This window comes from Anolis sagrei, chromosome 4 (assembly GCF_037176765.1).
Source record: "Anolis sagrei isolate rAnoSag1 chromosome 4, rAnoSag1.mat, whole genome shotgun sequence".
In the NCBI taxonomy this organism is placed as follows: domain Eukaryota; kingdom Metazoa; phylum Chordata; class Lepidosauria; order Squamata; family Dactyloidae; genus Anolis; species Anolis sagrei.
This window is the reverse complement of record NC_090024.1, coordinates 84,711,439-84,783,527: the sequence shown is the minus strand read 5'-3', so window position 1 is coordinate 84,783,527 and position 72,089 is coordinate 84,711,439. Positions and strand designations below refer to the sequence as shown.

Below are 72,089 nucleotides of genomic sequence, written 5' to 3'. Positions count from 1 at the left end.
CTTCCCGCAATCCTCTGAAACTTGGAAACGCTTAATACAACACTGGGCTATTTATATATAGTAATAAAATTATGACACGAGTAAAGGAGTCCCTTGGCAAGTGCATCGACATAAAAGGGGTTCCTTGAAGCAAAAAATTCAAAAACCACAGGTCTTTCGTAAGGCTGGTAGTGTTTCCAATGTTTACTAATGGATTTTGCCTGAGGTTGGAATGGTGTAGACTGCTTAAATATTTGAATGAATAGCAACAAAGATATTTCATTAGTTTATGAGGACTGGAAAGCATTGTAAAAAAGGGGGAAACAGGCTAATTGTGGTCAGATTGTGCAGTAATGATTTTTAATATATGTAATCAACTTTAAATATCAGGGTACTGTAGTTACTTGTGGTAGGAAAATAAAAGATATTTAGTTATTTTGATTAAATCAATAAATTCCCCCTCCTCAAACTATTCAGGATGTTAGGATTACGAAAATGGTAGAAAACAATATATCTGGACATTGCTGCTCTTACATGCTTCTTATGTGCCTTTCTGACATATGGTGTCTCAAGACAACACTAACAGGTGGTTTCAGAGGTTTAAAGTGTGTGACTTGTGCTATGTCATGTAATGAGTTTTCAGGGTTGATCGAGGACTGTTCTCTGGAACAATACTGCTCAATAAAAAATCCTTTATAATTATGAAGAAATTGTTAGAATTTAACAATGTTCTACACAAGAAAGCAACATTCCTGATGGGAAGTAGATAGGGTTTAGAAAGTTGGTAGGGAAGCACATCCCGGACTCACTCTCTATCTCCGCCTGTCCTTCCCCTACCTTTGATGTGTGGACTGATATTACCAGGGCAACTTGCCTTACTCAGGTTTCCAGTCCCTTCCTGAAACTTTCCATTCCTTTGTCCTCAGTAGTTTGAGCTTAGACTAGTTAGAGGTAGGACGTTGGTTGTTTCCTTTCCTGTCACTTATATAATTCATTTGAATAAAGCTTTTGTAACTTTAACTGCTGGCCTAGCTCCTCAAGTGTAATATCTCATGGTTCTTCCTAATGCATGTTGTCCTCTCTGCTAACAGAAATGTATTGAATGAAATTATCACTGTCCATGACATGCCAAAACCCATGCCAAAAATTGGCCACCTATAACCCAGAATGGATAGCTTTCAGGGTAGGAAAGGTCTGTTTGAAGTAATGCTAAATGAGTCAAATGTGACCTTAAGAAGCCATCCCGACCAAATAAGGTGTGCAGTCTTTCAGGCCTCATTTGTCTAACTCTGCCAAAATACTACCAGCAAAAAGTGCTAATGCTGACTATAGTGGCAAGTTTTAGTGATGCAGATAGTTTGTTAACACACTGTGAAGCTAAACTCGTGAATGAAATCCCCAAAGTCAAATAACCACTTTGGGCGCTTCCAGACAGAACTTAAACCCACTCCAAGGTGAGTTTAAAAAACCTGCTTCAGTGCGGGTTTGAGTCCCAAAAAGCCCAAACCTCAGACTTTCCCAGGGAAGATGGCCACATGCCATCGCAATAACAATGGCATGCAGCCCTCCCAAGCTCCCCCAAATAACCCCGAAAAAGTAAAAAAAAAGTAGCTGGCTGCCTTTATATTCCTCCTTGCACCGTTCCGGCATGAGGAAATGATGGCTAGGAAAAACTGAGGAAATCCTCTCAGTTTTTCAGGCCCCTAGAGCCCAAAAAATCAAGATGGCTGTGTGAATTGGGCCTGGGGAATTGCATGATGATGGTCCCTGGGCCGAATACACACAGGATCCACATATAGGATCTGGATCTTATCAAAGATCCAGATCTTACCAGGTGTTTAATTAATTCAGAACGAAGTAGGAAAACCCTACTTTGTTCTAAATTAATTCAGTTTTACAAGAGGCATTGTTTGGACACCACGGGTAAAACCAAGGTAGGTTCCAGTTTTTGGGCCTGATTGGATGGGCCCTAAGTCAGTGGTGCACAAGCTGTAGCCTTCCAGGTGTTTTGGACTTCAGCCCACAATTCCTGAGAGTTGGTCAAGTTAGCTGGGACTTGTGGGAGTTGAACACCCAAACATTTGGAAGGCCACAAGTTGTGCACCACTACACTAAGGGAAATTGAACCTTCTCCCAGTTCTGTATATCAATCCAATAATGGCCTATGGCATAGATGAGAAAAAAGCAAAATGGCTAAAAAAGAGAAAAGCTGAGTTGCTCACTTCAAGCAAGCTTTTTTGCTCACCACCCTTATTAACAGAGAGCTAAATGCTTTTTGTAAAATCACAGTCATCATATTCAAGTCTACCCAGGAATCGATTGCAATATTAGTTTTTCCACATTTGCAGATTTGATTATTTGCAGATTAAATGAATATGAACCCTCTAGGATTCTCTAAGGACTTCACCAGATGGGCTAAATTGCCTGTCGTATGATGATCCTACTCTACTTGTGCCATGGAGCCTGCTAGTTCCCATCCCACTATGTCAAACAAGGAGGAACATTGTACGCCACTGCAATGGCAACAGGGAGGCTTCCCGTGTTGCATAGCCAACAATGGGGGGAAGCTGGGCAGTGAATACTTACCCTTGTGGGATGGGGTAAAGGGGAAACTGGGTGATGGGTTCCCCCTGTCATATTCGCATGGTGAATACCATAGGTAATTTGATGAGGTTATAGGTCTTCCAGCACAACGCTATGGTCAACTTCCAATAGACATTAAACACAGAATCACATTGGAGGACCAAAAGATTCCTAGAGTGATGTTCTCCCCAGGAAAAAGTAATGTTGTTTTATTGTGTTTTTTCCCCAGTTTCATGAGGGTCTTGCATCTCTAACTCGAGCAAATGTGGAAGGCTCATAATGTACTTTAACAGTCTCTCAAAATCAATAACATACGCCACAGTGTTTTGAAAAAGCAGTATTTGTGTATAATATTATCCATTTATTGTATAATAGGAAACAAAAACAAAGTAATTTGACTGTTGCTGTTTTCTTCATTTATTTTCCACAAGGGGTTTTTATAACAACTTTTCTTATTCAGAATAGTTTCATTATCAAATCAACAAAATGGATAGTGCAGCAAATAATATTAAGCAATAAATGCATCCTAGAGTCTCAGTCAGTACATCATATAGTCTCCATTCACACTTTAATTCTGTTAATTAAATGTATAAAGATGAAATGGAAGATAGGCTATATTCTCATGAAGTATTTATTCACTCTGTGGTTGTTGTGTCTCCTATTGGCAGTTGAAATGATTGCAGGCCTCCAAGAAAAAAGCCGTATCTGTCATGGTCAAAGGGAAATGTATACAAACAGTTTGTTTTTTATGTAATGAAGAAAAAATAATGGGCGATTAGCAATTTTCCACCTCCAACTCACCCCAGCATTGCTTCACTTCTCAGTGCCAAATATGTGATAATTTATTGGCCCGAGATGTCAAATTCCAAGAGAAGGAAACTGAAATGTCATACCTTCACTCATAGCACCGTCTCATAGAACTATTTTTTCCGGATTCTTGGGAAGTTGAAATATTTCAGAAGAATATCAGGAACTGTTGTTTTAGCTTGTTTGGTGAGTCGATAATTGCCTTCCAACTCTACAATTTTTCAGGAAATGATGTTAGCATTGCATTGTTCCTGGACAGGGGCAGCAGTGTTTTTAACAGGGCACATGTATGCATTTTTTCAAAAAGAAACAAACACAACAAGAACACGCAGTCTTAAATCCCTGACGCTGAATCAGACTTTCTGTAGATAAGACTTTGGCACTGAAACTGTTCTTTAGATGGGATATAAGCAAACTTTTGTTTTCAGGGAAAGAACAGATGAGGGGAGCATTTCAAAAGAAAAACTGTTATAGCTTGAGACTAAAAAAAGTGATTTATATAATATACTACAGTATCAACTACAATTGGAATGTGCGTCTGGGACTAATTAGACTTTGAGGTTCTAAAAAACATTCTGGATTATAAAAATGGCAGTCACATACAGTTAATTATAACATTATCCCACTGGAACATTGCAACACACCAAAATACCTGGGATTTACTCTGGATGGTGCTCTGACTTATAAGAAGCACTGCTTGAATATCAAGCAAAAAGCGGGCGCTAGAAATAATATCATACAAAAGCGGACTGGCACAACCTGGGGATCACAACTAGACACAGTGAAGATATCTGCCCTTGTGCTTTGCTAATCTGCTGCTGAATATGCATGTCCAGTGTGGAATACATCTCATCACATTAAAACAGTGGATGTGGCTCTTAATGAGACATGCACATGATCACAGGATGTCTATGCCGTACACCACCGGACAAATTACATTGTTTAGCCAGTATCGCACCATCTGACATCTGTTGGGAAGTAGCGGCCAGCAATTAAAGGACCAAGGAATTGACATCTCCGGCCCATCTCCTGTTCGATATCAGCCAGCATGCCAATGCCTTAAATCAAGAAATAGCTTACTAAAATCTACAGAAATGCTCGCAGGAACATCTGAGCTAGTGGGAGTCCAAAAACGGCAGGCTAAAACCCGGAACCTCAATCAGTGGCTGAGACCAGATGAAAAGCTCCCTCCTGGGCACACAAAAGGCTGGGCAACTTGGAAGGTGCTGAACGGACTGCGCTCTGCCAATCTTAAGAAATGGGGCTACAAAGTGGAGTCTATGGCATGCAAATGCAGAAGAGCAAACCACAGACCACCTACTACAATGCTGCCTGAGTCCCCCCACATACACAGTGGAGGACCTTCTAACAGCGACACCTGAGGCACTTCAAGTGGCCAGCTTCTGGTCAAAGGAAAATTAATATAATGCCAAGTTTGTAAATTTGTTTGTGGTTTTTTATACATTACAACTATATTCTGAATTCGCTTCCGACACAATAAATACAAATAAATATTAAAATTGGAAATTCAAAGGAAATTCTGTTTAGGGATCATTTTAGGGAAACCTTCCAATGGCATAACGTACAAACCATTCCTACTAAACTAACAGGATAACTATATCATACTGTATTACATTGCTTTGTTTTATTGTATTAATGTTAAAATATGGAAGCCATGACATCGGAGCAGTCTCCCATGTCAGTCAGGCAACACAAAAAACCATAAGCCACATAAAAGGAGCCCACAATGTAGGTCTTTTCCACACTATCAGAATACAGTATGATATAGTATGCAATGAGAACAAGCATGAATCTATTTGATTTGTGAAATTCTTCCATATTTTATATCAATAAAATAAATATAATATATAATATAATATATACATATATACATATATAATATGATAATAATTGTAATTGGCACTAATAAATATATAACAGTGAGTTTTTACATGATAGTCATGTATAAATATGTGAGAGGAAGTCATAGGGAGGAGGAAGAAGCTTGGGCGTGGAACGATGGCTTCAAACTATAGGAAAGGAGATTCCACCTGAATATTAGGAAGAACTTCCTCACTGTGAGTGTTGTTCAGCAGTGGAACTCTCTGCCCTTGAGTGTGCTGGAGGCTCCTTTTTTGGAGGCTTTTAAACAGAGGCTGGATGACCATCTCTCGAGAGTGCTTTGAATGTGATTTTCCTGCTTCTTGGCAGGAGTTTGGACTGGGATGGCCCATGAGGTCTCTTCCAAATCTATTATTCTATGATTCTATGAAAAATTAGCTATATGAAGTTAAGCTAACACCAGTCCCTCAATGTTCATGTCAATTAGCCTCAGCCACATTGCCATACTGTTTCCCACTCCCATACATTTTTTTCCAAAAATAAATTCCATTTATTCCAGTGGGATCTACTCTCAAAGAAATGTACAAAGAATCACAGCCCACTAAGCACAAAACAAAGCGAAAAACCAGCAAAACAAGTTACCATTGTAACTAATTGACAAATCAAAATTCAAACCATTATTTTTGCGGACTACCTTGTTGGGAAACACTAGTTTTAAGGTAGTAAGGAGAGAGACATATTTTACAATGTGAAGATGGGGTAAGAGAACAGAGTGTTTATTCAGCACATTCAATAATGAACACATTTCCTTCTTGAGGTCACAGAATGACAGCTCATTTATTAAGCAGAAACTGGATACCCATTTCTTGGAAATTTCACTCTTTTTATGAAACCCCCTCTAGATGTTGTGGTAAGTGCACACAATATTAATAGTATTACTACTACCCTATTTAGAAGCCAGGTTGAAAGCAAGTCTTCTCTTGCTAGTAATACAGGGTTAAATGAATAAGGAGCAATGTCTTCCAACTCCACAGATGCAAACCATTCAGCTGGTTTCTTGTTTTCAAATAACTCTAAAAGCAGCCTCTGAGCAGGACTTCCTTTTTTAATTAAACTATTTCACGAGACATATGGTAAAGTCACATTATAGAGTAATTGATCAGTTTCTGGTTTTCATGGCCTTGCCATATGAAATAATGTAATAAGAGGAAAAGATTGGTAATTCTGCTCCTCTACGGTTAAGGCAAGTATCTCTAGGATGGCAAATTTTGAGCTGAAGGTCATGACAGCTACACACCAAACAAGAATCCAAAATGCAAGCATGTTGATCCTTATTAAGAAAGCATTTCTCACAGTTATTATGTCCACTATGAGCTAGCTAGTCTTTTGTAAAGCGAATGAGTTTGAGTTGCTCAGTAAACACTAAAAGGTTGTAAAGGTTGTCCCCTGACATTAAGTCCAGTCGTGTCTGACTCTGGGGTGTAGTGCTCATCTCCATTTCTAAGCTGAAGAGCCGGCGTTGTCCGTAGACACCTCCAAGGTCATGTTGCCGGCATGACTGCATGGAGCGCCGTTACCTTCCTGTCGGAGCGGTACCTATTGATCTACTCACATTTGCATGTTTTCGAACTGCTAGGTTGGCAGAAGCTAGGGCTGACAGCGGAAGCTCACACCGCTCCCCGGAATCGAACCTGTGACCTTTCGATCAACAAGCTTAGCAGCTCAGTGCTTTAACCCACTGCGCCACCGGGGGCACACTAAGCCACCTGAAACCAACTTGTATCACAAAGAGGTGGCTTACCACAATATATGGTTGCTGGGAAAATCCATTTTCTTTCCAGCTACAATGAGGAATTCAGCTAAAATCAAAGGAAATCCAAGAAATGCGGGAGATCATGTCATTTCTTCAGCTAATGGAAAAGTCCCAGTGTTTTGACCTGCAAGAACTGACTCTATGTATAGAGCGACAATTTGAAGAGATACTGCTCACAGGTCTTAACACCTCCTTGTACCACATCATTCTGTAGCAGTAACTCTTGTCACTTGTCACAAACTTTCCATCCATTTATAGAGACAACCTTTCTAGTTTAGCGTTCAGAATCATCAGACTGAAGTTTTCATATTTTCCTTCCCTAGTGGCTATTCTTCAGTGCCTAGAAATCTTGCCTGTACCTGTTCTCATTTAATTTAACTACCAGGCAAATTTGGCCCTCCCTAAATTGTTTTGAGCCCAAACAGATGATGCAAAGATAACTTTAAAAAATGAAATCAGTAGTACTTGTGGTACTTACTTCTAATTAAAACGTGAAGGGTGCAATATTAAGAATGGGAGGGCATGCCCATAAGAACACATTACATCGACACACGGCCTTAAATGTGCACACTGACACCTGCTGGTTTGTAAGACATGGCACAACTTGTATTGCTGATGCTTAACTATTTTTTACTAGCTAGCAGACTGGTCATGATTTGCTGTTTATCTCATTATTTCCCTGCCTTTGGAGGATAAAATGTCAAGCAAACAATAACTGGACAAGTAGTCAAAGACTCAGGCATATTAGTCTGTTTTTAGAATTAAAAGATATAAAGAAATCCTGTAGCATCGCTGAGACTGAGTGGGGGGAAAAATAGCACAAAATGCCATTAATTGCAACATCTGATTAAGTAGACTGTAGTCTATGAAACTTCATACTAGAAATGTCTTTTCCCCCCCGTTAGTCTTTAGGAATGTTATCCCACAGGTGGGAGGGAAGCGGGGGAAAGCGTTTGGAGGAGTGGGGACTCGCCATATTTTGGTAAGGTCTGTGTTCGAGAATGGCCTTTCCCCATCTTCTTCCCTCTTTCCCCCTCTTTCTTCAGTCAGGAGTCAGGTAACATCCAACTCCTGAAAACTGATTTTTTCCCTCTGTTTTTGCATGCTGGCCGTGTATGGGACTCCGTTTTGCCAGCATGTTAAAACAGATTGAAAACAGGGAGAAACTTACATAGGATAAGGTCTTAAGTTGCTAACCAATTCCTTTATATGTGTATATTTGAACACAGGAGTTAATGTATTGTCGACTCTCTGTTGTTTTGCTGTTGTAATTTTTGAGTTTTTTAATACTGGTAGCCAGATTTTGTTCATTTTCATGGTTTCTTCCTTTCTGCTGAAAGTATTAAAAAACTCAAAAATTACAACAGCAAAACAACAGAGAGTAAACAATCAGGTACATCAAATCACTCTCAACAAAAGATTCCCCCCAGGCACTTCCAAGCCATTAAATGCTAATCAAGGTGGTCAGTTGCAACATTCACATCTAGCTCCAGCAGACAAAAGTCCTTTGTCCCACCCTGGTCATTCCACAGATATATAAACCAATTTTCCTACTTCCAACAGACCTCACTACCTCTGAGGATGCTTGCCATAGATGCAGGTGAAACGTCAGGAGAAAATGCCTCTAGAACATGGACATATAGCCCGGAAAAACCTACAACAACACAGGAGTTAATGTTTCTTTCATGTAACCAGTAAAAGTCTCTATAAAATTAAAATGAGATTATTATTTTCCCCAATTAAAAACATAATTTTTGTCTTGCCTTGTAAACTGCCTCGAAGGCTGAGAGGGGCGGTACTAAATAATAAATAAATAAATCTATTCCTCTGATAGGTCTAGTTGTGAACGGAGATTACAAATGCTAACAGGACTGCTACCAGAATGGAAACAAGACGGAGGTGCCTCTGTGTTGGAAAAAATCCAAAGTGACTAAAGTGCAATACACAATCAATCCTTAAATAATCAAAATCCTGAAGGCACAGAAAGTCCCTAAACAGCTGAATAAAGGGCGAATATGCTCATTTGCTATACAGTACTGAGAGTTTCTTGGGGATTAAATACACGGAATATTAGAGCAGTTGGGAATAGAGAATTATGGAACAAGGCATGGCTGGATGGAAACACTGAAAATAAACACTTTGTTGTCTGCGATCCAGCTTATCAGTTAAAATGTTGAATTATTACTGTCTGAAAATTAATTTTATAAGTTGCCCTATGTTTCTGACTGGTACAAAAGAGCTACTTCTAGAACAACCACCATGTCAGACTACATGTGTACAATTTCAACAGAAAGGAGGAAACTATTAAAATGAACAAAATCTGGCTACCAAGATTTAAAAACTCTAAAATCAGGACAGTATATAAAGAACAACACTCAGAAAACAGGGGAATTCCAGATAGGAATCAATTAGGGCCAGCTAATATCTCCCAACAAAGGATTCCCCTGGCAGGAAGCAGCCAGGCTTTGAAGCTGCATGGTTATTCAATGCTAATCAAGTTGCCCAATTGCAACATTCACACTTGTCTCCAACAGACAAGAGTCCTTTCTCCCACCCTGGACATTCCACAGATATAAAAACCTCACTTGCCTAGTTTCCAATAGACTTCACAACCTGAGGATGTCTGCTGTAGATGAGGGCAAAACGTCAGGAGAGAATGCTTCCGGAACATGGCCATACGGCTGGGAAAACTCACAGCAACCCAGTGATTCCGGCCATGAAAGCCTTCAACAACACAAAAACTCCACTGCTAGAAATACTATAATTACTTGAATCTAATGCTCACCTTTTATGGCTAAATGACCTTGTCAAAATTGGGGAGTGCATTAGGTTTGCGTCATAAAGTAATCCTAGTGCTGAGCCAAAGCTTCAGGAGCTCCACCTGGAGCTCCTCTTTGAAGGACGTTAACCCTTATAGTAGAAAATGGAATAAAAAAAGGAGGAAATAAATGATGGAAGCCTGAAACTGAATAGATAGGGCCAAGAAGGATGCTTAGCTAAGGGGATATTTAGGTCAGTTTCAGAAGGGACTGAGTTGTTGGCAAGCAAGGGTCAGAAATGCTGTGAAGCAGAGGTGCTAGTGGACAGACATTGTATGGGGATGCTTACAATTCTGGTCAAAGTGAAGCTCCTATATTTGACTCTGGATTTCCTCATAACCCTCCCTCAGGGCTACACACCTATGGAAGACCATCATGTCATACATTCATTTCATTAGAATATAAAAATCAAGTTCTACATACAATATCAAATACTATTATAAACAAAACATATATTTACGTAGAAAACTCGCCACTTTGGCCAAGAACAGTTTCCAAACCATGAGTGGGCAACCGTATGGATTGTAGATATTGAATTCCTGTTCTCCATTAGCCTTTTCTAAGGAGCCCCGGTGGTGCAGTGGGTTAAACTTGCTGACTGAAAGGTCAGTGGTTCGAATCTGAGTGAGGTGAGTTCCTGTTGTCAGCCCCAGCTTCTGCCAACCTAGCAGTTCGAAAACATCCAAATGTGAGATCAATAGGTACCACTTCAGCGGGAAGATAACGGCACTCCATGCAGACATTCCAGCCAAATGAGGTGTTGACGGACAATGCCAGCTCTTCAGCTTAGAAATGGAGATGAGCATCACCACCCAGTCGGACACAACTAGACTTAATGTAAAGGGGAAACCTTTACCTTTACTATTAGCCTTATCTAGCTAATGGGCAATGATAAATGACAATGTAAGTTGTAAACCAAGACCTTTCTGAGGGATATTTTCTTCATTCTTCCAAATTGTTTTGATTTTTTTTAATATAAAGCCGCGTATGTTTCTAATTTTCTACCACACAAACTATTCATATATTGGCAGGTTAACATAACCATCTGAAAGACTGCTTTGCATTGAATGGGGATTTCATTAGGTGTTTTTCCCCCTTTTCCTCATGTGTGAGATGTTTTAAAGTCATCTATTCCCCCCCCCCCCCCAAAAAAAAATCCACAAGAGAATTTACAACATTCCAGCATGCCTCGGTGTTGGCAAGTACTCTTTTCAGTCCAGGTACCTGATGATGATTGATGAAGCTGTCAGCTTGTACAGTAGCACACCGAGCAGCTTGGCAGAGGTTCAGTGTTATTGAAAGAAATCACAAATACTTATTCCATCTCCTCTGCTCACTTTAATCACATTATCAACAGGCTGCCAGGATGGAGCCTTGACACTAAGCCATACAATTCATACAGGCAACCATTGTTGGCCTACGGTAGGCGCAACACAGTTGAATCATTTTGTCTTACATGTGCCGATTTTACGTACTGCCTAGCTGTTAAAATAAGACTTGTATTGTCAAAGGCTTTCATGGCCGAAATCACTGGGTTGTTGTAGGTTTTTTAGGGCTATATGGCCATGTTCCAGAGGCATTCTCTCCTGACGTTTCGCCTACATCTATAGCAAGCATCCTCAGAGGTAGTGAGGTCTGTTGGAAATAGGAAATAGACCTCACAACCTCTGAGGATGCTTGTCATAGATGCAGGCGAAACATCAGGAGAGAATGCTTCTAGAACATGGCCATATAGCCCAAAAAAACCTACAACATCCCAAAATAAGACTTGATTTTCCTGCCAGCCTATCAGCTTACATCTTGACATTAATGCATTTTTAAAGAAAGTTAGGTTACAAAAGAGTAATCAAGAAACTTCTTTTTATTATGTTAATATTTAAACTTTTGATATGTGAAGCTCTTCCTTTCGACTGAAAACTATTTAATCTGCCACAGTAACAGAAAGTAGGCAATTTAACATTAAGTACTGTCACTGATACAACAGTGCCCAACAAAATGTATTTAACAGACCAAACAAGACTGTTATTCCATATACAATGAACCACCAGCAGGACAAATATCTAGATGGCAATTAAATAATATTTGAACAATAGGTAGGCAGTCACTCATTGTCATGATACTGTTTTGTCAAAACAATCTGGAATGATCACTTCTTCTAAGGGATACTACAGCTAGCATCAAGAATTTGTTCAAAAACTTCTGAGCATTATTTTTCCACAGCTTTGTGGGAGTACGCGGCTACAGTACTGCTGTAAACCAACAAGTCCATCACCAAAAATGTCTGCTCTTTGGGAAAAAGTAGTATGAAAGTTATTTGAATGACCTGCATGAAGAAGATGAGTGTACAAAGCAGGACATGGGTGCTAGACTAGTTTGCTAAAGAATAACAGTATTTCGGCTCCAAAATACTCTGTTTTTTAAAAAATTACATCCAACATGATTATTCAGTGCAAGAGATAAAGTATAGTAGCCACCCAGGTGTTTTGTTTTTGCTATTTCTGGTATAGTGCATGAACTCCAGCCACCCAGGAATTGGGAAAGATTGGAATATTATGAGAATAAGACAACAATACTGTAAATGAACAACACTCTCATTGTGAATGAGTTCTTTTTAAATAGTACGTTTGGCCAAGTCTTTTTCCATTGCAGAATATTGTTCTTTAAGGCGCTCCATGGCTTTTGTGTGTTCTTCATCCACAACTGCTTTTATGTTCTGCTGTTCCTTCATGAATTCCTCCCACAGTTCTCTACGTTGAGCTTCGTCTGCCATGAGTTTTTCAATCTGAAGCTGAGAAGAAAAAGGAAGTAATAAATGAATTTTCTGGAAAGCAATGGGTAGTTTATAGGGCAGAATGTTTGATCCAGTTGACAGGATGTGGAAGAAAATCAACAGGGGATCTTAGACTTAATTGTCATAGAGCCGGATGGGTGATAAAAACAAATATACAAAAATGGTTCTGTGAATGCTGGAGGTCTGAGTTGTTGTAGGTTTTTTGGGCTGTATGGCTACATTCTAGAAGCATTCTCTCCTGACGTTTCACCTGCATCTATGGCAAGCATCCTCAGAGGTTGTGAGGATGCCAGACTTCACAACCTCTGAGGATGCCTGCCATAGATGTAGGCAAAATGTCAGGAGAGAATGCTTCTAGAACATGGCCATACAGCTCAAAAAACCTACAACAACCCAGTGATTCCGGCCATGAAAGCCTTCGACGATACAGTGTTGGAGGTCTATTTCCATTTTATCCCTATTGCTAACTGGAGCAGGTTTCAGGAGGAGAAAACAAACAAAAATGTGCTGATCTGAGAGGCAATCTCTAAGAAAAAATTTACAGTGAATTTTACATAATAATAATAATAATAATAACAACAATAATAATAATAACAACAACAACTTTGTTTTTATACCCCACCAACCATCTCCCCTAGGAGACTTGGGGTGGCTTACAAGGGACACACCCAAGATTACAATTAAAACACACATGTAAAACAATTTAACCAATTAAACATCAGATAAAACAAATAACAAGACAATTGAAAGCAATATAAAAACAATATGGCTGAAAGAAACATAGCTGAGGTACAGATTCAATGAGTGCAATACATTTTTACGGGAGCACAGGAAAGTGCAACAATACCGTAAACTGGGCAGGAAATACTGTCATAACACATGTTGAGATAGAACGTATGCCAGTGTAAAGCGCGGGCTGGTATAAAGTTCGGAACTTCAAGTAGGGACAAGAAAGTTACTGGTGAGCTGCTTAGTCAAAAGTGCACCAGAACATCCAGGTTTTTAGTTGACTACAAAAGGAGAACAAAGCCTGCCTGATCTCCCTAGGGAGGGAGTTCCAGAGTCAGGGGGCCACCACTGAGAAGGCTCTCTCCCTCATCCCCATCAACCATGCATGTGACAGCGGGGGGAGAGAGAGCAGAGCCTCCCCAGACGATCTCAAAGTACACACTGGTTCATAGGGGAAAATGTGATCGCGAAGATAAGCAAGTCCCGAACCGTTTAGGGCAGTGGTTCTCAACTTGGCGTCCCCAGATGTTTTTGGCCTACAACTCCCAGAAATCTCAGCCAGTTTACCAGCTGTCAGGATTTCTGGGAGTTGAAGGCCAAAAACATCTGGGGACCCCAGGTTGAGAACCACTGGTTTAGGGCTTTAATCTCATCTGTGACAACCTTCTTTCATACTTTGAAAACTACTGCAGACCAAGATTCAACAGCAATCAAGGATTCAATTGTGTAAAAAACCCAGATTTTAGTTTGTTCTTACAAAATGTCTTATTCTTTTTAAGTACCTTTCTATTTGTGTTTAAGCATTGTTGTTATTGAGAGCAATATCTTATTGTCTTGAATATAAATTATTTGTACACTTTCACAGAATAAGACACAGCACATAGGAAATTAAAGTAAATCAATCAACCACATTTTCTGTTTAATTAATCACTTGTAAAAACAAAGAAACAAAACAATAACCTCTAAATACCAACATATAGTAAGTGCTTGGTTTTACTCCAGAATGGCAACACAAAATATTTCATTTAAAAATGGAGCAAGCAACAACTTCTCTGTTTAACAGTCTCTCAATGTTAATTTTAGTAAAATATATACAATGTATTATAACCACTCCTCCTGTTTTTGATCTGTATCTTTTAAAAAAAGGTACTTTAGACTATAAAAATTCTGTATGTCATGGCTGCCATTTTTCATCTCAGATACGCACCATTTAGAATCAAGTGTGCAAATGAAAAGTAGTGTAATGAAAAAATAAGCTGACCAATGATGCACATAAAGGAATGAAAGCCATCAATGAGGGAAAAAATGGCTTTCCCAGGATAGCAGAGAAACTGGAAAGGAAATCTGCTGAGTAAAAAAATATAACTGACTGAAACTAAAAAAATAATCAATAGTTACAATTACTCGTATATACTTGAGTATAAGCCGACACAAGGCACTTAATTTTACCACAAAAAAACTGGGAAAACGTATTGACTCGAGTGTAAGCCAAGGGTGGGAAATGCAGCAGTTACTGGTAAATTTCAAAATAAAAATAGATACCAATACAATTACATTAATTGAGGCATCAGTAGGTTAAATGCTTTTGAATATTTACATAAAATTGTAATTTAAGATAAGACTGTCCAACTCTGATTAAACCATTATTCTAACCTTCTTCAGTGTAAATGTGCTTACATATTCTTCCAATAATAATAGAGTAAAATAATAAATGTAATAATAATAATAATAGAGTAAAATAATACATGTAATAAAAATAATAATAAGAGTAAAATAATGAATAACTTTGACTCAAGTATAAGCTGAGGGGTTTTTTTCAGTCTAAAAAATTATGAAAAGCTCGACTTATACTCGAGTATATATGGTAAGCCATAAAGCAGCATACAATGAGTGACATAGTAAAGAAAAGAAGGATGCAGCTCTATGATTTGTGACACATGTTCAGTGTATATTGATAGCAATCAACACTAAAACCTCCCCATAGACCCATACAGAGAGAGAGAGAGATGAAGAACCTGTAACTTATGTGAATACTACAACATGTTCCACATGGGGATATCTTGTCCTCTTCAAATCATGGCTATAACATACTGAATAATGCATGAATAACCTATTTCTCTGAATAATGATAAGTAAATATTCCAAAACCTTAATCAAGATATACCATGTTAGTTCAGAGGAAAATCTCCCTTGGCCAAGTAGTTAAAAATGTTTGAGGTTACTTTTGTAATTTACTTACTATCAAGAAATGACTATTTTGAGGACTTTAATTGGCAAAATGTGATAACAGAATCATATTACCTCTTCTTAAATGAACATTGTTTGTAGATATCCCAGTTAATTCACCATATTTCTCACAGCTCAGTTGACTGCTATTCCAATCAACTTCTGAAAATCTGGTTTCTAAACTAGGTGAAGTTATTGGTGCATAAGTAGTAACTTTCACTGCGGTTACATTCAAACTAGAAGTTGCCACCAGAGTATAAAGCTGGTTTACAGGTGATTGTGTAGATAAACATGGTTAGCATTAATGTCGGTGCAGATTTCAAACTACAACATGCTTAACTTCAAAAAGAATTTGAAATTAATGTGTTAAAACTGGAACAAAGAAAAATGTAAGCCTTCAGTTCATTCCCAATCTCTTTGCCCAATTTAGAGGGTAAGAAAATGTTACATCCGCAATATGTCTAGTAGTGTTTTGCTATCATTCATCATACTGATGCAGATATAAAATACATTCAGTATAGAACCAACTTATGTACACTCTGTCTCTATTAGAGCCAGACAAGCTGAACAGGTCGCCTATTTGTTATAGTGAGGTTCAGCATTAATATGGAGACTTAACGTCTTGCACAGTTTTTCCTAATCCTGAGGTTTTAGAATATCTGTATTACAAACAAGCCATGTGCAGCCATGTGAGAGATTCCAGTGAGTCACATGTTCTTATAATATGGCCTTTCATTAAATAACATCCACAAGTATGAAACACTTCCATTTCAATAAGGATATTCATAACGTGTTCACTGTTTTCAAGTGACGGGCAAAGATTTACATTTCCATTCTGTTGGGTATTTTTTGTTCCACATAAAATAAGGATTTGTGTTTCTTTAGCCATCCCGTTCCCTTTTCTCCAGCTGTGAAGGAAATTCTAAGGAAAACTTTCCATATAGACAAAAAGCGTAAATGGGTCTAATAACTACATTATTTTTATAGCATTTCGGAATGCACTTGCTAATGGTGGCTTTATCTTTCTACATTAGCTCCAGCCTTTATAAAAGGGGATATGCCAAAAAGATTATTTAGTAATACAAAAGTGCTGTGAAACTCAAGGCTCTTCCACATTAGTACATAATAGTATAGGATCTGAAGGCAACCGAATGCTCATTTCATCTGTGAAGTCTTCATAATACACAATTGTAGAATGGGAGCTATTCCCAAACATATGTGTGTAAAGCCAAAAAAGTGGAAGAAAAGTCAACATATGGTTTGGATTAATAAATTATCTCTGGATAAAAGGTTTTGCATGACTTCCAAGGCAATCAGCCACTGCAGTTTATTGAGCACAGCATAAAGCACCTTGCACTGGTTCATAATCGCAGTAGTACAGTGGTTAAAGCTGCTAGCTGCAGGAAAGGCTGCTGATTGAAGGGTCAACAGTTCAAAGCCACGAGTCAGGGTGAGCTCTAGCCCTAGCTTCCACCTACCTAGCAGTTCAAAACTACGCAATGTGAGTAGATCAATAGGTACCGCCTCGGCAGGAAAGTAAAAGGGTGCCCCATGAAGGCAAAAGGCTCGAAGACATCTATGGATAGAAGGCTCCTTTGGCATGGAAAATGGAACAAAAGCACCTCCACATAGCTGGAAGGTGAGCATCGCCTCCAGATGCTGGAGATGGAAAAAAGGGAAGGCCTTTACCTTATTTGTGTATTATATGTCGTTCATGAAAAATGGCACTGAATGTTTGGCTTATATGAGTACTGTAATCATTCCGAGTACCTCTGGTGAGATAATGTGGAATGTAAATAAAGAGTACTGTTGTTGTTATTATTATATTATTGATTTCTCTATTATATCGTATGTCTAGCACTCTATTCTACTTTGCAAAAAAGTTAAAAGATGACAAAATCTCATTTAGTACAGCATAATACCGTAACATTTTGGAAAGTGGAACAGAACCATATTTATATTATTTATTATTATTTATTTATTAATGCACTTGTATACCGCTAATATCTCAGCCTAAATCGGCGACTCATTGCGGTTTACAACATTTAAAAAACAATATTCAGTTAAAAGCATAAAACACATATACAGTACAAATTATTGGGCCACCAATAACAATCCTATGCATCTCATAACTGGAATCGTAATCCAAAATTCATCGTCCGTGTATAACCAATCCTTAGTCATCACAATTCGTTACAACGGATTAACCGAATGCTTGTTTAAACATCCATGTCTTCAATCTTTTCCATGGTGAAAAACCTGAAGTCAATGATTTGCTATACAACAAAAATGCAAAATATTACAAGAATACTTAAGACTCTAAATTACAGGTATCATATTTGAAAAAGTTATCACGTTAATCTTTACCTGTCTTTCCTCCTGCTCTCTCTGCTGCAGTCGGTTGATCATTTCATTTGCTATCTGTACTGAAACAGAAGTGACGTTCTTTCAATGAACATTCTTGTTCCAGCATATATATTTCTAACAAGATCAAGTTGAACCCTGACAGTATGTGTGTAAGTGCCTTCAAGCTTTCCAGCAATTTATGGGTCTAATAACTACATTATTTTTATAGCATTTCATATAAATATAGCATTTAAAACATCCATAGTGATTTATTCCCTTGAAACAGGTTAAGCCTAACAATGTCCCATATTTGGTTAATATTTTTCCTTCTTGGATATGCATACGGTATTCCCATCTAGTGCCAACCTTGCTCCTTCCCAGCCGCAAATAAATAATCTGAATTCAAGGAGTATTTGACATGACCAACCATTACTAGCTTCAGTCAAAATGCACAGGTAAATATTGAGGCCCACAAAGAGGAGAGATTAAAACTGTATGCTTTTCATGGGGACATCCCAACTCCTCAAAAAGGACTGTATTTTAAATGGACACAGGCTGAACATATCCGTGCATAGACCTTAATCAAATGGGACATTTGACTACCTTTTAAGATGAATTTCAGAAGTTGAATTGGGAGGTGAAACATAACCACAACATTGTGCCTGATGCAGAATCTTGGTCAACTTTTCCAAATCTGTTATCTACTTTCTATGCAAACTTATTATTTATGACTTGTTAACAAAAACAAGGGTGAACAGTTATAAAATAGTTAACCACATCAGCATTTGCTGATATACATTACTGATCACTGTTCCATTCAATGGGGTTAAAGGAGCATTTCCTCTGATATTAGTACATGTGTGCAAGTGGGAAATAAATATGTTAAACACTGCACAACATTCTGATGTAGGGTCTGTTGTCAACGCCAAGAATGGAATAGTGCTAATTTTGCACAATATTTTATAGTATTTGGACTGAATCCATTGGTGAAATGGAATATGTGAAAATTATTTCAAGGTAAAAAGCCTAGAAGAAAATAAGTAACTTCCAGCTTACATCTCCTGAGGGCTTCATTTAGATTTTCATGCATTACTTCTTCACACTTTGGCAGAGTTTGATCGTTTGCTTCAAAAACAGTGCTCTTTAAGTTTTCGAGAACCCGTACTTCCCGGAGACCACGTTTTTCCTATTGGGAAAAAGTCAAAAAGGGAAGGGGACATTCTCAACATTTATGAAGTTTGAATTATTTGCTGACATACATACAAGAGTCAATTCAACCAACCCTTAAATTGTTCATACGAGCTGCATTTTGTCCAGGCTTGCCACACTTGGGAATAAGTCTCGCTAATTCAATGGGACTTACTTTTAATTTAATGCTTCAAAATGTACTCAAGCACATTTTCTATTGTAGCTAATATTCTCTATTGGGAGCACTCTATTTTATTAAAACAATGAATGAGTCCCCTTTTGGGAGAAAGACAGGATACAAATTAAGTAAATAAATACATAAGAAAAAATGACACAAGAGACTGAGTACTATTAATAGAGTTAGGTCCCACATGTCCTTCTTCCTAGCCTTGTTAAGGTTCTGCTGCCCTCTTGTGGCAAATGTATTTAACAGTATGATTAATTATGTATAACACAATTTTTGTTCCTGGGTTATAAATGTCATTTCCTAATTGGTTCTATCATCAAAACATGGAAAAGGTTTATTAAACTGCAAAATCTTTGTTTTTCTGGGACATCCTGCGGCACATTTTGCTACATTTTTTAAATGAATCTCTCATAGAGTCTCAACCAATCAACATAGTTTGTGGCAGCCACAAAATACAAAGTTTCTGGTGTATAACAGCTACTTTCAAAGTAATTACTGCACAATAAAACAGGAAATAACACTTTCAAACCAGGAACAGAATTTTTTTCATTTTGTTACATAATGTAATTATTCTTATTTAACATTTTAAAAATTACAGTTTGGGTTATATTCATGGTCATTCTAATGATGATACATTATTTCGTTATTTTTATTTCCTCATTATTTTTATTTCCTCATGCGGAGACATGAGAGAAGCCTCCCACAAGGATGATAAAAACATCAAATCATCCAGGCGTCCCCTGGCCAACGTCCTTGCAGACGGCCAATTCTCTCACACCAGAAGTGACTTGCAGTTTTTCAAGTTGCTCCTGACACGACAAAAAACAAGCAAACAAACATTATTTCAGGCAGACAATAATATTTTAAGCCACAGATGTATGTAAGTTCTAGTTACCTAAAGGCAAACAGAAGATTCTCAAATTAGGATTCCTGTTTTTTTTCTTTTTGGGTTTTTTTGTGTGTGGAAGATTTGGCATGTTCCAAAGTTAATTTAAAAATACTGTTGATTTTGATATATTCTTGGACTTCCACTATTCTACACAGTGACTCACGAACTTTAAAAAACATAAAATAAATTCATGAAAAACTATTTCATTCAAATCTTTGAAAGTTCAGAATGATCTTCTTCCCTATTTCCAAGGTACATTATTTCAAAACATGCAAATCTCAAACCTACTTCAAATTCTTTAATAAAATAGCGTATTTCTCCTTGAATAACTGGTCTGTGATCCAAAAGTCGTGAATATATTTCTCCAACATCTATAAGAAAGGTAATGAGGCACATTAACAATGAACAAAAATGTGTTTGAAATGTTTATACATGACTGAGGAAATAAATCAGAGTAATCCTTCTCTCTCTAATTTACCCTTCCCTCTTTCCCTTCTATCTCTTAGGCCCTTTCCACACAGCTGAATAAAACTCCACATTTTCTGCTTTGAACTGGGATATATGGCAGTGTGGACTTAGATAACCCAGTTCAAAGCAGATATTGTGAGGTTTTCTGCCTTGATATTCTGGGTTATATGGCTGTGTGGAAGGGCCCCTACTTTACTGATCTACTCTTCTTTCTTTTCTTCAATTGTGCAAGAGAAGCAGGGATGGAACTGCATACAAGGTCCCTTCTACACTGCCATATCAAATCCAAATTATTTGCTTTGAACTGGATTACATGACAGAGTGGACTCATATAATAATACAGTTCAGATCAGATAATGTGGGTTTTCTACTTTGATAATTTGGATTATATGGCAGTGTAGAAGGGATCCCAGATGATGGCAGGGAAGGTTTCTAGATATTTTGTTTTAGGACAGACCTGTGTTTCACACTAAGGTCATTGTAATATAGCTGTTTATTCTAGGAAGTTGGATTGTGGTACTTTAAAATGTTTTCCACATCACAGAGCCAGGCAGACATTAATCAAGAACCAGGGTCTTTCCACACAGCCACATAACCTAGAATATCAAGGCAGAAAATCCCATAAGATCTGCTTTGAACTGGGTTATCTGGGTCCACACTGCCAAAGCAGATAATGTGGGATTTTATTCAGCTGTGTGGAAGGGGCCTCAGTCAACTTGGCTAATGACTCCTGAGTGTATCTTTGCTGGATAGGAGTTGTACTAATAAACTAAACAAGCAAACAAACAAATCCTCAAACAAATTGGTCCTAAAAGCAGAAAAGAAAAGCAGAATCAGATTAGTAGGCAGAACATTCCTCTGTGGAATAGGCTTTTAAAGACAGCTTTCAGTGAATATGGTATCTCAGGGCCCTTCCACACAGCCGTATAACCCAGAATTCCAAGGCAGATAATCCACAATATCTGATTTGAACTGGGTTATATTGAGTCCACACTGCAATATAACCCAGTTCAAAGCACATGTGGGATTTTATACTGCTGTGTGTAAGGGGCCTAAACTGAGATTAATGCCTGGTTAGTGTTTTATATCTGAATTTGTATTTATGATGTTGTGTTGGCCTGGGATTTGGGAGGTCCACATTCAAGTCTCTACTTAGCTTTGTAACTCACTGGTGACTCTGGGTAAGTTAGATTTTCTATACTACTATAATCTGCTTTGTGTGCCTGTGTGCCTTCAAATCACCTGTTAACCAGAAGACATAAAGGATCTATGTTTATTAACCTTACTATGATTTTATTTATATGTGAATGTTTTTAAATGTTCTTATGGTGTTGAGAGCATTGAATTGCTGCCTCTGTAACTGTTCTGAGTCGCCTGCGGGCTGAGAAGTACAGTATACAAATATAGTAAACAAACAAACAAATAAACTTATGGTGATTCTGTACATTTCATAGGGTTTTCTTAGGCAATGTAGAGGGATAAAAACAGAATTAAGTAAGAGCTGTTTGGCCGTGGAATCTGCTGTCTCAAAGTGTGGCGGCATCTCCTTCTATGGAGATTTTAAAGGAGAAATTGGATGGCTATCTGCCAGGAGTGCTTTGATTGTGTGCTTCTGCACAGCAGAAGGGGGCTGGACTGGATGGCCCTTGGGATCCATTCCAACACAATTATTCTAGCCATACTGTACTCAGGTTAGTGTAGAAAAGTGGCACTAACTACATAAACATTAAAATCCCTTCTCTGTATGTGAGAGAAGCAGATTGTTGCCTTGCATAAATTTAGATGTTTTACAAACATATTTGCTATGCAGTATATTGAAGATTAACAGCATTAAGTAGAGGTTTTTGAAATATACATGATAATTTCATCATATCCTGAGAATGCTTGCAATCCAAAACATGCTCATGTGAAATTGAACCCTGCTGAGCTCTGTGCAGCTGCCACTTCACTCTTGTCTTAAGGTTTCACGTTTGCATTCCATCAGAATAGGGAAGAGAAGGTCCCAAGAGCGCATGCGCGCCTGTTGGTCACTCACTACTGCCGCGCATGCGCCAGCTCAGTCAACCACAAGCAAAGCGGAAGGAGCGTTGGTGAATGCCAGCGCCGCTTGCCTTTTAAAATAGGCTGGGATGACGCCGACCCAAGCGAATCCCGCTTCTTGCTGCCGCCACCGGAAAACGGAGACTCGCCGGTTTTGTTTGGGCTCGGAGTCGCGCTCGCAGGACTGCCTCCGCTGCTCATCTCTGAAGCAGCCTTCGGACTCAATGCGCATGCGCAAATTTAGGACTCTTAACGAGTACTACGCATGCGCAAAGACGGTCTTTGCTTTGCGTGAGAAAAATCTGGCGGAGGGAGATCCCGTTGTGACGTCACTTTTGCTGGGCAGTTCCAAACTAACCTTTGGCTTAAAAAGAAGCAAAGTGCCTCCTGATTCCAGAGCTCTGGAATCATGGGAGTTGTAATTTGTTGTGGCCAAAGTACTATTTGACAGAGAAGGGGGGGGGGTCTAATAAAACTACAGCTCCCAGGATTCTGTAGCATTGAGCCATGGCAGATAAAGTGGGATCAAACTGCATTAATTCTACAGTGTAGATGAATCCTGCATTTCCTGCAGCAGATATGAAGAAGCTTTGGTTATCCTGAGAATGTAGGCTATCACTGCCATAATGCCTCACTCAGGCCTGTAGCCAGGATTTTGATTGGGGGGTGGGTGGGGTGAGGATCTACCCTAGCAAACCTTTTGTATTGTTATCCCAATACCCCATGCAGTTTAAATAACGTACCAGTAAGGCCTTCTCATGGACCACCCTGAGAAATTGGGGAAGGGGGCGGAAGCCCCTCAAGTCCCCCCCCCCCCACAGCCACATACCTGGCCTCACTGTTCGTTTATTTATTTATTTACGACATTTATAGCCTGCCTTTCTCAGGCAGGTTACAGATTGGCACCATTCAATATCAGGCATTCATAGAAGTGCCATTAAAAACAATCGACATTACAATATAAAACATAAATAATAACCGTTAAAGCATATAATCATCAGTGTCATCTTGTTAAAAGCGTTATCCAGTTACATCGTCTGGCCATTCCATGTTCATCATTCATAGTTCCATGTTATCTATTCCGCGTTATCTATTATGAATTCTCAAAAGCTTGCACAACAAGCCTGGTCTTTACTTTTTTTGGAAAGGAGGGAGGGGGCCGATTTAATATCCCCGGGGAGGGAGTTCCATAGCCTGGAGGCCACCACTGAGAAGGCGCTGTGCTTCATCTCTGCCAATCGCACTTGCGAAGCAGGTGGGATTGAGAGCATGGCCTCCCTAGACAATAGGGAGGAGATACTGTTAGCAGTACAGGCTATGGATAATAGTCCAAAACTTGTGATTTGCACAAGGCTCCTGTGTGATTTTTTAAATACCTATAGTGCAACCCAGTACCCTTTCCCAGCTCTCATTTGGCATAATTATTGTCATCATTTGTTTACATCATACCATCAATGTATAGCAATTTACAAATGAAAGGGAAAAAACAAAAACACCCAGCTCCACCAAAGGTGTTCAGCCGTATATATGTCTCTTCAGACATTTTAGGCAAAAGAGAGCTTTTGGGTGTGTAAACTAAAAACTCTTACCGCCAGATGGTTTCAACTTGAGAGGATAATACCAATATCCATTAAGAACGTTGATTATATATCTGTATCTATAGATAGATAGATAGATAGACACAGAGAAATGCACTCTGCTCTCCATGGATTCAAATAGATAGATAAACAGACAGACAGACAGACAGACAGATAGATACACAGAAATGCACTCTGCTCTCCATAGATTCTGCACCCATGGATTCAACCATTCATGGGTTGAAAGTCTATATGAAAAAAAATCCAAAAAGCAGACTTTGATTTTTCCTTTTTAAATAAGGGGCACATAATCGTTGTACATAATAGAACTTGAGCATCCATGGATTTTGGTATCCACAGGGAATCCTGGAATCAAACCCTAGCAGATCACAAGGATCCACTGTATGAAGGCTATTGGTTGTTTTGCCCATATACTGGAGATGACAGCCTGTTTGTTAGCATTCAGTCACTGAAATGTATACAAGCTATCTACAACCAGAACTTAATAATGTATATCAAGAGCAAACGCTTGGGCTGCTTCTTTGATTGCCAAAGATATATTATTATATAAGTGTCGGCCTGCTTTTGACAGTTGAGCTACTCAAGTTAATTAGGCCACAAGGAGAGGCGGGCTAGAAATACAGTTGTTTATGTATTTATTTACTTCATTTATATACTACTCTTTTCACACTTGGAGGGACTCAAAGTGTTTGCCAACATATGACAAAATTCAATGCCTTACAAAACATGAAAGCCTAACATAAAACAACAGTAACATCAAATTATCAATTAAATAATAAAACCTAACTACATTAAAACATTAAAACAAGGGATTAAAAACATATTAATATAAATATTAAAATCATATGATCCAAAAGCATGGTCCAGGCTATTCCAGTATCAAATAACAATTGCACACAATCCGTGTTTGTTTCTTGTCCTTCTTACTGCCCAAATGTTTGGTTTCACAGCCATGTTTTTGCCTCCCCGCTTAAAGCCAAGAGGGAGGGCGCTGATCTAATTTCATTGGGTAGAGCATTCCATAGATGAGGGTCCACCACAGAGAAGGCCCTGTCTCTCGTCCCCACCAGTCGTACCTGTGAAGGAGGTGCAGGGCCTCTCTGGACGATCTTAATCTCCAAAGTGGCTCATGGAGATATGTTCAGACAGGTAAGCTGGGTCGGAACTGCTAGGGTTTATAGGCTAAAGCCAGCACTTTGAATTGTTCTTGGTAGCAGATTGGCAGACAGTGGAGCTGGTGTAATGGGAGTTGTGTGCTTCCTGTGCCCCGCTCTGGTGAGCAATCTGGCTGCTGCCTGTTGGACCATTTGAAGCTTCTGAACAGTCTTCAAAGGCAACCCCACATAGAGTGTGTTGTAGTAGTTTATTCGGGATGTAACTAGCACATGGACTACCATTTTTGTGTGCCTTCAAGTAGTTTTTGTCTTAGTTTAGGGCAGGGGCCGGGTAAATGACCTCAGAGGGCTGCATCTGGCCTGTGGGTCTGAGTTTGGGGACCCTGCACCAAATATATATACTTTTAATGATTAAGTGCATCTTTCTTGGATCCAGGATAAATATGAGTGATGTGTTGTTGATCTGTCTGTCTATCTTATCTATCTACTAGAGCATTGCAGCACACCCAAATACCTGGGAGTTACCCTGGACCGTTCTCTGACCTACAAGAATCACTGCCTGAATCTCAAGCAAAAAGTGGGCACCAGAAACAATATCATATAAAAGCTTACTGGCACAACCTGTGGATCACAACCAGATACAGTGAAGACATCTACCCTTGCGCTTTGCTACTATGCTGCTGAGTACGCATGCCCAGTGTGGAACACATCTCACCACGCTAAAACAGTGGCCAGGTACTGGTCAAAGGACATTTAATAAAATACCAAGTTTTTAAACTTTGTGTTTTCTCAAATGCATTGGTTAGCTCCTGATACGATATCCATCCATCCAGCCAGCCAGCAGGCTATCTTAGACTCTCAGTTAACTGTTAACTCAAGCAACTAAAACTCTGAAGCAACTGGCAAAAAACTGAATAGTTTAAATAAAAATTAAAGTAAAACCAATTTTTATACTACAGTAAAATCAGTTTTTATAATACAGTAAAATTGTTACATTAAGTCAAATGTGTCATTATTTCTCTTAATTTGCTTTTTTTGTTGCTGTATTTCAGTATTAATATCAAGTCTACAGAGTTTATGATATTGTATAGTATGGAGTATATTATATTTTAATAGTAACTCTCAGGAAGTTAGAAACTATATATCGGGCATCTACCAATCCCCATGTGTGCTGGTTAACCAAGAGTCTGTCTGTCTGTCTATCTGTCCATACACACACATACACACACACATATTCACACACACATGTACACATAGGGGAAGGAAGGAGTAACACAAATATAAAGTGTAAAGCAAATTGTTGAGATAGAAAAGTACAATATAAAGCAAACTGGAAAATACATATAACCAGATTATAAAACAATATTAAAATTAACATTCCAGAAGCTTTGGAAAATAATTTTGAAGTACTGAAGTATTTTTTAAAAATGTATAATTATTACTTCACTTTTAACCACCATGAATTCTGAAAACCAAAATACTCCAAAACCCCAAATTATCTGCATGGATGCTAAGGTAGCGACATTGCTGCCTCCTGATGGTTTCATGTACAAAACCTTTGTTTTTAAATAATTAAATATGTTGTGCATCTTCAGGTTACGTGTGTAAGGTGTATATGAAACATGAATGAAATTTGTGTTTAGACTTGCGTAGCCATCTCCAAGATCCCCCCACCCTCTATATATATCCCCTGCACACACAGATGCAGTCTTTTTGCTATTGTGCCAAGGCATACAGGTAGCTGCCAGCCTTGCTTTAAAAGGTCAGTACAAAGCAAAGGTGATAACAGGCAATGAAGCAGAGAAAGTGAGTACCATATATGCTGTGAAATACGAGGCTCCTGGCTGCAGATATTTGTCATTTGCCCCCAGATAGTAAGTTGCATGATCATTATACAGTGCTCCAGTGGTCCTAGCAACACCCTAATAGTTGTTTTAGGGCACAAAATCAAGGTGTTTCTTTTTATTTCACTGTAGTCACCAAGAAAATATTTTTAGAATTGTCTTGCTTCTGGAGATATAACTTCACAACTACTGAATGTAGATGGATGCCTTGTACCTTTGCACCACAGTTCTCTGGAGGAAAGGACTCTTGTGTCACCTTTACCATAATCAAATCACTCTTCTAGCATAACTGTATAGCTCAGGCAACCATACTTAGCAGTAGTGAACCTTAGGTATTTACCTTTCATATATGATTCTGTGTATTCTGCATAGGGGAAAAATCAATTGTGTGATGTAAGGTTTTGAAACAGACATTAAAATCCTCTCCCATTTGAATAAAAATGCTTTATATGCATAACCACAGGATTAGGTCTCTCTTTTTGTCTTCCTTTACATGCCCACATCTCTCCACCCCCCCCCCCCCCCGATTCAATAGTTAAAGAAGCATTTTTTCAATGGAAAGAATAGAAGGTAATAGTTAAAAAAGGCAGTGTCTTCCGATTGCCTACCTGTCAGCTTGTACGATAGAATCATGAAATCACAAAGCTATGGGGATATTTATGGCTCTGAGCCTGAAAATCAACATATGTAGTCATCATATGGAGTTTGGGGGAAGATTTACTAAACAAATTGTGTCACTTTTGCCTTGCAATGGAAACTGCTTTCTCTTTTAGGGACCATCTTGCCATCTGCAATTAACGTTAGCTGCATCCGGGATTGCGAGATCTTTGGATTAACATGCTGAGCCCTGTCATTTTTCCCACAGGCTGTCTAGCAATGATAATCCACTAAAGGATTGTTTCATCCCAAGTGGCGGTGTTTGAGTCAAAAGCTGGCAGCAGGCAGGGAAACCCAAACCTGTTGAGGCAGACTTCTCGCGAGGCACAAAGAATCGGAATGACATCCTTTCAGAGAGCGGCTGCGGAGGGGCGGGAGGCAGAAAGGGAGACATAGTTTGCGTGCGCAGAATTGAGTCCATGGGCAGCATCTGCGATGGAAAACTGAGACCGTAGTTACGATTGTTGGAAGTTTGTGGGCTGTGATGCTGATCCTGGTCAAAGCGAGCCCGGGGCTGCACTGTTTGGAGGAGTTGCCTTGTCAGATTAGTCATACGGTTACCATATTTGATGCTCAACCTGGACAGACAGGCCTGCCAGGCAAGAACTGCTCAGGCAGATGATGTTAGGGAAGGACAAAAATTATCCACCGCAAGACTAAGAAGACAGATGACACCCAGCAGGAACAGCAAGCCAAATCCGCAGAATCCACAATACAGCTGGCTGGCCCTAGGCTACCTGCCTCTTTGAAGTGGAAGAGACATCACCCACAAGCTGTCACATTAGATCACGAGGCTGGAAAAAGCTGAAAGATTTAGTTCTTCCAATACAAGGGAAAGTTTAATGGCTCCAAATCTTCCTAAAAGGGCGCGAGGACCTAGGTAGCACAGCAAGAGGGGAAAGGAGGGGGGAATCCTAAGATGTAATGACAATAAAAAATTACCTACCTTCTTCTTTCCTCTGCAGTGAAGGATGAGCCAAACTCTGTTTGGTAGCAGCTGAAATTATTGCTATCATGACCAATACAGGAAAGAAAAGTTATGCCTTCAGGAATGCTAGGTAAAACACTAACAAGAAAGCACTGCTACAAAATCAAGCTTGCGCTTCAGCGTTTTAATCTTTCTACATTACTTTAAACCTGGAGCATTATAATGCTGCGAGTCCAGCATACAAAACAAACAGTATTGGGATACAAAGGCTTTGTGTCTCTGTGTGCATTCCCCGAAAGCACACAAGGATAGAAGTAGGTTACCTTTCCACAAATGCTTTGGGTAGGAAACAGAATTGGACTTTCACATGGAAGAAGAAATTACTTTCATTTCACAAAACAATAATAATAATAATAAAGTTGCCAAAATGTGTAGCTAGAATTGTGTCTGAATGTAGCTAAAAAACAAAATCCAATAATGGAGAAAACAGCAGTTATAACCATTTTGGAATCCAAAGAAGAAATATCTCCTTGACAGAAATTATACAAATAATAATTTAAAATATGTGAAGACAAAAATAGTTTTCTTAGGAAACAGGTGAACAAACCTGGACACAGTGTATTATTTGAGAACACAGAAATGCTGGACCACTCGTATCATGTCAGACTACACAGAGAAGCCATTGAAATCCACAAGCATGTGGACGGTTTCAACAGAAAGGACACAATGAAAATGAACAAAATCTGGCTACCAGTATTAAAAAAACCTCTAAAATCAGGACAGTAAATAAAGAGCAATACTCAAAAAGCAGGGGGAATCCAGACAAGAATCAATCAGGGCCAGCTAACACTCCCAACAAGGATTTTCCCTAAGCAGCAACTAGCAACAGAGGCATGAATGGAGGGCAAAAGAGAGAAACTTGCCAAGAGGAAGGCGCGTCAAGCCAACCCTGACCGGGACCGCCTTCCACCTGATGCCCTCACTGCGGGAGAAGATGCAGATCAAGAATAGGGCTCCACAGTCACCTACGGACCCACCATCAGCACACTGATCTTGGAAGACTATCCTACTCAGACAACAAGGGATCGCCTAAGTAAGTAAGTATCAGATGAGAAACTCCCCACTGGGCATACAGAAGATTAGGTGACTTGGAAGGCATTGAACAGACTATGCTCTGGCACCACAAAATGCTGAGCTAATCTTAAGAAGTGGGGTTACAAAGTGGAGTCCATGACATGCGAGTGTGGAGAAGAGCAAACCAAAGACCACCTACTACAATGCAGTCTGAACTCTGCCACATGCACAATGGAGGGCCTTCTCACAGTGACAACAGAGGCACTCCAAGTGTTCAACTTTGAGTCAAAGGAAATCTAATATCAAGCCAAGTTTCTAACTTTGTTTGTGTGTGTGTTCTTTAATACATTCAAACTGTACCCTCAGTTTGCTTCTGACACAATACATACTGATTTGCCATGCAAACTACGGGAAAAGAGATGCCAATTAAATATGAAAGATCAAAATTAGAATAAAGAACATCAATCTATCTAAATATTGAAGGAAAATGGAAACTTTTAAAGAGGAATCTGTGGCACTAAATCAGTGTTTATACTGCTAGCTATTTGAAATGGGCTGACAAACATGATTCTTCCAAATAGGAAAGTAGTAAGGGTAACAGTGTAGTGCACATTGAACCATATTATATGAAATATATTCAGTATGGCTGGAAATTGTGTGGTCTTCCAGAGGTTCATGAACTATGTCTGTATTTGACCATGCAGGCAGGAACTGATAAAAATTGAGGACATGTTCTCATCATTGTCTGGTACGACAATAGAGCAGCTATGTGACACTGTCAGATAGAGGCCTGGCACAGTGGATTGCATTCATGAAAATAGGTGACAGAAGTAGATAGAACAGGAACTTCAACAGAATAAAATGTTAGAACCTGAAGGAATAAAGTATATATTAAAGAAATTGCATGGTGGAGTTGGGGAATGACTATGATTATGTTCTTTTTCCTAGTAACTTGACTACCCGGAGCCCCCGGTAGCACAGGGGTTAAACCCGGTAGCACAGGTTAAACCCCTGTGCTGGCAGGATTGAAGACCAACAGGTTGGAGGTTCGAGTCTTGGGGGAGCGTGGATGAGCTCCCTTTGTCAGCTCCAGCTCCCCATGTGGGGACATGAGAGTAGCCTTTCACAAGGAAGGTAAAACATCAAAACATCAGGGTGTCCCCTGGGCAATGTCCTTGCAGTTGGCCAATTCTCTCATACCAGAAGCAACTTGAAGTTTCTCAAGTTGCTCCTGACACAACAAAAAAACAAACAAACAAACAAAAACCAAAAACCCTTGACTAGCCCATGTAGATAAAGGAAAAATAAGTTTTTGATACAGCCACTTTAAATTGATCTGCCCATCTATCTACACAAAGTAATTAATATGCACCTTTCAGTTTAACTGAGGTTTTGTGCTCAAGCTTTTATGGACATTGTGTAACTGATAAAGTGGACTGGCTCTATGAAAGCGTATGTTCCAAATTTCTTTTACCACTGGGTTCCTTTATGTTTGTGTTCTGCTAAAACAGCTGAATATAGCCATCTCTTTGAATACTATGAAAGCATGACATCCTGTGCCCTACAGCAACCATCCCTTTTGTCCACAAAACAGCCATACCTTTATTGTGCCCACAAAAAATGCATGAAATACATTATGCAAGTTTTCCTCTTGTGTTTTTCCCCTTCAAAATAATCTTTCCTCCTAATGGCAATTCACTGTCATTCATTGTCCACGTTGACTTCAGCTTCAAATAGTAAATTCAAATCTGTTTATATATATTCATGATTGCTGGAAAGGAAAATGAAGCCAAGAGAGCAAGTTGGAACTCATTTTGTATCGCTTTACTTATGTCATCTTGATATGCAAGCTGTGATTAAGGAATCTTAGTCCAATAATCAAGATAGCTGAAAGGGGGGGGGACTGGTTCACATTCTGACAATTTCTGAATGCTTGTGGGGTGTGGTGTCATCACACCGTATGGCAGAGACATCACATCCTAGAGGTAGAGCAGATAACACTCAGATGTTTGAATGAATTTGGATGCAGCTGTTTTGCTCAATATTAAATGAGCATCCTTATTCAAATAATACTGTGAAAGTACTTTCATAGTCACAGCCATTCGTTTGTGAAGGAGCATAGTTAATAGGGCTATAACATTAATTATACATAGATTAGAAGGGCAAGGAAAGGCAAGGAAACTGAAATATGTTTTCCTTCTTTCTTTGCATCATCAAGTGCAATGACAGAAATGCTTATGAAATGTGGTATTCAGTGTGGGTTCCAGTCCAACTCAGCTATGTATACTTATAAATGTAATTGCATGTGACAAAGTTGAATTCAAACAGATATCAGGCCAGTATGATCTGACCATTCCTTTTGTTAAGTGACTGATAGGTAGAATGAAGGTAACATACCTCCCCATATATCCAATTTGGGCAACATGTGAGTTGTGCAGAAGTGCATTGTCTTGCAGAAGATGAACACCTTTGGTGAGCATGCCACAACTCTCGATTTTGATGGTCTCCCATAATTTCCACAGCAGTGAAGTGTTATATGCCCCAGTGATCATGGTACCCTTTGCTAGGAAATCCATCAATACTCCATGCTGGTCCCAAACTACTGTGAGCATGAGCTTGCCTGCCAAGAGTTGGGCAGGTGCCTTCTCTGGAGATGGCGAGTCATGACGCTTCCATAGCATCGACTGAACTTTACTCTCAGGATCATAGTGATGGACCCAGATTTCACCCTGTGTGATCAGTCTGTTGAAAAAGTTCCCCTGGTTTCCATGACACATTGTCAATAGAGCATGAGAGCATTCAACTCGTTCCAGCTTCTGGAAAGGTGTGAGCAGCAGGGGGACCCAGCGAACTGATACCTTATGCATGTGAGGATGGTCTTGGATGATTTTTCCCCCCCACGTGGAGGTGTCTACAGACAACACCGGCCATTTGGCTTAGAAATGGAGATAAGTACCACCCTACAGAGTCGGACATGACTAGACTTAATGTCAGGGGAAACATTTACTTTTACTACAAACAGAACTTAAAGTAGGATACATTTCTAGTATCAAATATTTAGGGCCACTTATATAAGTGCTGACTCAACTGTGATTCAATCAAAGCCAGAAAATGCAGCATCAGTATTTTGTGTGTATCCTCACCTATGAAAAGATATGCATATCAGTGGGCATGAATTGGGTGTCCAAACAACTTTCACAGGCCCACTGAAACGGAAAGTGATGTTTTGAGAAACTAAAATTCATCTGTATTCACTGAGCTGGGCACTATTTTTCACTGAAAAAAGTTGTTCCACATCCCTTCCCATGACTTTGGAGGAGCTTCTATAGTATAGCAATAAAAGGGTAAAACCAAAGAAATTGGGATTTTTTTTTTAAAAAGGCAAGTAAAAATATCACTTGATTTGCAATATCCACTTTTACAGTTTAATATTCTGTATTCACTTGTACACCCCCAGAAAATAAACTGTAATCAACTTTCAAAATAATTTATCACATAAATATTATTTGCTTCCAATACATCTGTCTTCTCTTTTTCAAAATACTTGGCACAATAGAATGTCCTTGTAACTTTTACAAAACTAGTGTAAACATCCACAGGATAAAATGGGACAATGTACTATATATGGTACAATTCCGACAAACAGGACAGCATGACATCTTTGTAGTAAATTCCTATGTTTCCATACAATAAAAGCTAAGCTCCTCTATATGTCTCTATGATTAAAGCAAATGTTCTACTTTAAGAAGCTTGATTCACATTTTACTTGTTGAAATTTGCCAAACAATTGTTTTAATGAAGTCCATATTTCTAAACAGCTACTCAATGCAATTCTATGACTTTAGGCACCAACTGTTCAGCTTCACATATGGAAATGACAGAAACCAATGCTTGCATGCATTAGTGCTTCCAAAGGACGGTTTTCTTTGCTCCAGAATTCCAAACATGAGACTTAATGTGTATTATAGAGTCTGTTCTTGATAAAGACTATGCTAGACAGATGTTGCCGGATACCTGGGACATGCTGGATATGATTAAACCAACGAGACACATTAAGGTATTTCTCCTTCTCCTGCACAGTAAGGTCAGCCTAAAGAATGGGAAAAAAGATGTGTCATGTCACACAATACAAAATCACCGTTTTCACCTGCTAAATCAAGCCTCAACATTTAAAGTGCATAAGGACTGTTGATTACCGTATATGCTCATGTGCAAATCAACCTCATATGTAAACGGAGGCCAAGTTTGGTGCCAAAATTATGGATTTTGATATGATTCATTGATAACTTGGGGAGCATTCTGTGGACAGGGGAAAGCACCAATGCTGCTTTCAAAGTCTAGATTTCTATGGCTTCCATTCTCCGCTCAGCCCTTCAGAAAGGCCAGAAAAGATATGAAAACAGTGGAAAAAGTAGATGGACTGGTGCTTCTTTTAGGTTCCCTTGCCTTTCACCACTCTATTCAGATAAGGAGATAGTTCCTTTTTTGATAGGCGTTGAATTACAGCGCTCATATTTATGTGTGGATAAGACGACTTAATTTTTTTCTGTTATTTTGACTAACATTTCTAGACTTACACACAAGTATATTGTCTTATTCCAAATAAGGAAGATTCTGCACTGCTTTTCTACCATGATATATTTCTTTCTCCTCTATACAACCATATAATTGAAGTTCTTTTGCTGTTCTGTTTCCATTTTTCTTAGTAAATATGTGATCGCTTCTACTAAGCACAAACCTGGCCAAACCCAAAACCAACCCCATAACTGGCTTAATGAAATGCTTTCACGTCCTTTACATGAAAGTATTATTATTCCATGCTAATTCTACTTACTGAATGTGCAAATGTAATAATGATAGAACATAAAAGCAAGAACAATTTAAAATAGTAAAAAATGCTAAACTGTAAGGGGGGTAGTAATGAATTGTTTCCCCAGGCTTTCATGTACTTTATTTCAATGATTCCCTTCCTATTTCATATTATGAAACATAAGCCTCCTTGTCATGATAGAAAGATTGTCAGAACAAATATACACACGTTTCTCTCTTCTAGACTAACAATGAAAATGCCTCCCAGCAATGAAAATGCCTTCCAATATAACACAAATCTTCCAAGCATATGCTTTAACTAATTTTCACTTACTATGATGTGGTGCAATCCATAGTACAGCAAAATATCTGCTAGGGTAAAATTATTCCCTGTAAAGTAGACTTTGTCTTCAAGGTATGAATTGAGGTCCTACAAGAAAAAAAGAAAGACTTAAATATCAAGGAGAAAGTAATAATAATATAATAATAAATGTTATTTGTTACCTGCCTCTCCTGATGGCTTGGTACAACAAAGTCAAAAATGTATGAATATAAAACATATAAAGCATTGTTCTGACCAATATGTACAAAGAAACGTTTAGAACAGTGATTCTCAATCTGTGGGTCCCCGGCTGTTTTGGCCTACAACTCCCAGAAATCCCAGGGAGTTTACCAGCTGTTAAGATTTGTGGGAGTTGAAGGCCAAAACATCTAGGGAATCACTAGTTTAGAGTCTAGATAAGTTATTTTTTTCAGACTAGAACTCTCAAAATTCCCCACACAGAGCTGTGAATCCAATCAAAGACTTTTTTGAGCTCTCTAAATGTGTTCAGAAATATAACTAGGCAGTTCAATGTGCAAAAAGTGTGTGCATCCTCCCCCCAAATTCTCATCCACTTGGTCAAGTTGTCAGAGAATACCAGAGTTTGCACAACCTTAACAGCCTGAAGGGGGGAAGGCTGGATGGAATATGGAAAGTAGATAGAAGCACCTCATTTCCCCAACAGCCTGTTCTACAGGTCTTCCATGAACTGAAGATACATTAAACATTTAATAGGTATTTAGTACTATCAACAGTCCTTTAAGGATGCAAGGAATACAGTCAGCCCTCCACATTTGCTTGGTTTAGTGGTGCAAAAGTGGAAAAATGTGAATGAAAAAGACATTTTTAAACCCAAGAGACTACCTCCCTAGGAATGTCTAGGTCCTCCAGTACAGCTCTATGGTCAGCTTCCATGGGAAATTTATCAGATTTCTGCCGTGGGACCTAGGGATTCCTAGAGCAGTGGTCTCCCAGGTCCCGCAACACAACTCTATTCCTATGCTCTATATAGTTGTCTCCAGTCCTTGTTTTTCCAACAGATTATTCATAAAATCAATACTTTCCTTAGTATAAAAATCAGAGCATTCTGTTCCTGACCCATGTAGTATTTGTCTGTATTTTTCATTAATTTTAGAAATTGTGATGGCCAGAATTTTAATTATTTTAAAAGAATGTGTATGTAATAACGCACTGAGTTTTGTTAGCTTTAGAAAAATTCTTTAATATAATTAGTTTCAAAACAAAATACAGCATGCGTCAGTCTGAACTGAGCCCATTTTGTTACTGTAACTCATATGCCAAATAAATAAACAGATTCTCACCAAGCTATCTCAATGCCATTTTTATTGTACCGTGCTCTCACGTGTTGATAAGTGCAGGGCAAATGTAAATTATTGATACGCTTAAAGGAAAGCGCATGTGCTACTTCAACAAAAACAATTTCCATTACTAGAACAGCAGCTTCTAACTGTGGCATGCCATATACTGTTCATTTGAGAAGCTCACAAGCATGAAATGAGGGGAGACGCCAAATCCTTATTGCAGAATATCTACCATATGAAATTATTTTATTACTAAATTGTTAACATCTTACCTTCAGAATGGTTCTAATTTGTTCTTTACTGGACTGCTTATCTACTTGTGTTACTCTGTATTCGAGCCACTGCTGAACCACGGCTTTCTCTTCTGCAGTTCTTCCCAACAGTTGATCCTTCTTGGCTTGCTTTACCAGATGGATGGCAATGGTTGTCAGTCCGGTCAAACTGGGCCCACTGTTCATCTGCAGGACAGGTGTCTAGACAGAGATGAGATTCAGGCTGAGTGAGTAGTTCTGACACTGAACTGCAGTTAAACATAATCAAGCTCCACTGTATAAAGGTGGACGATTTCTTGGAAATTAACTCAATTTTAACAACAAATTTACCTTACTTTCTAACCAGTGTGCCTATGTCAAGACAATTATCTTGACTGTAGAAAAAGCATGCCTTTATGATACTTCTTTATGCACAGTACCTACTTTCAAAGTAATTGTTATACTCCAGAAACTTTGTTTTTCTGGCTGCTACAAACTATGTTGAATTGGTTGAGACTCAAGATATCAATTGAAAAACTATAGCAAAATGTGCTGCAGGATGTCTCGCAAAAAAGTGTTTGCAGTTTAATAAACGTTTCCCATGTTTTTATGATAGAAACAATAAGGAAATGACATTTATAACCCAGGAACAAAAATCATGTTACATTGTATTATTCAACAACTGATTTTAAAAGAAAACTCCAGTCCACACTGGCTATAGAATGCCATTTCAAACTGTAGATGTGACCAAAGATAGCATAGCAACTCTTGTGGGCATTGTTAGAAACTTGTCCTAGTATGAATCCTTGAACATGTGGAAGTTGGAAAGACTTTTAAAAAATGCTTTGCAACTAAAGATCTGCAACAAGCACTTGTAAACAAGATATACTTTTTTTCCTTAAATGCAAGAGGTTCTACTCCATCCATAGACAGACATGCAAAACCCCTGCCCGCTTAAAGAAGTCTAATTTTAAGACCAATGTTTCTGCTTCCTCAAAGGGTGTCGGACTCTCTTTCATTGGATGAGAGGTGTGTGCGGACATTTTTCAGAGGTGCTTCAGTTGTGTCTTCCAGTATGACCATGATTTGGACTAAATCTTTTCATTCTGAAAGTATTTTGGGTTTAGGGATGTGAGAAGTTAAAGGACTATCTCTGGTACCACAAGATGCAGAGCCAATCTTAAGAAATGGAGCTATAAAGTGGAGTCCACGACATGCCAGTGTGGAGAAGAGCAAACCACATACCACCTACTACAATGCAGTCTGAGCCCTGCCACATGCACAATAGAGGACCTTCTCAAAGTGACACCAGAGGCACTCCAAGTGGTCGGCTTTGAGTCAAATGAAATCTAGTATAAAGCCAAGTTTTTAACTTTGTGTGTTTTTAATACAAACTGTACCCTCAATTTGCTTCTGACAAAATACATACTGATTCGCCAGCCACACCTTCTTACAACGACATCTCAGGCATTCGAAGTGGCCAGCTTTTGGTCACTGGAAATTTAGTATAATGCCAAGTTTTAAACTTTGTAATTTTCTCTACAAATTATAACTGTATTCTCAATTCGCTTCTGACACAATAAATAAATAGGACAGCTCCCATCAGCCTGAAGTTGCAGGGAGTGATGAGGAGCATGGAAAGCCATGAACATATGGATACATACATCCACACATATCTCTGGTCGGTATGAAGAAGAAAACCACTCTGGTAAAGTAAACTGAGAAGAACGTAGCTGCATGCTGTTTAAAAATGAAAAAGACTCAATATCCGCTGTGGCTCCCTGTCTTTGGAACTCACTACCTGGTGAGATTAGGCAAGTTCCCTCCTTAGCAGTCTTCAAGAAAAATCTGAAAACCTGGCTTTTCCGATGTGCCTTTAGAGAGTGACCATCCATACCATTTGTGTAGTAGCCCCTATGACACAATTTCCCCCTTTTTAAACTGAAAGCCTTACCCCACGGTTTGGTTTTCTTGCCCCCCCCCCATTTACTATTTTCCTATTCCTACCTCACCCAGGGTTTTATCATTTTATCTTGTCCATTTGGCCTGCCCATCCTGTTCAATTTTATATTGTGTGAATTTGTTTTATTATTTCATTTGGTATTGTAACTTATTTTCTGGTGCATTTTGTTTTTGTATTATGTATTTTACTGTGTTGCACTGTATTTTTAAAGGGGCTTGGCCTCATGTTAGCAGTCATTGGGGAGATGGTGGCGGGGTATAAATAAAGATTATTATTATTATAATTAAAATGTGAAAAATCACACAAAAAAGGGACAACTCTTGGGGAAAACTGTATTATACTGTGGGGCCCTGGCATCCACTGGAATTTGGTCCCAGGATCCCTAAAATTCGTCCTATTACATAGAGTGGGGCAGTAAAATAGAACAGAATCACAGAGTTGGAAGAGAGCACATGGGCCATCTAGTCCATCCCCCTGCCACGTCCCTTATGGAAAATAGCAAAAATCAAGGTTTCTTTTTTGGATGGATGTGGTCAGGACATGAAGGGTGGTGTGCAGGACCCTTGGGAACAAAGGATCAGCTGTAAAAAAACAATCTAAAGAGAAAGGCCACGAAAACGAGCCTCAAATCCAGAAAATGAAGCATCCCAGGGGAAAAGCCAGCCGGGGGATGTCCGCGCATGCGCACAGTGAGCCTCCCACTCCCCTCTGCCCCCCGCAGCCGCTGGGCCTTCACCTTCCGCTCGCCTTGCCCGCTGTATTTGTTGCCCTTCTTGAGGCCCAGGGACTTCTCCAGCAGGCCCAGCTCCTCCACGCCCTGACAGGGCCCGCTGGCCGCCGCCATCTTGGCCAAAAGAGAGAGAGAGGGACGGGAGGCGGGGCTTGCGCGCCCTCAAAGAAAGGCGGGGCCTCAGGGGGAGAGGGGGCGGGGCCTCAGAGAGAGTGGGCGAGGCCACTGCCTGACAGTCTGTTCTCCACAAGCAGTACAACAGGCTTCTCCAACAGCGCCTCCCCAGCTCTTTGGGCCTCCATCTCCCAGAAGCCCTTGCCAGCTTGTTCAATGGCCAGGAATTCTGGGAGTTGGAGGCCAAACGACTGGAGGGCCGCAGTTGGAGGAGGACTGCATTCAGAGACACAAGCCTTGTTCCTCATTTCAGGTCTCATGCTGTGGCTTCTGGTGATCACAAATCAACTGATGTATTTTTATTAGCGCCCTCCTCATTCGCTTGGATTAAAAGCCATGGAAGTACATACATGCCAATAAAGGAATGGGTTGTTGTAGGTTTTTCAGGCTATATGACCATGTTCTAGAAGCATTCTCTCCTGACGTTTCGCCTACATCTATGGTAGGCATCCTCAGAGGTTGGGAAGACCTCACAACCTCTGAGGATGCCTGCTATAGATGCAGGCGAAGTGTCAGGAGAGAATGCTTCTAGAACAGGGATCCTCAAACTTTTTAAACAGAGGGCCCGGTCACAGTCCGTCAAACTGTTGGAGGGCCGGATTAAAATTTGAGAAAAAAAAATGAATTCCTATGCACACTGCACATATCTTATTTGTAATGCAAAAAACACTTAAAACCAATGCAATAATTAAAATGAAGAATAGTTTTAACAAATATAAACTTATTAGTATTTCAATGGGAAGTGTGAGCCTGCTTTTGGCTGATGAGATAGGATTGTTGTTGTGTGCTTTCAAGTTGTTTTAGACTTAGGTTGACACCAAGTGAGGGTCGGGAAAATGACCTTGGAGGGCCATATCTGGCCCCCGGGCCTTAGTTTAAGGACCTCTGTTCTAGAACTTGGCCATATAACCCGAAAAACCTACAACAACCCAGTGATTCCGGCCATGGAAGTCTTTGACAATAAAATAATGGCATTTTTTTCAATCTAGAAATTTCTAAGTCTTCCAGCAGGACAGCTGATTCCACTATGTAACAAGATTTTTTCTTCCTGGGCTATAAATTTCCTAATTGATTCTATCACTAAAACATGGGGAAAAAATTAAACTGTAAATGCTTTCTTTTTGCGGGACATTCTGCTGCACATATTGCTATATTTTTTTCAGTGAAGATCTCGTAGAATCTCAACCAATTCAACACAGTTTGTGGCAGCCACAAAAATGTCAATGTATGTGGCCAGTGCAGACTCGGATAATGCAGTTTAACTGCATTATATGTCTAGACCAGTGGTTTTCAACCAGCCAATCCCTCTCCAATGCAGCTTAATGGTGTAACATTAGAAAATGTTGACCATTTCCGCTACGTTAGCAGCCACCTCTCCACCAAAGTCAACATTGACACTGAAATACAACACCGCCTGAGCTCTACGAGTGCAGCATTTTTCCGAATGAAGCACAGAGTATTTGAGGACCGGGACATCCGTAGGGATACCAAGGAGCTTGTTTATAAAGCCGTTGTCCTCTCAACTCTGCTATATGCCTGTGAAACGTGGACTGTCTACAGACGTCACATGCAACTCCTGGAACGATTCCATCAGCGCTGCCTCTGGAAAGTCCTGCAAATCTCTCGGGAAGACAAGTGGACAAATGTCAGTGTGCTAGAAGAAGCCGAGACCACCAGCATTGAAGCAATGGTCCTCCGCCATCAACTCCGCTGGACCGGCCATGTTGTCCGGATGCCTGACCACCGTCTCCCAAAGCAGTTGCTCTACTCTGAACTCAGGAATGGAAAACGGAACGTTGGTGGACAGGAAAAGAGATTTAAAGATGGGCTCAAAGCCAACCTAAAAATCTCTGGCATAGACACTGAGAACTGGGAAGCCCTGGCCCTTGAGCGCTCCAGTTGGAGGTCAACTGTGACCAGCAGTGCTGCAGAATTTGAAGAGGTACATGTAGAGGTGTGGTGGTTCTCATGAAACTTTTCCTTGATTTGAGTCTACTGGGAAGAGGCGGATAGCCATACAGTGGGTGGCTTTCACAGCGTTCAACCTTATTTCTCTTGCTATTGGCAGCAACTTCCTGTCGCACATGTGGGGTGGGGGTTGGGGTGGGAAGCAGTGTCAGCTAGCTTATATCAACAGCTATAGGTTTAAGACATCCTGTGATTATTCTACATGTCTCATTCAGTGCTATATTCATCTCATTTTGGATTGTAAAGATTTGCCATTTACAAGAAACATTACCCAGTGGACACTCAACTGTATTTACTCAGTCTTCGAAGAGGCTCTTTCTGTGTCCCCCATAAAAACAATTTAATTGGAGTGATAATTATCAAGAATGTTAAATGATTTTTTGTTTAATGGAAGGGTTTACAAAATCCTGGATTTATAAAGGTTGTGAGCAAAGTGAACCACATTTATAACGCTCCTTAACCACCGCTGACCTTACTGCATTAAGAAAATAAATAATTGTCTACAAATTGGTCACAATCGTTTATATTTGTGGGGTATGCATCTGAGGTTGCTCGGTAGCAGGCCCATAGCTGGGGGGGGGGGGGGCGTTGAGGGGCTTCAGTGCTCCCGAAATTCTCAGGGTGTTTTGCGAGAAGGCCTTACTGGTACATTATTTAAACTGTTATGTTTATTCATATCATGATCTCATTACCATGCTCAATATATCTCATATGCATGGGGGTATTGGGGTAATGATACAAAAGGTTTGCTAGGATAGATCCTGAGCGCCCCCCCCCCCCCGAATCAAACTCAGCCCCCCCTCCCCCGAATCAAAATCCTGGCTACAGGCCTGCTCAGTAGTTATCGTATATTTGTATCCTTGGCATTTTAATCTGAAGCTATAAAATGCTATGCTATGCTCTACAGTCCAAATTCTAGTCTACATACAACTGAAGATCTGGGGCCCATCCATAAAGTCATATAACCCAGAATATCAAGGTAGAAAATCCCACAATATCTGCATTGAACTGGGTTATCTGAGTCCACACTGCCATATATTCTAGTTCAAAGCGAATAATGTGAGGTTTTATTCAGCTGTGTGGAAGGGGCCCTGGACCAAAGAAGAGCAAACTCCAAGGACCAATTTCCTACCCTGGGGTGTGCCAGGTGTCTCCTGCAAAATTAAAACAAGTAGAAAATGAAGAAAAATTGAGAGAAATCTAATGTTGGTTTTCTTTAAATGCTTTTTTTTTTTTAAAGTATCAAATCTAGGTTTGCATATTCTGAAGGCACCAGATCCCATCTTATCTTGGAAGTCAAGCAGAGTCAGGCCTGGGAGTTGAAAAGAAATTACTAAAGAATTCTAGGTGCTCTAGATGACATTTCAGAGGAGGGAACTGACTGAATCACCTCTTAGTATTCTTTTCCTAGAAAAACCCTATGAAATTCAGGGGGCTGTCATAAGCCAACAAATCATTTGAATATTCACATATATAGAGTGGGCTAGTCCTTATTTAGGAGAACAGCTCTTATTGGAGGCTTTCAAGAACACCTTTTCAGTTTTTTTGGAGGGAATACAAAAAAATCAGAGGGATTAAGTAGTCCAGAGCTGGGGTGGGATGGGTGTGTGCGTGTGGACTTTTTTTCAGCCTTGAGGGCTGCAAATGACCAGTCTGAGAATTGTATTGTCGAAGGCTTTCATGGCTGGAATCACTAGGTTCTTGTGGGTTTTTTCGGGCTATGGAGCCATGTTCTAGAGGCATTTCTCCTGACGTTTCGCCTGCATCTATGGCAAGCTTCCTCAGAGGTTGAGAAGGTCTGTTGGAACATGAAAGGCACTGCAGACTACTTCAACCAGAGAAGTCAGCCATAGCAGAGCACCTGATGGACCAGCCTGGACACAGCATATTATTTGAGAACACAGAAATGCTGGACCACACCAACAACCACCATGTCAGACTACACAGAGAAGCCATTGAAATCCACAAGCATGTGGACAATTTCAACAGAAAGGAAGAGACCATGAAAATGAACAAAATCTGGCTACCAGTATTAAAAAACTCTAAAATTATAACAGCTAAACAACAGAGAGGAAAAAACCAGGCACAGATTAACACCTCCCAGCAACAGATTTTCCCAGACTCAGGCAGGCCTTCAAATGCTAATGAAGGTGATCAGCTAAACATTCACACCTAACTGCAGCAGGGAAGAGCTCCTTGCCCCACCCCAGCCATTCCACAGATATATAAACCCATTTTCCCTACTTCCAACAGACCTTCTCAACCTCTGAGGATGCTTGCCATAGATGCAGGCGAAACGTCAGGAGAAATGCCTCTAGAACATGGCTCCATAGCCCGAAAAAACCCACAAGAACCTAGTCTGAGAATTGTAGTTAGTGACTATCTGTTTTGGATGGGGTTATACCCCCCCTCCCCCAAGACTGTGTTTGCTACTTGGCAATGCTCCTGGATCTCTCTCTCCAAATGTCAGTCCAGGTAGATGCAACGGTCAGGGGTGATTATTACCATCTTTGGCTGATACGCCAGCTGTTCCCCTTCCTAGAACTGGAGGACCTAAACCTGGTAGTGCACACAGTGGTAGCCTCAAGGCTGGACTTCTGCACTGTACTTTCAATTGGGCTACCTCTGTGCAAATTTTGAAAAGTCCAATTAGTTAAAAATACGCCAGTCAGATTAGTTACAGGAATATCTCGTTGTGAGCACATCACACCCATACAGAAACGACAGCATTGGTAGAAGGAACTAAATAACAACATGCGTGTTAAGGATGAGGATGATGCAGTGAGTCAATAGTGTAATAATATTGTTTAATACAGTTTAAAAGGCGGTTTTCCGCAATTAAATAGTCTAAAATGTTAATCCATCATACCGTTGTAGTATAATGTCGGATTGCTTTTAAATATCTTTGTTCTGTAAATTTCAATATAGAAATATGTTTTAATATGTATCTTTTATAGAAATAAATTTTAATATGTGTATTTATAGAATCTTTACAATGTTTATGTGTTTTAACTATGTTGCCACGAGGAGAGGCAGGCAAGATAGATAATGAATGTTGCAATCCCAGGTGACAGCAGGTTTGAAGAGAAATAACTGGAAAAGCTGACATGATATGAGGATTTAAAGATCGAATTGCAAAGACTGGCACAAGCCAGTCAAGGTGGTCCCAGTGGTGATCAGCACACTGGGTGCAGTGCCTAAAGACCTTGGCCTGCACTTAAACACAATTGCTGACAAAATTACCTTCTGCCAGTTGCAGAAGACTACCTTACTGGGATCTACACACATTATACACCAATACATCACACAGTCCTTGGGAAGTGTCTGACATGTGATCCAAAGCAACAGCCAACAGAGTGATCTTGTCTGATGTGGACTTATCTTGTTCCATTTCAAATGATAATAATAAAATATATTTTATACAATAAATGGGGAGTCTTGCCAACACCTCCTGATAGTACAGGATAGAACCCAATGGCATATCCTAATTAATCTAATTGCTATGTTTGACAGGGTGGTGACTATATTATGGGTTCTTACTGTTCGCATAAGAGGTACAGGGTAATTATCTAATACAAAAAGAGTCTTTATCAGTGTTATTTTGTAACCTTGACTAATATGTGATTTTCCCTTCATATGTTTTTGGTACCGGCAGTCAAAAGCCTTGTGGAGATGCCTTCCACTGTAGTTCTATTTCTTGGAGTACTTCCACCATTAAAAACACAATCCACTCTTTGTGCAATGAATCCTTGTTTTGATCTTCAAAATATGTATCTACAAAGATTTTGCTCTTAGCTTTTTTTTGGCCTTTGCTTAATTTTTCTGTTAAGAAGATTAATTGTTACAAATAACTGGTAATGAAATAAAACACACTCACCAATATGCACACATGTGCTCCTGAAATCTGTGTCCAAATGCTCCACAGATTCCAGTGTAGGCAAATTTGGATTAATCTATATTATCAGTAATTTAGCATGCAGCCCAGAAATGTTCCAGTTAAGCATAGATTTGACATTTTTCTGCAGTATGGTACAGTATGGTACAGTACAGCATATCAGAGTTGTGCGCAGAACTGTTTTTCTTCTTTTAATCTTTTTTGTTACTTTTGTTACTTTTGTTACCTTCGGGAACACGTAATGAGAAGGCCCATCCTGGTACAAAAATCAGCTCGGCACAAAAGCAAACAGGAACCGATCCCAGCTCCTCGCCTGCTTTTCGTGAGCAGACTCCTTGCCTGGGAAAGTGTGTGTGTGTGTGGTGTGCAGGCCCAGAAAGCACACACACCTGCCTGCAGCTGAGTACCTCTCCTCTAGAGTAGAGAAAAAGATAAGTCTTCTTAAAGCATGTGATTTAAGGAGAGTAATGAAATTTTTGTTACTTTTTGTTATAGTAATTGCTCAGGTTATAGAAGCTTCTAGGGCTCAGCTATTGTGGTGAAACTTACTTCAATGGTAGAACACATTTTCCACTGTCAGCCCATCAAGTTTCAGAATGTTTCACTTATTCATGGCTTTTGGGGAATTTTCAAAGTTTTTATAAACAACATTTTTTTAAAAAGAAACTACAAGGGCTATCCCCTTGAATTTTCTATACAGTGACATCCAGGATAGACTACTGCAACACACTCCACGCGGGGCTGCCCCCGAAGACTGCTCGGAAGCCCCAAATAGTCCAATGAGAGGCAGCCAGGCTAACAACTAGAGTAGAAACATCTTAAATGGCAATGTCTAAAACGATGGGAAAGGGGTCCTCCCCTAATGGGCTGATAGAAAATTGATATTTCGGCACTCCAGAGCGAAAACAGATTTCTGACCTCGGGATTTTGGGAGGTTCCCAAAAAAACGGATTGGGCCACTCACTGAAAGCCGGGACACAAACGGGTCAAGTTTTACCCGGATTGCACAAGTCTACAGTGTATACTATGGCACAGAATAGTAAAATACAAATGAATGGAGCACCCTAAATATTTTAATGACATTATTATATTATATTATATTATATTATATTATATTATATTATATTATATTATATTATATTATATATCTAAATGCATTCATACAGAGTCTGGAGAATAATGATTTTGATGTTGTATTCTATAAAATGACACTTGAATGTTGTATTCATTGGCATATCTATCGGACATTACATATCTATTGTACATGCATACTTTTTATTTCAGTTATCTCAGACCAAAGTCTTTATTTTCTTTGATACAAATGTATCCTTGTTCCAGTAGGTGGAGCTTCATGATTAAACTATGGGCTTGGAGATGTTCCTCCAAGTATGAAACTGTTCAAGCCAAGAGGGCACGGAGAGGGAGGTGCAGTTGTGCTTTGCTCAGAGGTATCTGTTCTGTGAGCATGCTTGATAACCATACATGTACATGCACAAACTCCACGTCAAGATCCACATTCTTAGCAAAAAGAACTTGAAAAATCCATTCTGTCAAACAGAACGCAATTCTAATCTACTGTTATCATAGTCAAGTTTAAACTTGAAAGTACCTTAGGTTATGAATTAAATGTCAGAACCAATTAATTTGGTGCATGAAATATGAAGCGGATGACTGTCCTTCGGAGAAACCCCTGACAGCTTTATGGATGTCACTTTGAGCTCTGTTAAAATGAGATTTGCTTGCCAGCGAATTTGAGTGTGTCATATTGCTCTTAGCATACCATAATTTTTTGTCAATGTCGCTCTGAGACCTAAAACTGCAGAAGCCTTAGCCAATTAAGGCCAAAGCTAAACAATATGACTCGAAATTGTCTGCATGCTCTTTCGATTTGGACTGGAGATGAGAGATTTAATTATAACAAGAAGAATACAATATTAGATTACATACAAAAGGAAAGTCTTGCTGAAGAAATACTAATATGATCTTTGAACTTTAGCCACCCAGATGAACCCAGTCTTCTTTCTGCCCTTTTGGGAGAGAACAGATCCTTGCAAAGAATCACAGCACTAGGTCTTCCCAATGCAAAAGACGGTATAAGAAAGGTAACCCGGTGTAATTCAATATGTTAGACATAGAACTGTGAAAACCAAATTAGAATCTCTGTTCAGGCTATATTCAGATGTAATCTATATAAATAAAAATGCAATGTTCGTTTGTGGGATTAACAGAACTCAAAAACTACTGGATGAATTGACACCAAATTTGGACACAATACACCTATCAGGCCAACGAGTGAACATCACTCATAAAAGTACTGAAAAACATAACAGGAGAGACTTAAAAAGCAACCCCCCCCCCAAAAATTTACATTACAACGCATGCACAAAACCACACACACATATATAAGCACACATATACACATATTACGCAAATACACACATACACACATATATACACACAAAACACATATACACAGACTGGGTCACAGCAACATGTGGCAGGGGACAGCTAATTCATAATATTTATTTGAACCAGTGTGATGTTCTGGTTTGAGTATTAGATAAATACTTGTGAGATTCAAATCCTAGTCTCTGTTGAGTCACATTTACTGGCTAGCCTTGTTCTCTGATCTACCTCCAAGAGTTGGTGTGTAGATGAAATGGGGAGAAAGAGAGCCTTGCATATGCCATAGTGAGCTGACTGCAGCAATGGCAGGAAATAATAACTCATCAGAATTGGGGAAATGTGTGGATCTTCTAATGTTCTTGGACTGCAGCTATTGTGTTGGCTGGGGCAGATGGAAGCTGCAATCCACTAATAGATGAAGGGTTGCACAATTCTCTATCTAAGTAATGAACAGCAAGGATGACTTATCCTGTCATTAAGTATAGTTGTGTCTTACTCTGTGGGGTGATGCTCACCTCCATTTCTAAGTTGAAGAGCTGGCATTGTCCATAGACATCTCCAAAGTCATGTGGCCAGATATGATGCATGGAGCACCATTACCTTTTCGCCACATATGCATGTTTTTGAACTCCTAGGTTGGCAGCAGCTAAGCCTAACAGTGAGAGCTCACCCCACTCCCCAGATTCAAACCTCCAGCAAGTTCAGCAGCTCAGCGGTTTAACCTGCTGAACCACCAGGGGGCCCATAATGAACATGAGCAGTGGAAAGACAGGAAATCTTTCTTTGGGCACATCTACACTAACTTTATAATGCAGTTTGGAACCCATTTGGGAGGAACTGGTTTCAATGTATGGATCATCAGACTGATAGGTCTGGAACTCATTTGAGGCCAAGAAGGTGGTTACATGAACCACAGAACCTGGCTTCAAATTGCTCTGTGCATCTCTCTCCCTCTCTCCCCCACCCTCTCCCCAATGTTGTGGAGAAATGCACACCAGCACTCTGTAGGCATTGGAGGTGAGAAAAAAAAGGGGGGGAGGTGACAGTCAGGAGGGCATCAACAACCACTCTCAAGGAGCTCAATTAGCCCCCTGCTAGCCAGCCATGCCTTTGGGGCATTTTCCGTCAGCCCCCTGATTCCGAATTCTACGAAGTGCTTTAGCAAGGGCGGGTGTTTACAATGCATTCTGCATTTTGTAGAGCTGATTTCATTCTGGGATCTGAGATATATTGGAATCTGCTTCAGCACATTAAATGGCTTAACTTGAACATTCCTGCCACTTTCTTTGATGCATTGTATACCCTTTAATCCACACAGTAGCACATATTGAAGGTGTGCATTTTGTGGCCACAGTTTTGAGTTGGTTTGTAGCTGTATTAAATGGTCAGTGTGGATGGACTCTTTATGAGCCTGTTAGAACACTGTGATCATCTGGAGAGGATCATCATTTTTCCAGCACAGTATAAATATACTTTTTCTCTTCTTTTCCAATGGATAAATATAAAAGTTTGTGCAATAAATCTTTCCAATACTCATGGCGATCATGGGATATCAAATGTATCATTTACAAAAGCAATGAATGATTGCCAGATGTCAAAATAGACATGGTTGCCACAACTTCCCTTCTAAGAAATTTACACAGAGCTGTTAATTTTTCATTTTTTGCCAAGTCTCCCAGCCTCTTTTTCCATCATGTAAGTAGATCCACTTCCTCAGCATGTTTCCAATCCATCTGTTAGCAATACCCATTCAGGCAACTGATAGTACAATAGATATAAAATAATTATGAACCAAGCATTCATGTGTACATTTTTTTGTAAAGGTGGACAGTAATAATAGTCTGCCTTTATTATTGATGTGCTGTGATACTATTTTATCTATTACATCATCCCTCTTTATCCAGGAATCCTGTATGTATGGATTCAAACACCCATGGTTTTAAAATAATTTAAAATATTTAATTTAAATTAAAACAAAATTAAAACAAAATTTAAAAAGTTAACTTTAATTTTCAAGTTATATATACAATGGACACACTTTTGCTATGCATATATAATGAGATTTGAGCCTCCATGGATTTTGGTAGCCAAACTTAGTGTACGTTTGTGTCCTGGAATCAAACTTATTTAGAGCTAAATTCTCCATTTCAGATTTGAACTTCAAATTTCTGTTCACATCGGGATAAAAGTAATACAACCACGGGGAGTTAACCTTCCCTTCTGGGCAAGGTGCTAAAAGAGTGGCAGCTAAGTCAACTGCCATCACTGTATATTCATTTCCTACTCAGCTAAATCTTTTTTTTTTTTTGGGGGGGGGGGAGTCAATATAGGCAAACATGAATTAAGTTTTATTTTTATTCACATTTTCTCCAAGCAAAAGAAAAATATTTTTTATTAATTGATAATAGCCTACACATTTAAAGTTCAGTCTAACCTAAAATGTTCAGACAGAAAACTCTGGCAAATTCTAATCAAGCTTTCTCTTTCCCAAAGGTCTCATTCGCTTCTGGACTAAGTGTCCACCTAACCACTCATCATTTTATTTATGAAGACTCAAGGCAAACTCTTGAATGAGTGTATAGAAAGAGAAGATGGAGTTCATACTTGCAAACTATCCCACTCTCTTCATATACGCGCTCTATGTGGAGCTGCTTTTGAAGACTGCTCAGAAGCTTCAAATGGTCCAATGGGCAGCAGCCAGGTTTTTAACAGGAGTGGCGCTCAGGGAGGGTACAACCCTTCTGCTGCACCAGCTCCACTGGCTGCCAGTTTGCTACCAGGCACAATTCAAAGTGCTGGCTTTAGCCTGTAAAGCCCTAAATGGTTCTGGCCCAGCTTACCTGTCCAAACGCCGCTCTCTGTATGAACCATCTAGGTCTCTAAGATCGTCGGGGGGGGGGGGGGGGGCTGCTCTCGATCCCGCCTCCTTCTGAGATGTGACTGGCAGGAATGAGAGACAGGGCCTTCTCAGCGGTGGCTCCTCGGCTATGGAATGCCCTCCCTAGGGATATCAAATTGGCCCCCTCCCTCCTAACATTCCGAAAAAGTGTTAAAACCTGGCTTTTTGAGCAAACATTTGCAGATGCAGTGTAATAGGCTAATTTAGATCCATGGAACGATTGGACAATGCGACTGGAAAACGATTTTAATAATGAGACATTGAGGACTTGTTTTTATCGTTTTTATCGTTTTTATTGTCTCTATTGTTTTTATATGGTTTATATTATATGTTAGTGTTTTAATTATATTTTATGTTGTTGGGGGCATTGAATTATGCTGATTTTAAGCTGTCCTGAGTCACCTTTGGACTGAGAAAGGCGGTATATAAATATCGTAAATAAATAAATAAATAAATAAATGAAACTGGTCCATACAGCTTCTCAGGGTCTTGTTTATTTGCCTTTTAGCCAAGTGAGGGAGACTGAGAGAAAGAGAGAAACATCTGATCAGGAACAGCTCGATCAGTAGCAGCTGCTGTTGTAAACGAGACTTGTGTTGGAGAAGCGAATGTGTTAAAGAAGTGCTGTCAGCACCTAAGGCGTGCTCCATTGGCACATTTTTAGCAGCGGCTCCTGGATTCATTCCATGGGAGAGGACAGCAGCTAGTCATGAAATTTTTGTAACAGAACTTGCTGATATTCGGAATTTGCCCTAGGATGGGAGATGACCTCAATACTCCCCTTAAGATGGGTGAATACACTCAGGTTATCTGAACAGGCAGTGTTAGGGTCCATGTATAATATAAGGTAGGTCAAAAAGTTTTGCCTCCTGTGTCATAAAAACATTATAAATGAACATACAACAGCAAAAATTGCTACAGGTCATAGCCTGAACTATCCTCTACACAAAACTACCATCCAACATAGTCACCATCATATTTGCGCCATTGTTTATCTCAGGCATCAAAACCACTTTAGAAAAATTCAGGGTTTTTCTTCATGACCCATGATTTTAAAGTCGTTTTAACTTCATTCAAATCATTGAATCTGAAACGACATAGGCTGTCTTTCAGTGAACCTTGGGCTTCTCTCTGTAGTCTGATACTGATGTTAAAACAGGTTTAAAATCATGGGTCATGAAGAAAAATCCTGATTTTTTCCAAAATGGTTTTGATGCCTGGGTTAAATGCTGGCATAAATGTGTACAAATTGATCGTGACTATGTTGAATGATAATTTTGCATAGGGGATAGTTCATGCTATGATCTGTACCAACTTCTGCTGTTATATGTTCATTTATAACATTTTTATGACACAGGAGGCAAAACTTTTTGACTTACCCTCGTATGTGTATGTTTTCTCAGCATCAGCTCTTATTTAGTAATAAAAATTGTAATCTTAGCCATTCTTCGCCTCCTCCTTAAAGTGATTTATATCACATCTTTTCAAAACTGGGACCCAAATTACAGTATAGCAAAACTATTTGTCTTTGTGTGCCTCCAAGTTTTTTCCAACCTATGGTGACCCTGAAATGAACCAATAGTGTGGTTTTCTAGGGCTGAGGGCATGTGACTTGGAGAAGGTCATCCAGTAGGTTTCATGGCTGAGTGAGGAACCCTGGTTTCCAGAGTCATCATCCAATGCTAAAGTTAATATTAAAATGCCATTAACCTATTAATCACAAACATTAAAAAGCAATTCAGAACACAACATTAAAAATAATAAAAGCAGTTCAAAAACAATATAATTGAAAACAGTACAGTACCCTGTTAAAAACTGGTTTTCCCCAAAAGAAAAGCATTCCATTCTCAGAATAAAATGTACCATTTTTATGGCTCGCTCAAGGCAACATGGAACATCTGATCTCAGTTTTAACATTGATTTCCTGACCATAACTCTTGCCTTCTGTCACTAAACTGTATTAATTTTCTAATGTAGTAAGGAGGGAAAAGATTTGACCTTGAACCATTTTAGACTACAAGTCCTCGAAGCTGTTAGCATGGCCAATGATAAGGGGGTGTGGGTGCTGTAGTCTAAAGCATCTGATGGGAGAAGGTTTTCCCTAGCTCTGCAGTACATCAAATCTTTATGAGTTTGGCTCCAAAGAGACTTTCATTATGTCAACAGGGTGATCGGTTTTGGCTCAAATCAAACACTGTCCTAACTTTGTTCTGAGGAACCATTGTGCTGGGAAATCGATGAAGCACAATTCCCACACAACTATAAGAGAGCGGACAAACACAATCATTCAGATGTGAGTCATATACCGAAGGGGGTAGAGAGCTGTTACTTCCTTTGATGCATTTGCAATTTCAGTTTCCAAAAGTTGCAAGCTAACATGGGATTAGGGGATAGCTATAATCTAAAAACATCTGAAGGAGAAAATATTCTCCATCCCTCATGTACATTATGAACCATCAAGGTGTTCATTCTGTACTAGTTTCCATCTTGGACCACTTGGTTTTGATAACTATTCAAGTGTTTGAGTTTCCCTTTCTGAGCTTTGGACCTGAATCCCTGAAGTATTATCTCCTCTGGCTTGAGAAAGGGGCTCCATAAATCTCATAACTCTTGGTTCTTTTATTTACATTCAGCATGTCCAATACCTTGATGATAGGAGCAGTAGTCTAACAACATCTGGATGACAATAGAGAATTCGGTATATGACTATCTGCGTATATTCCAAAATGAAACCATATTTACACACAATGGTCACCACCAGCCTGCCCCTTTCAGTACCTCTAGTAAGGACCAAATACTTTTTCCATTTGGTGATAGTCCTATTGAATGCTCAGTTTGTGCTTATGCTGATATATTCCTCACATCAGTTCCACACATTCTTTCAAAAAGTCCATCTAACAATAACAAATTTAACAGTAATTTTAAAATAATTTAGAAAATAGTATTTTTTTTTTAAAAATGTGACAAATGAAGCAAAGTTCAGTTCAGTTTTTTATTGTAGGCTGCAACCTTCAGTTGGGCTTCCTCTTCAGTTGTTATGTATAGGAACATGCTAAAACACTGGACCAGGAATTCTAGCAATGATATATGTACAGCTTTAAAGTGGTGTAAAGTACCAGCAAGGCAGCAAATCCATTCCAAGTTTTGCCTTGCTTTAAATGAGCTCTCCAAGGTGCTGAACTCAGTCAGGAACTGAGTTCAGCACTTTGGATAGTTCCTTAAAACCTAGATTAAACACACTACCCTACTGAGATGTTTAACCATTACTGGTTAATTTAATGCTTCTGATACCTCTGTTTAAAATGCATATCCCAAAACTGGTACCAATAACTGACCACATAGTATAGAAAGTTACTTTCAAAGTGGGGGGCAGGGGACTTTGCTCCTCCTAGATATGTCCTCTACTAGGTTAATTAAAAGGATAATTCTATTAATTTTAGGAACTTTCATTCTGTTTTATGTCCTATTTTGATTGCAATCATTCATGGCTTTTTAAAATGGAAGTAACTAAAACAAGGACTTTTAGTTGATTAAATACAATCACAGAACACAACTCCTGTCTATAAAAGTAGACTCCAAAGGAACGGTGCTGTTACATTTTAATCATAATATGACTTAGTTATGCTCTGTTTGTTGCAAAATGAGTTAATTACTAATAACTTGATACTTAGTTATTAAAAAGCTCTAGCTTGATACTACTGAATTATGTGAGAAACATTGGTAATATCTTAGTAAGACAGCTATAAAATGGAAACGAATAACTGAAAAATAAAGACTAAGATCTTAAATCATTATAGCAGGGTATATATCTGAGAGATCATATAGTCATCTATGGATTCTTCCAAACCTTGAGGTAGACAGGAGAAGGCCTTCTTTCAGACTCATCACTTTCACAGGTATGGCTATTAGGAACACAGGATAGAGCAGGCATGGACAAACTTCGGCTGTCCAGGTGTTTTGGACTTCAACTCCCACAATTCCTAACAGTTTGTAGTTCAAAACACCCGGAGGGCCAAAGTTTGCCCATGCCTGGGAGAGATGCCCGCCCTTCGCATAATAGGGAGACTGGAATGCCCCTCATTTCTATCCTTCTTCTTCTTCTTCTTCTTCTTCTTCTTCTTCTTCTTCTTCTTCTTCTTCTTCTTTTTTAAAAAATCAGCCAGGCTTTTAGAACTGAAGTCTTTAAAGGAAAAGTTTTGTAAGGATTTGCTGTATTATATTAAATTTACTATCTTAACTCTTTTTTTTCTCCTTTTAAATATAAGCTTTAAATGGCTTTAATATTGCCAATGGTTTTATTCTATTTTAATGCTGATGTTTTGTATGCATTTAGCTATATTGTTGTGCTGGGAGATGACAATAATGCTGTTGCTGCTGAGAATAATAATGACAAAACAGTATCAATATTAAATAAGCATAAAGAGTTAAAATATACATTTTATCATCTTAATTAGCTATGCCAGAGGATGTAAAAATGCTCGTGACTTTGGAATAGGACTGTAGTTATATAAGCACCCAGTAGAGCAGTCCTCTAAAATAAAATAAAAAATCACAGAAGACAGAATCACAATGTGCAAATATAGATCGAATATTTCAGTTTTCATAAGGGTAACTGTATTTATGTCTCTCCAGATGAGCTTAAGCCCATGTTTGGTTGTCAGAGCTTTTCTTCAGAGATGACATTAACCTCAGCCAAGGAAAACATTTCTATTGACATCAGCATATGTATGCCGCATGATACATTTACTGGGACAGAATGTGATACTGTGTGGAGAACAGAGAGAGAGAGAGAGAGAGAGAGAGAGAGAGAGAGAGAGAGAAAGTACAACAAGGTTAAGGAAATCCTTTCTTTCTTGGACTGTTTCCAAAGCATAAACCCCATACTCACAGAGCATGGCTATGAAAAGCAATTTAACTGCAATTAAGAAAAAAATATTAAAAGATATTCTTTTTTATTTGATTCAATTTCTTTTTTGGCTTGCTATCATATGGTAACCTGGAAATGTATAAAAACAAGCCAATGAAGAATGCAGTGTTTAAGGATACAATACCAAACAGAAAAAAATTGTAGGAGAAGCTGTGATGATCATGAAACAAAATCAAAATACACATTGGTGATCATTTTATTAGGCCTCGTAGTAGATGGTTTAAAATTTGTCATGTTAGATATTGTTGCTCACTGGTTTCTTTATAGGCAAATATGTAAAAAAAAAAACAAGCAAGAGAAACCAATGTACATAATAGTGGAACCAATATTTTGATTTTACTTCTGTGGGAAGCACACCATTGCACTGGAAGATAGATAAATTCCTACCAACACTTTCAGTCCTGGTGGAGGATATTTTTGGAATGTGGGTGTGAAATTGTAAATGTTGAATCTATGGATAAATGTGGGACACACTATACTGTTGCTGGCAAGTCTCAATGAAAGAGAATGGAAATGGATAGGATCAGAAGTATTTTGGATTGTAGTCTCCCCCTCCCCCCAGGACTTTGAAATATATGTATTTCCATATAGAATAATAATAATAATAATAATAATAATAATAATAAACAAGAAAACTCATGACCATTCATAATTCACTACATCCTCGCAGTGATGTTGACTGGCTCTATCTGCCAAGAAGGTCTGGTGGCAGAGGACTCTTATAAGTCAAATAAGCAGTTGAAGAAGAAAAACATGCCCTGGCAGAATATGTCAAGGAAAGCCAAGAACCTGCTTTAATTGAAGTCAATAATTGGAAACTTCTCAAAGCACAGCAGACAAAGAACCAGTACAAGAAAACTGCACTCCAAACCAGAGCTGACAGCTGGCACAACAAAGCATTGCATGGGCAGTTCCTTGCCAAAATTGAAGGAAAAGTTGACAGGGAGAAGACCCGCTTATGGCTCACAAATGGAACACTGACGAAGGAGACAGAAGGCCCGATTCTTGCAGCCCAGGAGCAAGCCATTAGAACCAATGCAATTAAGGCCAGGATTGAAAAATCAGCTGATGACCCAAAATGCAGATTGTGCAAGGAAGCGGGTGAAACCATTGATCATATCCTCAACTGTTGCAAGAAAATCACACAGATGGACTACAAACAAAGGCACAACTCTGTGGCCCAAATGATTCACTTTCGAATTCAGACTGACAAAGATTTGGAACATAATACACGGGACATCATGATTGTGGGAAAGAGAAAAAGTTTGGATTATCGATGTCGCCATCCCGGGTGATAGTCGCATTGAGGAAAAACAACAGGAAAAACTCAGCCTCTATCAAGACCTCAAAATTGAACTGCAAAGGCTCTGGCATAAACCAGTACAGGTGGTCCCAGTAGTCATTGGTGCACTGGGTGCTGTGCCAAAAGATTTCAGTCGGCATTTGGAAACAATAAACATTGACAAAATCATGATCTGTCAACCGCAAAAGGCCACCTTACTTGGATCTGCGCGCATCATTCAAAAATACATCACACAGACCTAGACGCTTGGAAAGTGTTCGACTCGAGATTTGTTGATACGAAATCCAGCATATAGATCTCGTTTGCTGTGCTATACTGTGCTTTTGGGTCAGCATAATAATAATAATAATAATAATAATAATAATAATAATAATATGCTTGTGACATACTGTGTTTTTGTGTCAGTAAAATAATCATAATAATACTTTATTTGTAGTCTTATCTCCCCAAAGGAACTCAGGGTGGATTCCAGCATACACAAATACAAAAGCAAACATTCAATGCTTAGAAACAATGAAACACAGATAAAGATAAAGGCTTCCCCTTCTGTCTCTGAGGAGTGGTGGTCATCTCCATTTCCAAGCTGAAGAGCCAGCATTGTCCGTAGACATCTCCTAGGTCATATGGGCATAATGAGATCTCTTGGAAATGGGATCCAAGTCTAAACATGAAATTCTTTTATGGTTCACATGTACTGTATACACATAGCCTCAAGGTAATTCCATGCATTATTTTTTTTTATTAATTTTGAGCATAAAATGAAGTTTGAGTAGTTTGAACTACCAGAAAGCAAAAAAGCATCACGATCTCAGCCACTCATGTGGACAGGTTTGAGATTTTGCAGTATTTTGGAATTCTGGATAAGGGATGCTCAACCTGTATTGCCTTTTATCAAAATGCCTAAGTCTCTATTGATCCCCTTTCATTCAGTCCATAAGCATATTGAAGTACTAGTTCATGACATCTATAGCCTCATCTGGGAAAAGGTGAAAAAACTAATTGTCATCAGCATGATAGAAATACAATAGAGCTCAATCTTGATTCTTGAAGAATTAAAAGGACTGACAGGGGGTGACTTCTATATGGTTGGAAAATAAGGGTAACACGTTTTTCCTTCTTGTTTATCTATTCTGTCTCTTCCATGGTGTTTTTTTTTATTCTCAAGGGTTTTAATTTTTTTTCTTTCAGTCAATTCTTTCCCACATCCCTTTAGAATGCAGATAGATTAATCTAAATAAGTTTTCTATTTTGGAAGAAAGTTCCTGTAATAAAGCCTTTCAGATTGCTGTGAGTTTTCCGGGCTGTATGAGCATGTTCCAGAACATCTGGAACATGGTCATACATCCCAGAAAACTCACAGCAACCTGGTGATTCCAGCCATGAAAGCCTTGGACAACACAGTCATAAAGCCTTTTATTTCTCTGAGATGCTGTCTTTTATCTTTAATTGGGATTTCTGATACACATTTACTTGACTCACTTTTCATCTTAGCATACCAATAACATCCTTAGGCTCAACTATAGGATGACTTCTTCAAAAAAATTCATATAATGTTAAATAGCAAAAGAAAAAGGGCCAAATCCATGAGGGCTCAGAAATATAATAGGCAAAGGTTTTGTTGGCTCACCTAAGATTGAATAAACCATTTATACGTGTTGTTACAGATTATGGGACTTGTAATCTGGAAGGCCAAACATTCTCCATCCATGTTATAAAATAATAAAGTCATATGTAGAGCAAAAAACAACAACGTATTTTCATATATAAGCCATATTCATTAAAAGGAAACAAACAAAAACCCAATTCTTATATTGCTTGCAAAGAGGACCTATGTGTGTCTCCTCATAAATACACCCTATTATTGAATACTAATATGCATATTAATTTTTTTTCGTGTCAGGAGCAACTTGAGAAACTGCAAGTTTAATGATAAGCAAGATTTATTATGTTCTGTAGAGTTTAGTCCTAAGTAAGTGTACATTTGCAAAGGTAAAGGTTTCCCCTTGACATTAAGTCTAGTTGAATCTGACTCTGGGGGGTGGTGCTCATCTCAATTTCTAAGCCAAAGAACTGGTGTTGTCCATAGATGCATCCAAGGTCATGAGGCCAGTATGATTGCATGGAGTGCTGTTACTTTCCTACCAAAGCGGTACCTATTAATCTACTCACATTTGCATGTTTTTGAACTGCTATGTTGGCAGAAACTGGGGCTAGAAGTGGGAGCTCACCCTGTCCCACAGATTCGAACCACTGACCTTCCAGTTAGCAGGTTCTGCAGGTTAGCAGTTTAACCCGCTGTGCTACAGTGGCCCACTTTATCTACAACTGAGGACCTTTGAAATGAATGGACTTGCTTCTGAGTAGACATATATAGATATTGGTATTATTAACAGTGCTGTACTGTTAATCTTTTTGTAACATTTAAAATGTATTGATCATATTAAAATGTGCCACTCTGTCCACCAGATTCAAAATATTTCAAGCAGTAGTTTATAAAAGGATAACATATCGAAAATTCAGATTGATTAAAAAAATTGTATAGCAAATGAACATGCCTGCTAATCCTTGTCAAGCAGCTCCATTTTTTGCCAGCAAAGGGAATTTAATCTGCTCGACACACAAAATCACTGAGAGTACAGTACGTTTATTCATTAAAGTGATCAATCAGTGGAAATAGGATTTTCTCTGTATATATATTAAATGGCAGAAATGATGAGTTCATAAAAATGTCAAGAAATGTTCCTCTCTGTTATCTCTTTCCTAGGTCAGCTGTCTCCAAATAGATGATCTCATTTGTGGGAGACCTCTTTATTCTATCTTTCTCATGGAAAGTAGAATATCTCAAGCACTATGCTGACATTACAATTAAGCCAAAATGATAGGAATAGTCAAACACAGCAAGAATCGCACTAACCTGCTCTTTTTGAAGGAATAGCCTGGTCTTCGTTGTTGCTCTTTCTTCGTCTTCTATAAATATCTTAAGTGCTCACCACTATCTTAAGTGCTCACCATGTCACCATTTGCTGACATGGGGTGAAATCCAACTAAAATAAAACATGGTTGATGAATACCATCAATTGCAAATATGGAGAGTTAAATATGTGCTTAATTCCCCCACTGATATCAATGAGATTTAAAAGGAAATAACATTACACTTCCTATTCCTATTCATGTCTGCTGAAACGTAAGCTCCATTGAACTCAATGGCCTAGGTGAGGGTATAGGGATCTCATGTTCTTTTCAAATTTGTGTTATTTGTATCTTATTCTTCCTCCAAGATTATTCAATTTTCTTCCCAGAACAAGCCTGCAAAGAGGATTAGATGAAGAAAGTAAACCTGTTTTAAAATTTTCTAAGGAACATCACGGTTGGATTTTTTAAAAGAGTTTACCTTCAACTGCAAATCTCAAAATTCCAAAGGACAGAACCATAGTAGTTAAAGAGCAATGATAACAGACTAATTGTGTAGTGTGGGAGGGCCCCACTCTTCAGGATTCTGTGATTTGTCCCTTTGTGTTTCATTTTGAAAAACAGTATGTTTTGTTTTAAACATTGTTGTCACTAGGGATATACAAAATTTTGTACAAATAGTTTGGGAAAAATCTCTTCTTACTTCCTGCCTTTCTTTCATTACCACCAGAGGTGGTAAACTTCGACCATGCCGCCATCGTATTACTTTTGTTTGTTTTGTTTTGGGTGGTGGGTGAAGCAGGCAAACTGTCTTCAGTCTCATAACCCTTCTACTTTATTGTCACATGTTACGGTGTCTCATCCCATATTTGTTTATAAATTGCTCAAAATTTAAGGCTCAGAGAGGCATGGTTGCACGCTTGCCATTTAGAATTTATTCAGTCACAAAAAATTAAAGCCCCAGTTGGAAATTTTGAGAGGAGGATACAGACTTCAGGCACAGATCAGAATTTGGGCCATGGGGAAACCAAAGTGAAATCAAACTACAGTCAGATTTCCATATTTGCAGGTTTCACTTTGACAGCTTTGATTATTCATGGATTTGACTAATATACTCTCTCTAGTAATCTCTAGGTCCTCTAGTGTGACTCTATAGTCACCTTCCACTGAATGCTGATCACAGTGTTCTGCTGGAGGACCTAGGAGTTTCTAGAGAGAACACCTCTCAAGGAATCTCTAGTTCTCCAACACAACTATATGGTCAATTTTTAGTGGACAATGATAATAGAAACACACTGGAGGTTCTAGAAATTAATTTTCAACCCATTTCATCTTCCATATAGCTCCAACGTGATCTAAGATTTTCTTCTTTACCGGATCAATACTCCTGATACAAAGCTGGGATATGCAAGAAGTATTTTTAGTTTATGTTATTTTCAGTCTTCTCTCTTTATCTGTCTAGCTACAATCTTGGCTGCACATCGTTCTCTTGGGGGTGGGAGGGGGGCAGGTACAGGTGATGCTCATATTTAAAGAGTTTGGCTGCCAAGACACTCTGGTTTGGAATATAACAGTCCTATTATGTTAATGTAATTGGGTTTTGGCTCCAATTCGGAATTGATGATATATAAGAAACTCAGTTGGGTTAATTAAAATGGCAACCTAAAGGACATGTAAGTTGTACCACCTCTAGGAAAATACTAACATGGAGCCATTTCAATATATTCTGAGGCCCCTTCTACACTCTCAGAAGCTGACCCCAGATTATCTGCTTTAAACTGGATTATATGAGTCTCCACTGCCAGATAATCTGGGATCAGATCCTGGGATATAGGGGCAGTGTGGAAGGATCCTGGGGCCCCATATATACACATCTGGAAAACTGGCAACCTCATCACAAAAGCCCATGGATTCACCACCCATCATGGCAAATCCATGGGCTCCCAGCGGTGGGCGTGGGGTGTGAAGAACCTGTTGCTCCATGCCCCGCATTGCATAATTTACTGTGACCCCCATCCCACAGGGGAAGTATTGCCACCCAGGTTCCCCCATTGCTGGTAAGGAATCACGGAAAGGCTCCTGTGTTGCCACTGTGGCTTGTTCTTCCTTTTCTAGATGGAGCCCACCAGAAGGATACATGTGTTGTGTAATGGGCTTCATCCTGAAACAAGCGGCATATGATGTGCCAAGTAGCCTGTCTGATGAGCTTGCAAGTTAGCAACTTCCAGATTCATCCATTGCTGTTGTGATAATCTGTGATATATGGACTCATATGCGGCAGTGCAGAACTACATGGGAATCATCTAGCTACTTTAGTGTCAGTAGCTTGGACCAGATGGAGAAAAGCTAGCATGTATAGCATCCATTCATATGATGATGTTGATAGATTTGCAAGGAGTCCATCCAGGAGGAAGCAGAAACTATATAACACTAGTTGTGAATGAAGTGGGCCTAGAGGGTATGACTATCTGTGATGAGCAAATTTTTGGACTTCTCCTTGACATGATCTAGAGGTGTTCTCAATTGTTTTTGTACTCAGGTTTTCCACCTGGAGTCAGATATGATAACAAAGAAAGAGAGAGAGAGGGAGGGAGAGAGGGAGGGAGAGAGATTGCACTGTGTATATACTGTTATCACATTAGCTATAAGTTGTAGCTTCAAGGGAGTGATGGAAATTCCCATCTGCTACGGATCTGGCCCTCTTTTACCTGACAACCCAAATCTTGCTTGCTACATTGCTAGTGTAACAGTGCATAGAAAATCCTCATGAAAATGAAAACCATTGGGCACCATTCAGTGTCAGGTATTCTGTACCTCAAAGCAGTAGAGAAAAAGTATGTTTTGTTTCACTTAGCTCTGAAATAAATGGCATTGTTATTTCTACTGTTTTTATTGTCAGCATTTTTAGTTCCACCGCAATGATTCAGACAGGCTTCCCTAACCAATAACCAAACATCCAGGGAAAAAAAGAAGTAAAAATAAAAGAGGGAGGGGAAGAACCCGTGGCTAGACTGAAACGCATTACAGCGCATGGAATGGAACTGACTCAAGGCTACGAGTAGAATGAAAAATGTCTTCTCTGCTCTGCATATAACAGAGGGTGGGATTTTCCTAAAAATGATTTTATCTGACATATCAGCCACTAGATCCTCTCCTGCTCTCAAGACAATGCAAATACAAGAATAGTCAAACTCACTCTCTAAATGATTTTTTTTAAAAAAACAAAACCCCCACAAAATCATGCATATGACTTGCTCATTGTACTGTGAAATTAAATACCTCAGAGCTGGACTTGGCAGACAAGAGAATTTATGAGTATATGGAGTCAGATGCTACAAAACTGGTAGAAGGAAATTAAAGCTACAGCTTGGCATGCCATTCTTGCAATGATGTTTCAAACCAATTCATCCTGAAGAGATGTGTAAACAATGCTACTTCTGTTGCTTTTTCTTAGAGTCAAACTACACATTATGTTATGCTCCACAATACACAGTTTCACCTGCCTACTTTCCATAAGCAGGCAGGTCCTGATCTAGTTTAGGACCATCACAATTGACAAAGGTAGATTTAAGTTTTCCCTCCTCTGCCACTTTTCTCCCCAAATTCTTTCTCTCCATTGCATTAGTATAACATTAGGGCCCGGCTTTAGCACAGCAGATTAATAACCAACCTGCAATAAATCTTGCCAACCAGAAGACTGATTGTTCAAAGCCTGGGTCAGGGTGAGCACCTGACCTTTCAGCCCAGCTTCGGTCAACCTATCAGTTCGAAAACAAATATGTGAGTAGATAAATAGGAGCCACATTAATGCAGGGAGGTGTTTTAGGCACGGTGGGAGGAAGATTACGAATGAAGAAAAATGCTATTTGGCAAGGAGATGGAGCGACAGCATCCCTTGTGGCTGGAACCGAGCACAGTCTCCAAAGATGCAGAAAGATGGGAAAGCCTAAATATATATGTCTAACTGTTGCCTGTCTTGTCAATGTACAAGTGGCATTGAATGCTTCTTGTATATGTATTCTGTGATCTGCCCTGAGAGTGAGAAGGGAGGAATATAAATACTGTAAATAAATTTAAAAGATTAGAAAAAGAATATAAAAACAGCCTCCAAGTTGTTAATAATCCAATTGGCAGGCAATGAATGGGCTGATCAAATGACTGGGTGGATTAAAGACCTATCAAGGACTTTGGACATCCATAGTTGTATATTCAAAGATCCCCCACCTTTCCCCCCTATATTTTACAAATGGTCCCCAGTGCATCTTCACAGAGATACTCTTGACTATACATTTGGACCTGACTAATGAAGCTGTAAAATACTGTAGATTAAATCATTTCTGGATGAAGTGGTGGAACAAACATCATTTTTTAATGCTTCCCCCGGTGAAGAACTACCAACCACCAAGGCTACACTGTCATAAAATGAAATTTCAAACTGCATCACATATTCAGTGTAGACTCACATAATACATTTCAATGCAGTTAAACTGCATTATTTGGGTCTACACTGACCATATATTGCAGGTCCAAATTGCATTATATGGCAGTGTAGATCCAGTTCAAGTTACCTGTATAAGAAAAAGCCCCCCCCCAACCATGTCCAACATAATTTTCCTGTTTTATCATTTGCCACTCTGCACTCTGTGTGTGTGTGTTTGAGAAAGAGAAAAGAGAAAGAAAGAGAGATAGACAGATACATGGAAGAGCATGCAATGAAACAAGCATAGTGTCTGGATCGAGATAATTAATGGTACCATTCTATTCTGTTTTGATCAGACCACATGCAGAATAAAACTTTCCAGATCTGGGCATCACAATTCAAGAAGGATATTGACAACCTGAATGTGTCCAATAGAGGGAGACCAAAATGGTAAAAGGTCTAGAAACAAATTCCTATGAGGAGAAGCTTAGCAAGCTGATTACATTTAGCTTGGAGAAGAGGAGACATGATAGCTATGCTTAAATATTTGAAATGATGCCATATTGGAGATGAGGAACACTTGTTTTTTTGTTGTTCTGGAGCAGTGGTACTTAACCTGTGGGGTGTGAGGATGAAAATATGGTTTCCGAGCCTCCTTCCTCTTTTTTATTTTATTTTATTTTATTTTATTTTATTTTATTTTATTTTATTTCCTCTCCTTTTGTGTTGCCTGCCACTCCTTCCCTGTCACTGACCATGGCATATGTTCTGTATCAGAAACTAGAGCTGATGTGGTCTATCCAATGCATTTTTCTCAATCAGTGCCCCAAACCAAATTTAAAGTTTATCAAAAAATGATTTGTAGCCTTTTTGGAACTAATGTTGGAGAGTGGTCCCTGGTCAAAGTGGTCCGTGGTCAAGTAGTCCCTGGTTTGTGGTCCCTGATCAGAGTAGTCCCTGGTTAAAGTGATCCCTGGTCAAGTGGTCTCTGGACAAAGTAGCCCCTGGTCAGGTGGTCCCCAGTCAAAAAAAGGTTGGGGACCACTGTTCTAGAGATGAAGAGATGGAACAATGGATTTAAACTACAGAAAAGGAGATTTCATCTAAACATTAGGAAAAAACTTCCTGATAGTAAGAGCCGTTCCTAAAGTGGAATATGCTGTCTTGGAGTGTGATGGTGTCTCCTTCTCTGGAAGTTTTTTTTTTAAAGAGGCTGGGTGGCCAACCAATGGGAGAGCTTTGGCTGTTTATTCTTGCATGGAAAATGGGTTCAGACTAGATAGTCTTTGTGGTCTCTTCCAGCTCTATGATTCTAGGTATCCTAACAATTGCACATTTTAAAAGATAGGAGTTCAATAATGTTCCATCTGCTGCTACTGCTACCATTACTACTTAGCTAATGGAATGATGATAATCTTTGTTTATCGTTTAAATTTATACCCAGCCTTTCCTCCAATTTACATTTAAGTACTATCTTTTGTTATGGTGAGTCTAACACTTTTCTGTAAGTCAATGAGACTCAAGTTTAACTTGTTTTGAATATATTCCCTTTATGAATGTGACAATATTATTATTTCACTTTCTTGTGGTTCATTCTCCATTTGGCCAGCTGAGGTCACTGTGGTACCATATCTGTGAAAAAATGTCCAGTGTTTTGGATGTCTTTTTTTTTTTTTTGAATAGATAAGCAAGCACCTTGCTGGGTAAAGCAACATAATCTTTACCTCAGTTTATAAAAAAGGAGGACTAACTGACTGTTGTAATTTTGATGGAGATTTACCTGTAGGCAATGCAGCAATCAAACTCACACTGTTAAGGGAAGGCTGATTGAGTTAATGAATGCAATGTAATTGTTCGGCACTACAAACTGAAGGTGGATTCTTTGAATTGGGTGAATATACATTCAAAATTTATCTTGTTGGCAGGGAAATAAATTTTGGGAAATTCTCCCTCTTCCCTACCCTGCCTCCATCAACTTGTTCCAGTATTCTGCTGAACTGAAATGCAGTTCACAAGCAGCACTACAGGAAAAAAAAGGTTGTGGGGAAATTGCAATAATTTCCTCTAACAACCTATAAAAACACCCCCGCCCCCAATGTACAACAGTTTTCTGTTTTGCCCCAGCACTTTCAGAGGCACATTTGGTGGTAGCTTCATGAGAAAGATTATTTTGGTAGTCAGTTTCAGGCTGGGAAACTGCATACTGAGGCCAGTGAAGATGGTGCCTTTCCAATCTTGCTTAGATCAGTAGACAAATTCCTCTTTGATGTACTGTGTACATGCATTTGGCAATTTGACTAGGCTGCTGTGGAAAATGGTTGTAACTGCTCTGGCCAGAGAGAAGACAGAAGGGAGCAGAAGACACTGCCATGTTGTCTTCAGCCTATATCATCACTTCAGAGGCCCTTCCCCCTTCTGGCACCAATGACTGCTCTGGCCAGAGGGAAGACAGAGGGGAGCAGAAGACACTGCCATGTTGTCTTCTGCCTATATCTTCACTTCAGAGGCCCCTCCCCCTTCTGGCACCAATTGACTGCTCTGGCCAGAGGGAAGACAGAGGGGAGCAGAAGACACTGCCATCTTGTCTTTACTAATAATATAATATAGTATATTGTATATACGTATAATATTTATAATATTATAATGTAATACAATATAATACTAGTAATAATAATTCAATATTATAATTATAATTATATATTTAATTACATGTAATATTACTAATAATATTACAATATAATGGTATAGTGCAATATAGTAATATATACTGATATTGTACTTTGTTAATAATATAATATATTGTATGAAAATATATATTGTAAGCCGCTCTGAGTCCCCTTCGGGGTGAGAAGGGCGGCATATAAGCACCGTAAATAAATAATAAATAAATAAACAGTTTCATTGGATTCAACAGGACTTCTGTTTATTGACTTGTACTGTGAGAGCCTTATCACACAAGCCCTGTTTCCCACTAGAATTGCATTGTTTGTAAAACTGCTATGCAATCAGAATTGCTGTGTTTCCTCACATACCTCTGGAAACTTTCTGAGATTGCAGTATCTGTTAGTGCTGAAAACATATATCACACACAGACTGTCTACCCCAGAGTCCACAAACTTTTTAAGCAGAGGGCCAGGTCACAATCCCTCAAACTGTTGGAGGGCCAGATTATAATTTGAAAAATAAAACATGAATTCCTGTGCACGCTGCACATATCTTATTTGTAGTGTAATAAACACTTAAAAACAATACAATAATTAAAATGAGGAACAATATTAAAAATATAAACTTATTAGTATTTCAATGGGAAATGTGGGCCTGCTTTTGGCTGATGAGATAGGATTGTTGTTGTTGTTATATGCTTTCAAGTCGTTTCAGACTTAGGTTGACTCTGAGCGAGGGCTGGGTAAATGACCTTGGAGGGCCGCATCCGGCCCCCAGGCCTTAGTTTGAGGACCCCTGGTCTACCCAGTACCTACTCCATTATTATCTTGCACCTTTTCTTAGTGTCTTTTGTGAGAAGTGCTGGGCGAAGAGGGAAGCTACTGGCCTCCTTCCTGAGCACAGTGCCAATCCAAAGCCAGCTGAGGACTTTGAAAGAGGAGTCTCCCCTACTCTGGAAGAAAGCTGGATCTTAACTTGTTCACAGGAAATCACAACATGACAGATGCAGGAAAGGAGGTCAATAATGTGTTAGTAAAAACAATCACTTTTAAAATGGGTTCTATGGGACAACAACAAAAAAGTGACAGTGACATGTGGTAAGCCACAATAGAAGATGTTATTATCCAGTTGCAGTTCCAATTATCAGGCGTCTTTCAAAAAGACTCTTAGAGTAGAATATTATTTGTGCAGTGGCAACGAGAGTAAGAAGATGCTGGAGATATAGACGGTTCAGGCTCCTTCTACACTGCTATATAAAATCCAGATTATCTGCTTTGAACTGGATTATATGGCAGAGTAGACTTATATAATCTAGTTCAAAGCAGATAATGTCAATTATCTGATTTAATAATCTGGACCATATGACAGTTTAGAAGGGGTCTAAAATATGGCAGGTTTTGCCTGCCTTCTCCCACTACTACTTCACCTCTGGAAAAAAAAAGTGTTGTGTCCCAACCAGATTCCTGGCTGTGCTTGCTTTATATTGAGCATTCATTTGAAAACCCTTGATATATTAAAATAAAGCAAATATGACTAGGATATATTCAAGTTGGGTGAGAAAGTTAAAAACAATGCTATACGACTTCACAGACACAGAACAATAACTGAGTCTCCACCTGGGTTTAGTACAGTTTACTCTTGATAGAGAGATGTTAGTAGCTTTTCACGTTTTAATGGCTTCAGTCAGCATGTTTAAGGACTAATTACCAACAAAACAGGGAACTCCTGCCACCACTTTGGAGAAAGTGCATCCAGTCCTGGGGCCGTACACATTTTCATATCTTTAATGGTTATTTGGATTTCTTCTGAGGAATCTTAATAATGCTCTCAGATCTTCATACACAGTATATGAGTTCAATCCTAAGAAGTGAAATCTTAATTTTTCTGTCTGTGGGTGTTTCTTGTAGCCTCATTTAATAATCTGAATAGTTGCAATTCAGAAACTCTGAACTGTAGTAAAAGATAATGTGCAAACTTTATAATGATACTGATTTGATATCGATTTAAAATTGATACTCTTATTATATTCTTAGAGTCAATACTTTTCTGATTGTCTTACATATTTCCCAGTATTTGTATTTTGAATCATAGCCTTTTGCATATGAGTTTCGCATCTGAGTGGTCAAGCTATGTGAGTGAAAATATAAAGGAACTGCAGCACATTTTCTTTCACCACTTACTCTATCTGAGATTTGAACTTTAAGGCCCCTGTTGCTTTTTTGCAACTAGGCAAACAAGATTAATCTGCCTTAAAAATAACTTTAGAACTGGAATGGAGAATACAAGGGGCTCTTGTATCCATTGGGGGTTGATTCCAGGACCTCTCATGAGAAAAAATACACAAGTCTGACCCATCATAAACAGTAGTGTAGTAAAATGGTGTTCCTTGTATGAAATGAAAATAATAATAATCAAGGTTTGCTCTTTGGAATTCTGTTGAATATTTTCACTGTGGATGGAAAATACAGTGAATACAGAAACCATATGGATATAGAAGGCAGACTGCATGTGGTCTGTCGGCTATTGCAGAACTGCAATTCTTAGCCAATCTGACTAATGGAAGACGGAGTTGGGAGTGGAACTCTCTGCCCCGGAGCGTGGTGGAGGCTCCTTCATTGGAAGCTTTTAAACAGAGGCTGGATGGCCATCTGTCAGGGGTGATTTGAATGCAATATTCTTCTTCTTGGCGGGCGGGCGGGGGGATTGGACTTGATGGCCCATGAGGTCTCTTCCAACTCTTTGATTCTATGATTCTATGAGTGGCAATCAAAAAACCTCTGGGAAGCTACATATTCCTCAAACTTGCTTCTGAAAATCTCACCAAATTGTGGCACTAATCTTAGTGATGCCACTGCTTGGACCATGATAATTTTGTCTCCCAGAGCTTTTGCTCTCTGTAGTTGCAACATAACAGTAAGGGAGTCAATCTGGAGACCTTCTGCAATTTCTCCATCACTGGGGTGTGTGTGTGTGTGTGTGCTATTTCAAAACTGTGGCCTTTTTTTTCACTGCCAAGGAAACAATTTCAGAATCAACTGCATTTTACTTGTATTTTCTTGGTGTGTTCTTTTAGGGTTTTTTCATTGATGTGGAAATAATATTGCACTAGAGAGAACACAAACAGGAGTTTCTTGCCATAGTTGAAGGTACAAGCTCAGAACTCTGAATGCAAGAAAGGGAAGCATTCAATTTTTTTTTAAGAATCCATCTCCTCTACATGTTCATGATTTTATTTTCAGCATGGGAACTTTGCCAGCCAGGGAGATGCCACAACTATGTTCTCACAATGGCCCTGCAAAAATATAAGAAAGTTGGCAGGAAAAAAAGAGTGAACTTTAAAAACCAGAATGGGAAACACGGGGCAGAAAATACAATGCAATTACAAATTTGGATGGAGATATGTCAAGGCAGCACTGAGGCAATATGTAGCAGGCAGAAGCTTACTTTCTTTGACTTTCCCCAAAGCTCCACAAACTTCCCAAAACACAAAATTAAATTAAAATTAGTTGAAATGGTAGTCAGAAGACAAACTTATTTACTTAGGTGATCCCTCGTTGTCCGAGTATGATGACTTTCCAAGTGTCTTTGTGGTGGATATGTAGGTGACTATAGAGCCCTATTCTTGACCCACATGCTCTTCCACAATGAAGACATCGGTTTCCAGATAGAAGGTGGTTCCGGTCAAGGTTGGCTTGATGTGCCTTCCTCTTGGCATGTTTCTCCTTTTCACCCTCCATTTGTGCCTCTTCAAATTCCACAGCACTGCTGGTCATAGAAGACAAACTAGGTCACTTGGGATAAACCCAAATGTGTCCCAGTGCAGCCCCCCCAGGAGGTGTGGGGTGGAAAGATGACCTCTTCTCAATCTCCTGCAGTTGCTCACTCCTACTCTAGAGGTTAGTGTGAAACAGTCATAAAAATTGTGTTTAGGCTTGTGATTTAACATTTGGATCTTGTTTATATGGCAAAATTTGCACAACTGAAATATTTTTGAAGAATACAACTGTTTTTCTAATTTTATCAAAATCTCTATTATGGCATGGATTTTATATTATTGCAAAATATGTGTATGTTTTTTTAAAATGTCTATGTTTACTGGTAGTTTTTTCAGCTTGTTAAGAATCTGCCTTCCCTTTCAGAATCTAATTGGACAGCTATGAAGAGTCTAAAGGTCATTTTCAGCACCAGTTATTTTGATAAACTGGACTTCGAGTCGCTTCCAGGCCAGTTTTTCAGCTGGAGACAGAACACTGAAAAGGCTTCTAGAAATGTGGCTCCCTCCTGTTTTTTTTAATGTTTATGTTTAAAAAATCAGTATATCTGCCTAGTTGAGGAAGGAGCAAGGAACACATCAAAAGCCCTCCTCTTAATGTGTTTGCTTTGTCTATGGCTGCAGGATTCCCTTCTCTAGATAATCCTATGGTGTCCAAATTTGTTAGCTGCATTCTCTACAAAAATCTTTTCCAATCAGAAGTCATCTAAATATGTTGAACAACAGTATCCATTGCTGTATGTGTTGGGAATTGCAGTCCAATACACATTGAGGGTTCTTGCAACTCACCAGCGCTGAAACTTATTGGCATAGGGCATGATTTTCATTCATATATTTACATACAGATTTGGGTTCAGCCTCTGGCACAATTTAGGTACATTTCAAACCCTTAAGACTCTCTGCCAGTCAATATAGAAAGTATTGTGTAAAATGGATGAATTCTCTTGACTTGTGACTTTTTCACAGAAGTCTACTTTTTTAAACATTATCTTTGATGTTGGTTAGACTGCCTTGTGTAATAAAGTCCTTGGTATGTTCTGATGTGAAAAAGACTCTAAAACAGACATCCAGACAAGACACTTCTGGTTAGTCAAAAGCCCAAACAGGGTATAGGGTTACAGCCTGTGTTGAACAGGGTTACACTCCCCCTGAAAGCACAGGTTTGCAGCTTGGCAGTTCTTCTGGATTCATCACTGAGCTTGGAACCCCAGATTTCAGCAGTGGCCAAGGAAGCTTCTGCATAATTAAAACTTGTGCGCTAGTTGTGCCCATACCTTGAGAAGCCAGAATAGGCCACAGTGGTCCATGCTCTTGTTACATCTTGACTAGATTACTGCAATGCACTCTACATGGGGCTGCCTCTGAAGACTGTTCAGAAGCTCCAAATAGTTCAACAGATGGCAGCAAGATTTCTGACTGGAGCAGCGTACA

At 39.2% G+C, this 72,089-nt stretch overlaps 2 protein-coding genes across 2 annotated transcripts; both read right to left on the bottom strand.

Moving 5' to 3' along the window:
* Window positions 1-11,686: 11,686 nt before the first annotated feature.
* Window positions 11,687-22,958, bottom strand: BLOC1S5 (biogenesis of lysosomal organelles complex 1 subunit 5). The gene is made up of 5 exons (XM_060774790.2): window positions 22,779-22,958; window positions 20,488-20,570; window positions 18,992-19,121; window positions 17,957-18,015; window positions 11,687-12,631 (listed from the first exon to the last, which is right to left on the bottom strand). The coding sequence occupies exons 1-5, from the start codon at window positions 22,906-22,908 to the stop codon at window positions 12,455-12,457; spliced, it is 579 nt and encodes a 192-aa protein (XP_060630773.2). The 5' UTR covers window positions 22,909-22,958; the 3' UTR covers window positions 11,687-12,454.
* A 10,363-nt stretch (window positions 22,959-33,321) lies between these two features.
* Window positions 33,322-39,471, bottom strand: EEF1E1 (eukaryotic translation elongation factor 1 epsilon 1). The gene is made up of 4 exons (XM_060774791.2): window positions 39,327-39,471; window positions 36,649-36,849; window positions 35,067-35,162; window positions 33,322-34,013 (listed from the first exon to the last, which is right to left on the bottom strand). The coding sequence occupies exons 1-4, from the start codon at window positions 39,432-39,434 to the stop codon at window positions 33,876-33,878; spliced, it is 543 nt and encodes a 180-aa protein (XP_060630774.1). The 5' UTR covers window positions 39,435-39,471; the 3' UTR covers window positions 33,322-33,875.
* Window positions 39,472-72,089: the final 32,618 nt, after the last annotated feature.

What these genes read in the sequence shown, in the direction of transcription:
- BLOC1S5 (XM_060774790.2), bottom strand. Translation starts at nt 22,908, where the DNA reads ATGAGCAGCGGAGGCAGTCCTGCGAGCGCGACTCCGAGCCCAAACAAA. An exon ending in ATCCCAGCCTATTTTAAAAG is followed by an intron (nt 20,571 to 22,778) that starts GCAAGCGGCGCT and finishes CCTTTCTTATAG; the next exon opens with ATGTTGGAGAAATATATTCA. An exon ending in ATTTTATTAAAGAATTTGAA is followed by an intron (nt 19,122 to 20,487) that starts GTAGGTTTGAGA and finishes TTTTCCCAATAG; the next exon opens with GAAAAACGTGGTCTCCGGGA.
- EEF1E1 (XM_060774791.2), bottom strand. Translation starts at nt 39,434, where the DNA reads ATGGCGGCGGCCAGCGGGCCCTGTCAGGGCGTGGAGGAGCTGGGCCTG. An exon ending in AAATTAGAACCATTCTGAAG is followed by an intron (nt 35,163 to 36,648) that starts GTAAGATGTTAA and finishes TTTTTCTTGTAG; the next exon opens with GACCTCAATTCATACCTTGA. An exon ending in ATGGATTGCACCACATCATA is followed by an intron (nt 34,014 to 35,066) that starts GTAAGTGAAAAT and finishes CCCATTCTTTAG; the next exon opens with GCTGACCTTACTGTGCAGGA.